Here is a 72,089-nt window from a genome sequence, read left to right as displayed (position 1 = left end):
AATTATGCATTTTGGCACAGAGAAGCTATATGAGATTTTGTCAATTTGAGAGAGAAGATTGTGGTGACAAAAGCACCTCTATACAAAGCAAAATTCATGAATACAACTTGTTTATCAACATTATTTAATAATAGGACAAAGGGCTCTATTTACTACAATCCGCATTTGTAATGCAGATTGTAGTGTGATATTACCAACTGAATTCGCATTGCGAATTCAGACAATATCACAGGGCTTTACTACAAATCCCTTGCAGCGACAGAGATTGCGATAAAGATCTGTCCCTGTGACTCCCCTCCGCACACATCACAGTATTTTCTCAAAAAAATACTGTGACAAGTGCCGACGCATGCGCCGACCGACCATCGCTAAGCCCCGCCCCTGGTGCTAAGCCCCGCCCCCATGATCGCGGACCCCCCCGCGACCCTCCCTCTCTTAATTACACTTACCTGCAGTCATCGGTGCTTCGGTGATGTCCTCCGTGGCTCCGGTCAGCTGACATCCCATACTGCACTGGGACACAGTCAGGTGACGACCGAGCCCCAGTGCAGGCTGGGAGACCAGCTGACCGTAGGGAGGACATCATCCGGAGCCCTGGACTCAGGTAAGTTTTTTTTTTTTTACACATTTTTTTTCTTTTTTTTTAGCAGAGATCAGCGTGTGGTCTGTTTAGACCACACAGCTGATCATTGGGCCCGTCAGAGTGGAGCAGGAGTCTGGTAACCGGGAGAGACCCTGGATAATGCCACCTCCAGGTGGCGTTATTATCCCAGGGCTTTCCCCGGTATTTTTTCACATTTTATTTTTAGTAACTTTGGCCAGATCACATTTCCCATTACAATTATGGGAAATGCGATCTGCTTACTAAAAATAAGTGGTAATTAGGTCTTGGAGTAGAATTTTACGAATTTTACTCCAATTGCCCTGTAGTATCTTTAGGTGATACTAAAATAATGTGAAAAGGGTGTGAAAACACCCTTTTTCACTTTATTTTAGTAAAAATAATGTTAATAAATAGAGCCCCTAGTGTGTTAAACTCCTCTTGTTCTCCCTCATGTTTAATAATGAGCTAGTACACTAGTAAGGCAATTTTAGAATAAGAAAGTATGAAAACTATCCTAAATTACACATGCTCTGTACAGAAGCTGTCACTATCATTATATCTTTTCCAATAAATAGATACATGATGCATGCAATAAGTCCGTATGTTTAGGAGCAGACTAAAAAAAAGAGCAAATGAGCAATTTGCTATTGGAACAAACCATGTTGCAATGCAAGGAGTGCAAATCTATGGTCAGTGGTCAGCAAGCGTGGTCAGTACACAAAGGGGACCATGCAAAGAATGGTCAGAGCACAAGCCAATGTCAAATCAGGAGAATCAAGATACAACCAAAAAGGAGAGATAAAAAGCAGGGCAGGAGATAAGCCGGGGGAACATACAGGAGTCTGCAATAAACATGCGGGGGTCACTGGCGCTAAGCTGTGAAGCCTAATACTCTGGCACCTCTCAGGTGTCAGAGGGCGGATGCATCAAGCATTTCCTTTTGGATACGATGCATCCCGCCACTGATTCACATGCAGAGCGGCGTTTAGTAGCACAGTATACATGTACATTTATGTTTATGGCCTGGGAGTCCTTCGGCTGCCAGCTAGTGCATGTGCGAGCCGCGGGTGTCCCTGGGTGGTCCCTTTCGGGGAAGTCTGCAATAAGAAGCCCATAGGCTACTATTAAGCAACACCATCTATAGATAGCACTGCGAATCAGGACCAACTTTACGGAACTTGATTTATATGGCGATTGCGGTCAAACCACCGAAACTTACAAGTACAACCCCCCGGAAGTGCTGTGTGTCAGCGTCTGTAAGAACAAGCAGGACTTCATCCAGTGGATATAAAAGTGAGGAGGGGAGTAGAGAGAGCAGCCTGAGAGCAAGAGTATGCCAAATACCAAGCAGCAGCTTCTGACTCTGTAAGTGCACACTGGGTTTTGGTGCTGCAGGACAAGTTTAATATTATTATTGGTTACTTATAATAACTAAGTATGGGTACCAGAGTGCATTGCAACATGGGCTAGTGAAGAGACAGAGGGCCTGATTCAGACCCGCTCGCAAGCGCTGAGCGCTCGCAAGCGGGTCGATGGTGCCCAAGTGCGCATGCGCACGACGGAGGCGGCTCCGTCGTGCGCATGCGCGAGACCCGAATAACGACGGCCAAGCCGTTGTTATGGGTCTCGCGCCAAAGGGGGCGTGCTGTCGATGGTAATTGACAGCACGCCCTCTTTGGTGGGCGTGCCAGGGGCGTGGCTGCCCAGACGGAGTCGTTCCCATGGGAATGCCTACCGTCTGGGGCCGGCCCCACTGACATCACTAGTGATGTCAGTGGGAGTGCTTTTGGCTCTGATAGAGCCAAAAGCACTCCTGGGCTTGCGGCAGCGAGACCCTACCGCAGGGTCTCGTCGCAAGCCCGATGGTCGTCATTTTGGCCGCTCGCTATAGCTGATGGTGGTCACCCACAGCTATGCGAGCGGCCAGGAGGCCGCTCCAAAATGAAGGTGGGATGGCCCTGATTCAGAGCGAGCGCTCTGTCAGAGCGTCCGGCTCTGAATCAGGGCCTTAGCAAACATAAAAATTAATATACAAAATAGGAAAAAATATATCAGATGTGAAACCAAAAGTCAGGGAGGCCCTGATTGCGAGTGATCTTACACTCTAGTAAGAAAAGGGCACTGCTGAGATAAGAAGAACAAGCGTGGCTCAGATGGATGTTTGAATAGTTCAAAATATTTACCAGTGTCGGCAGTGTAACTAGGAGTAATAAAGGGATAGGTTTTCAGAAAGTGTTCAGAGATTTGAAGGTGTGAGAGTCTGATTGAGGGTTTCATTTATCAACAAGTTTTATCATTCACAACGAATGATAAAACTTGCATATGATAACTGGTGCTCCAGCCAATCAGCTTCCAATTGACAGTTGGGAGCTGATTGGCTGGAGCACCATTATCATACACAACGAGTTTAATCACTCGTTGTGAATGATAAAACTCATTGATAAATGAGGCCCTGTGTGTGGTAGGGAATTTTGTAAGTGACAAGCAGCTCAGGATAAGTGTTGTAGGTGGGAGTTAGGAGACAGAGGTGGTTAGCAAAGATGACTAAAGGCATAGGTCAAAAACTTTTTTTCAACTCATATGCCCTAAAAGTATTAATGTACGTTATTTATATAGCGCATACATATTCTGCAGTACTTAATTAGAGAATATTTGGCCATTCACAGCAGACTAGCTGAGTCCTGTGGTTCCACACAGACAATCCCACTGAAGTGAGATCTGTACTTACCTTTTGGAGGGAAAGTAGCATCCTGACTCAGGGCCTTATTTATCACCGAGTTTTATCATTCACAACGAGTGGTAAAAATTGTTGTGTATGATAAATGATGCTCCAGACAATCAGCTCCCCACTGTAATTTTTCCAGCAGATGACAGTCACGAGCTGATTGGTTGGAGCACCATTATCATATGCAGCGAGTTATCACTCATTGTGAATGATAAAACTTGTTGATAAATAAGGCCCTACGTATACTACACTGGTGAAATAAAACCATTTATATGTCCATAAGCATCTATTGTTGTGGAACAGACATAGCTTGTGATACCTTTATATACATATCGCCGATGCAATGTTGATGTCTGACTTCTAGTTGTGTATACACTTTAAGGGCAACAATGTGCACACAGGGGCTCAAATGTGACCCTGTTTAACAGCATTCAAGTCATATGGGGGCCTATTTATCATTAAATATTTGCCAGATATTCCACAAAAATAGCCGTTTTCAGTGGGTACCTGCAAATATTAAGCATCCCCCAGATGACCCCACTCTAGGGCCTCAATTCCTCCATATTCATCTGAAAATGAAGCCCCCAAAGGTTTCTATGGGGGCTGCCGTATTTACCAATCCATTCCTGATGGCGTTACCCTATAGTAGCCTATGGGCTACTAATTTGCAAACATTTTCGGAGAGGGAGCCTCCAAAGTATGTGCGTGCTGACGTACGTGCATTGGCTGCTGGGGACCAGAATCGGTTAGCAATGTGATAGCGTTATGCTACCACACTGCTTCCAGTGTTGTAAAGTTATTTTACATGCAAATCTCCTTTTATTTATTACAACCATTTTTCTACCATGTCAGTTCTCAAGTGGGGTTAGCTTAATTAAAAATTCCATTCTTGCGCAGGCTAGCCTGGTTATGCATTTGCTGTGTCTGTGGGAAGAACCTTTGCCTCTCTGCTTGAGCGTGGTCTGAGTTGGTAGTTGCTTCCGGTGGGCCCCACACTGCACTCCCTGTACCCACATTATACTTACTTTTTGCCAACAAGTAGGTCCTTCCTCCTCCGCGGTGCCATCTTCACAGTGAAATCTTTGGGAAGATGACGCTGCACTCTCTTGTGTGCATGCGCCATCTTCCTGAACATCACTGGGAAGATGGCACCACGGAGAAGGATGGACCCGTTGCTGCCCATCGCAGCAGCTAAGATGTGCGGCTCAGGGGGGGCACTGCTCAGCGGAGGGGGCCTTTTGGCATTCATATGCCCTTGAACTAAGACCTATATCAAATGTGAGTAGACCACCTGTTGCTACAATTACAGTATTTGTTCTATGTATGGATCTATGTAAAACACTGGTTCATCTTACAATAGGGTACCGGTAGCGGCTGTATTCACTTTTAGGTGTGTGCTTACTTTTCTCTGGCCAATATAAAAATAGCTGTTATCTTGTTCAACATCAAGTTGTAGTAGGAAGAAAAGAGGCTCAATATCAAGATCCAAAAAGGAGTCTTTACAGTAACAGAAGTGAAGTTATGAAAAATATTTCGAGCAAAGCATAAAATACAGTATTGTTACCATTTATAACCCCATATAACAGTGTGCAAATCAAGGGAACAATCTGATTTTCAGTGTCAAGTCTGGAAGCTAGTTTTCTCATTTTAAGATAAGCTAGACCATGCTTAGTTGCTTCTATTTGTTTGCCTACCCGAATCATGGCAATTGGTGTTTTTAAACTAAATACTTATGTAACTATACAATGATAAGGATTTTATAAATAAGGGTTTACATTGTACGAGGTGACAATTTGTAACAAGCCTAGGACCATAGAATGTCTGTGCCGGACAAATGGTAGCTCTGCTCATAGGGAGTTAATGCTGTAGCATTGAGGGATATCAGGGCCAGAGGGCATGCAGACATAGCAGTGATTTAGTGCTGGCGACTGATAATTACTGCTTACCGTCATCAGTCAGGGAGAGGGCTCAGGGAGTGCTTCAGCAATGCATTTCATACTCCCTGCCTCAGCACATCAATCTGTCATACCGCTATAAATCATATGTCTAAATGAACAGGCTGAGGAGTGAAGAAGGGTCTTACAGGAGCAGTTCTACACTCCCATGTCCTTTAGTGATACTGTGACATTGGCATATCCAAATTAACTAGTGAGCTGACCCTGCTGCAAATCCAGGCCTATATCACAGAATAGGTCCACAAAAACTTTTTTTATTACATTTCAGGTTGTCTTTATTATGTTGCAGCAGCAAATCCCAGTATGCACAGGGGACAAAGGGGTATATGTCATTTTTCAAACACAGCTTGTAAAGTGACAGGAGCTGATTGGTCAGTACATTATCTGGGTCCACTTTATTTCTCTCCAAGGCTTTCTACATACACATCAAAGACACTAACCAAGTCAAGTGGCATCTTTTAATTTTTTTTTTTTTAATGTCATTACTAGCAGGCAGCACCCAGTACTCTAGAGTGGCAGGTACTTTCTACTGATTGTCAATGATGGCACCGGGCACTGCCCATAGAAATGAGCATGCTAACTAAGTATTAGGTGACGAGAATCAGAATGGATCTCTTCTGGGTATATAAGTCACCAGAACAAGTTCTTATATGTAAACTATTGTCGAGAGCGAGTCTCTGCTGTATATCAGTCACTAAGATTGGGTTCTGATGGGTATACCGGTTATCAGAATTATACTTATTTACTCTCCCGGAATTTCAGGGAGACTCCCATATTCGGGTGAGTTTTTCCAGCTGCCGTGATTATGGACGAATCCCCTCCATCCTGCCAGCATCCAACACACCTCTGCCACAAAGCGGGTGGGTGAATGATGCAATCAGCTGTGAATCGCGTCATTACTGCCCCCACCCTTCTTGATGTACTGCCGCAAATCATCCTATTACATTGCAGAGGTTGGGCCATAATGATGCAATTTGTAGTGCCTCTGCCCATTCCACCTCTTCCCCGGGTCTTCCTGAGGCCATATAGTATAACCAGAATGGAGCTTTGTTGCGTACACTAGTCCCCAGAGTGGCCTCTGATATGTATAACAGTGACCACAATAGTGCTCTGCTGGGTTTAACGACAGTCACCAGTGTAAAGTCTGAATTGAATATTGTTAACCATGGGACTCAATTTAGTACACTGGACATGAGAGTGGGTTCTGCTTCTGTATATGTTACCAGAATTAGCCTTGTTTTCTTACTGATCAGCAGAATGAGTCCTGTGTTGTATATGGGCCCTGTTTATTTTATATATTAAATTAGGCTTTTATCACCCCAAAGTAAAGAGAAAATGGGGGAGATTTATAAAAGACTATTTTATCTGGCGTTTTAAAACCATCTCACATCAAACAAATTGCCAGTGATTTGGAGGCTTAAAGAGTAAATGTTTCTCAAATCGCTGGGAAAAATGCCAGTAAATGGCTCTGGCCAAGGAGATGGCTCAAACGACACGGTTTCAGCTTTGTCCGGACAGAACTTAGCGAAGATTGCCATACGGATGGCAGCATTACTGCCTCAAAGCACTGAGATCTTGGGTTTAATTCCCACCATGGCCCTAACTGTGTGGTGTTTGTATATTCTCCCCATGCTTGCATGTGTTTGCTCTCACACTCTAAAAATATACTGGTGTGTTTTTTGGCTCCTTTTTATTACTTAATTAAAAGGGTTTAAAACAATAAATATGTTTATGGGGCACAATTATCTACTTAATTTATTATAGGGACCAACTTAGAAAGCTAATTTTCTACTCATTAGCAACCAAAAAAACAACAAAAATACTGGATCAAGTTTTTTTAAGAAAAACTGCCTTGAATCTCTTATTTGGTTGTATAAAGGATTTATTCACATTATTTGGTATAATTCGACATACTGTAAAAGAGTGATTTTAGTTGTGTTTAAATAGTCTCAAAGCACCTATTGTTTTTCCTAAACCGATGACTAGCAGATGAAACATGCCTGGGTTAAGCATCCTCTGACCAATCCGAGTATGTGAATGTTAGTTGCTGCTCATACCATGGTATTTTAGCTACCCAACTCCTGTGTGCCCACATATAAATCAGTTTGAAGTGGGAAATGCTAGCTAACACATACCCATCTATATACCGTAGGCTAGCAGCACATAGTAGTGATGTAAGGCTCCTGTGTCCTAGTGTGACAAGTTGTGTTATTATTAACGGTATCTCTGTATTATTGGCGTATCTATAATGGGTGCAGGGTGTGCGGTGCACATGGGCACACATCTGCTCCCATATTATATCATACTTACCCCTCCGGAGTCCTGCGTCAACAGGCACTGAAGACCGAAATCACCGGGAAAATGGTGCGGCAGAAATACAACACACAACTTGTATTTAGACTTCTTACAATAGCAAGCCCCACTAGTAACCCAGCGATGTGACAATGCTATGTAACGATACATTTAGTCGCCGTACACAGTACATTATCTGGCGTACGACGTGGCAATGTATTAGCGCAGCAGATGGGACGATTCAATGAACGACGACAGTGAGCGACGGATTGGGCATACACACTATAATGTGTGCAATATATCGTTCTGATCCGCATCACAGCGATATATTGGATGATGGATCGTACATTATAGTGTGTACCCAGCTTTACATTGGCAGACTGCCAATGTTATAGCGAGAAACCTGACTATATGATATGCATTGCTAATTAGAACATATAAAGCCTAACAGTACGCTGTAATCACCAGCCACTGAAGAAGCACCATTTTTTCACTGCCAACTTGATGCACACAACCATGCAGTATACGGCTCATTAGCATAACAATAGACATATAGGGGTCTATGTACAAAACCTTGGAGAGAGAGAAAGTGGACGCAGATAAAGTACCAACCTATCAGCTCCTGTTGGTACTTTATCTCCATCCACTTTACCTCTCGCCAAGGCTTAGTACATGGGGCTCTATTTATTAACATTATTTTGACTAAAATAAAGTGAAAAAGGGTGTTTTCACACCCTTTTCACATTATTTTAGTATCACCTATAGTTATTACAGGGCAATTGGAGTAGAATTCATAAAATTCTACTCCAACCCCTAAGTATCACTTATATAAAGCAGATCTCATTTCCCATAATTGTAATGGAAAATATGATCCGACCAGAGTTACTAAAAATAAAATGTGAAAAAATACCGGGGAAAGCCCTGTGATAATAACGCCACCTGGAGGTGGCGTTATCCAGGGTCTCCCCCGGTTACCGGCCTCCTGCCCTGCTCTAACGGGGAGAGCAGAGCCGGGAGTCGGTCCCAGCAATCAGCTGTGTGGTCTAAACAGACCACAAGCTGATTACAGTAAAAAAAATAGTATAAAAAATTTTTTACTTACCTGACTCCAGGGACTGGTGATCGGGCCTCCGGTGATGACTCCCCTCCGGTCAGCTGGTCTCCCATAGTGCACTGCTGCCCGGTCATCAGGTGATCGGGCCCCAGTGCAGTATGGGAGATCACCTGACCGGAGGAATGGAGAACATCACAGGAGGGGGGTCGCGGGGGGTCTGTGATAGCGGGGGCGGGGCTTAGCACCGGGGGGGCTTAGCGCCGCGGGGGTAGCAGCGGTGACCGGTCGTTGCATGCGCGGGCACTTAATCATGGTATTGTTTGCGAAAATACTGTGATAAGGTTCTGAAGGGGATTTGCAGGGACAGAGCTTTATCGCAAGCTCTGTCCCTGTAAGGGATTTGTAGTAAATCCCTGTGATATTGCCTGAATTCGCAATGCGAATTCAAACGGTAATATCACACTACAATCTGCATTCAATATGCGGATTGTAGTAAATAGAGCCCATAGACCTAATAATATAAAAAAATCAGCATATTAACAATACCAGGAGTACACAATGCAGTTTTGTACAGCCCTTCAGAGTTTTAACCTGTGTAAGATCTGCAGGTGTCTCGAGAAAAGATTATACTGAATATATAAGAACTTTCACCAGCATGTCTCTTTAGCCCACCTGCCCCACACCTGCTTACAAACGATAATTTATTCCCTATTATAAAACCAAAGTCATGGCTTCCAAAACTGTTGTGTATAATCTTTTTTCATCCGGAGCTAAGTGATAAATAGATGTAACTCCCACTGGCCTCAGTGCAGCCAGATATGATGCACCTGTCCTAATATACCCAATCCTCTTTGTCATGACTCTTCCTGCCATACATACAGTAAGAGGCCCTTTTGCCGGTTCTCTCTTCCCGTGCTGTAGCATAGAGGCTGATTTATTGTCTTGGTTTCACATTCTGCCTGCCCACCGGAATCAATTCACAAACCTTGTCCATTGATCAGAAATTTCAGTTTCATTATAAATCAAAAGACGTAGCTACTGAATAAAAATGTAAATAATTCAACATTTTTAATTTCAACTTAAGGTTAAATATTACCTATTTTTAGCAAATATGTTATTAATGAAAAAGAGTAATTTATTATAGATTCTGGATATATTTATAATATACAGTTGCTATCAAGCGAGTAAAATATATATTAAATTATATAGTGCTTTATAATTTCCATGTACATGGGTGATAGTAACTTCGGGAACCCTTTACAATTTTCTGAATATAACATGACCATACTCACTTAACTGACGATTTATCTTTTCCCAAAAAAGGATCAAAAATTTGCTTTTTTTTCTTCAATTTAATTTAGTAGTGGAGTATTTTAAAAAATATATTTGAATATATATATTTTTTAAATATAACCCCATGTCAATAGGCCCCCATTGTAAAATTACTCTCCACACCCCCCCAGTAGAAATAGACCCCCCCCATGCCATGGCAAAAGATCCTCAACATTATCTCCCACAAGCCTTGTGAATAAGGGGAACTACTGTGTGGTGTAGTGTGGATTGGGGGTGCTATAGTGTGGCTACACCCTTTCCCTACCAGACCATGCCCATTTTTTGGTGGCGCGCACTGTCCCCCACTCCCAATGTCAATAGGCCTACACTGTCAGATTTACCAAGTTCGGGAATGCAAAGTATTCCAGAGTTTGGCCCCAGCAGCTAACATGATCTGAAGATGGCATTAGCCGCTGTAGTCTGTGCGCTACATTCCACAAAAATTACCGGTGATTCTTCTGGAACACTCCTCGGCAATTGCCACCGAACATGCATGGTCAGCGGACAGTGCATGCGTAGTAGTACTGCGGGGTCACCGATATGTATTCACTCCACTTCGGAACCCATGCCCATGGGTGTGATTTTTGATGCATTAGGGCGGTACAACTAAGCAGCATAGACAGATAGGATTTGAAAGATCTATTTAATATGATAACTAATAGCACATGTAAGCAGCAAGCAAAGCAGATGTTGACAGTTGTACAAGGGGAATTATACAAATTATATAAACATGACCAAGGGGTCCATTCATCATTACTTAATTTCTACAAAAACAGGTGAAAATTAACATTTTTATCTACTAAGTCAGTGGTTCCCAAACTGTGCGCCATGGCACCCTGGGGTGCCATGGGACACTTGCAGGGGTGCCTCTGGTTGGTGGTCCAGCACCAAATCCAATTATTTATGGTCAATGTAATGTAAATATGTGAACAAACAGAAGGTTAAACCTTTCCATCACCACATAACTGAGCCTAAGGATGACAGGTCAGCACAATTTACTTCACTTTACTATTTTACTAGATTTTTTTTCAGAATTTCTCAATAACAAACTTAAACTTAGGGGGTGCCGTGAAAACAATGCTGGTACTCTAGGGCTCCGTGATTCAAAAAAAGTTTGGGAACCACTGTAGTAAGTTGTATTTTCCACAGGCGGCCATGGTTTGCGGGCAATTTTATTATGTGTTTGGGATCCAAATTGCTTAGCTATCTTTTCAAAGTTAGGGGCACGAATGACAAATAAGCAGCATAATGTCATGCACTGGTTCAAACGTCCTGACAGCATTGCAACTCCTTCTGTACAATTGGCTTCATAACCGTCAGCCTTATCAGTGAGTTCTTGCACCAGCTCTATCACTAATCAAAGCTGTAATTACACATATACACATTTCTGCATAGCCCGCAATTCCATTGATTTGCCTGGACATTACCCATTACCACCCTGTTATACTCCATGATCCACAAGTGAAGATGTGACTAAGGGGTCTATTTACTAAGCCTTGGATGGAGATAAAGTAGACAGAAATAAAGTACCAGCCAACCAGCTCCTAACTGTCATTTTTCAAACGCAGCCTGTGACATGGCAGTTAGGAGCTGATTGGTTGGTACTTTATCTCCGTTCACTTATTTCCATCCATGGCTTAGTAAATAGACCCTGAAGCTGTATACAACTCAGCATCATACATGGTTGAATTTGCTGAGCACCAGAGTATGCTAGGTACGTCTACAAAACTGACTTGCGTTCAGCTCTGCATCAGCCGTACTGTGTGCAAATGTACTATATGTAAGTAAGAGCAAAGCAAAGATTGAGAAAGCAGAGCTACAGACAAAGGGCCTGATTCAGAGACGGACGGTAATGCAAACGCATCTGCATACTATCCTGGATCGTAGTTGCTAAAATATGCTAATGCCTTCCAAAGCATCGGTACTATCGATGCACATCGGGCAGTCACGTAGCATGTAAGTCCAGACTGACCAGTCGCTGACTCTGCAGCTCTCCTGTCACGCAGAGAGCTCTCATGCTGCACAGGCCATTGCAATGATTCATTTATGCCCGCCCATGTAACAGCGTCAACGGTCAGACACTCCTGTGTTCTTCTAACTACTCCCCCGTAGCAACCCCATGTGCATTAACAAACAATTCCTCGATCTGCGTAAAAATCGCCATTACGTCTCTGAATCATGCCCAAAGTGTAGTGGAGACAAAGTGAAGGACAGCTATTGATTTGTCCATGATGTTAAAAGGGCTTAATATCTGGGCCTCTTTGTAAATTGATAACTTTGCCCTATCTGATGAGGGCACACAGGCAGTCATCTGCTGAGCTCATTTTTGGATGTGTTTGAAAATAATCGAATCAATTTCGATCTGATCATCCCCAGACATGCCAATGATTTTTGGCCCACATACAGCAACACTGCGCCAATTTGCTGACACTGCAATATGTGTGGCTAGTAATACATGTAGATGAACAAAACAACTTATTTCTATTGTGCCAGATATAAGGTGATTTAATAGTCTCAGATTTAGAAAGAGAAATCACTATTACATCCTAATGACATTTTCCAGGTTTTCAGGTTTGACATGACTGTTTCTGCAACTCTTCTATTGTGGAACATTGGGAAAGTGTAGTTAAGTATAGGTAATGTATAATAGTGTAAATAGATCAATGGTTTAAAATAATTAATGTACAAACTTAACACAGTTTGTTCATCTTTGGGGCCTATTCATCATACCTAAGCTTTCTCTGGAGGTAATTAGGTTTAGAACTCGCATGGAGTTCTACCTAATTACCAGAGGAATCCATCATTCCTCCTCTCCATAACTATCTATTTCGAAAAGTTGTCATTTTTGTGATGACAGCTTTTCAGGAAATAGATAGTTTTCACTATCTACTCTAACTTACCGCAGCTGGAAACAGTGCTGTGCATGTGCTGTTACATTCGTTAACCTAGCGCATCCGCAGCACTACCTACAGCTGCGGTAATTTTGTGTGTGTGTTCCCCCTCCCCTCTCCGCTCACCTGCCCCCCTTCCCCCCTCCGCTCATCTTCCCCCCATCCCCGACTTACCTGCTCGTGCAGCAGCCTCAGGCTCCGTCTGATATGCTGTCATGTGTTCTCCCCAGCAGAACTCAGTAGTTTAAAAAAAACAAAACAAAAAAGTTTGTTTTTTTTTCTAAACTTTATTGTGTTCTGCTGGGGAGAACACATGACAGCATAGCAGGCGGAGCCTGAGGAGAGTCCAGAGCGATGGAGTAAGATGCCGGGGACCTGCCCAGCTGAAAGCTGTCTTTCATGAACATGCTTCTTCCAATATCTCATGCTGGGCTCTGCTGTGAATTTTAATATCGACTTCTGCAATTATATTCTTTATAACCCCATTTTTCTCCACTGAAATGTACTTAATTACAACCTGTCAGTCAGCGCTCAATTACAGAGTCCAGGAAACAAAAATCTTAACATATTGCAGTAGAAGCATCTACTTAGGTGAGGAATCCCTATTATACCTCGTCTCAGCCTGAGGGACACTGCCCTGACCTCATAAAATTCACCACAACACAGAGCTATTGGCGTGTAATCTAGGACACTCACTTTTACATTACCAGACAAAAGGAATGTGATTATTGCTTCAATGAGACAGATTTCCTAACTGCCCACTTCTTGATTTGTGTCCATATTGAACCCACCTTCTATTAAACTAAAAGTAAAAATCGAAGAACATTAATTTACTCTATTGTGAATAAATCTTATTCTTGTTGCAAATGGCCAGCGTTAAAGCTGCTCAGTGACGCTGGGGGGGGTAAAGGGGCTGATTCATCCCCAGACACAATCCCGATTGGGTCGCAATTAACCCTTGGTTTTGGAATTGCGCATGCGCCAGGGCTGCAGTGCACATGTGCTGCGATGTTGCTGCGGCCCCGGTCACATGGCACTGTACGCTGCAGCTTGGTTGGCAAGCTGAAGGCAATTGTGGGTGTGTCGCCTCCCTTTTGGGGGTGTGCCGAAGCCAACGACTGCATCGTCTGACGCAGATACACTGGCCTCGGCATGTTACTTGTGGTGGACATTCTGAAAAACCCTAAGATTACTCAGAATGTCCAATGGTCTGCCCGATGTTCCCGGTGGTGATCCGAGCAGGCACAGAAGGGTGTCTCAGTTCAAAAGACGACACCTGCATCACTTACATACCTTGTAAGATCTGCTGCAACCGAAGTCGCAGCACCGATTACTCCTGCTTCCACCTCTCAATCAGGCCCGAAGACATTTTAAGACAGATGAATATTACAGATTCCTTAAAACTTTGCTGTAAAAAAAGTTAAGTCTGCAGACGTCATTGGGAAATTGGACGTTTCTGGTACTGTCTATGGGGCGCTTTCTGTATTCCAAAACAAGACTTTACTTTTGCTGGGGTGGAAAGTGGGTGTGGCTGGAGAAACATTAACCCCATTTGGTATCTCCTCTTCACCAGTAATATAGTATAGATCATGTATTGCAGCAACGACTGTGCCGTGGCACATAGAATGGGTATGTAATACCTGCTGTTGGGATGCCTCCTGTCAGAATACCGACAGTGGCATCCCGATGGTTAGTATCCCGACAGGGGTCGGATAAGTATACTTACCCTCCCCCCTTCCTCCCTAACCCTCCCCACCCCACACCCCAACCCTCCCCGCTAGTGCCTAAACCTAGCCCTCCCCCCTCAGTGCCTAACCCTAACCTCTACCTCCAGTGGTGCCTAAACCTAGCCTCCCCCCTTAGTGCCTAACCCTAAACCACCCTCCAGTGGTGCCTAAACCTAACCCTCCCCCCTAGGGGTGCCTAACCCTAACCTCCTCCCCACAACCTAACTCCGCTACGCTCCCTAAATCACCCCCCCCCTCGTGGCTAAAGCTAAGGTCGCCCTGGACTTATCTCATTCGGGCTGGCATGCTTCGGCATTCAAGCGTCGGGATTAAGACAGGCGTCGATATTAAGTCCCTTGTCGGGATTCCCTTGTCGCGATACTGCCGGTCTCATAACTACATCACGTAGCACACTAGTGTGCTGCGAGCGGTTGTCAAGTGTGCCATGAGGTCAGCAAAGTCAGAGCTGACTTTACTTACACTGCTGGCAGTTCTGGGCTCTTCTGGGAGGTGCCCGGGCCGTGACCCATGGAGATGTGTCAGCATGACATAGGTCACGAAGGCCGCATTGAACACCCACCTGCACACTGCTCCCAACTCTGAGTGTGACTAAGCAACTCCAGCTGATGAGGGACAGGACAGGGACGACCGTGAGCCTTCTCAGCTGGTTATTTTATTTTTTCTGTGGGGGCTAATGTGAATATTTTACGACTGGCGGCCAACCAATGTGATTTTTTTTTTTTCAGTGTGGATCATTTTGGTTTATATTTTTTTTCTGTGGTTCCATTGTGTTTTTTTTTTTCTGTAGTGGTCATTGTAATTTAGTTTTTTCTGTGAGGGTCAATGTGTGTGTTTGTCTTTCTGTAGGGGCTAATGTCTGTTCTTTTTCCTGCGTGGGGCCAATTTGTGAGTGTTTTTTCCCATGGGGGACTGATGGTGTGCCTTAGCAATTTTAAAATCTTGTTCGATGTGCCGCGGGCTTATTAAGGTTGAAAATCACTGCTGTATGGTGATGGTGTATGTATACATTAGATGTTTTACTGTTTCTTAAATGTTGGCAGATGGGTTTAATTTGTACTGCTACATTCTCTTATCTATTATCTAATTAAACTATTTTCACCTGGATTTATCAGGGCACCGAATCACCCAGAGTTACACATACATGTAGAAGTTTCACTGACTGCTACATAAAGGGGCAGATGTACTAAATCTTGGAGAGTGATAAAGTACCAACCAATCAGCTCCTAAGTGTCATTTGTCAAACACAGCCTGTAAAGTGACAGTGAATAACTGATTGGGTGATACTTTATATCCCTCCACTTTATCTTTCACCAAGACTTAGTACATCTCCTCCAAAGACTTTGTGGGACTACCATTGCCAATGGTTGTCCATATTGGGCTAGACGTGCTGGTCAGCACAGGACCACTTTGGCCTAAAGAGGTCAATACTTGACCAGCAATAAAAAAAAGTGATCTCTGTGCAATAAATGTCCAACAACTGGGGTTTATCTTTATTCAATATACTAGTTTATACTAGTTTCTTGAACCTGGCACACCTCGGTTTTCTCCCGATGCTCTACCCCATCCCATCCTCCAGTCTGTCCAGCTCCGCCCACTCTGTTTTGTTCTGATCCCTGCTCCCTCCGTTGCTATGATATGTATTTATGAACATGTAAACATTTGTGACATTCATATATGAATAATTTAATACTTACTTTGATAAAACAAACCAAAAGATTGCAGTGTTAGCAAAATTAATGTGAACGTTTGGCCTGTAGACTAGTATTTATATGTCAGGTTTATTCAGACTGCTCCACATTCCCCTTTTCTGCCATCAGACTCCTCCACATGCCCCTTTTATGCTAGATACATGACCCTTTTATTCTAGATTCCTCCAAATGCCAAATGTATGCCTTCAGACTGCCCCACATGCCCTATTTATGCCAGACACATGTCACTTTTATACCATCAAACTCTTCCACATGCCCTATTTACGCCAGACACATGTACCATTTACGAGATCCAGATTCCAAATGCTCCTTTTTATGCCAATGTCCCTTTTATGCCAGATTCCTCCACATGCCCCTTTCATGCCACCAAACTCCGCCACATGCCCCTTTTATGCCATCAGACCCCTCCACATGCACCTTTTATACCATCAGACTCTTCCACATGCTCTATTTATGCCAGACACATGTATCTTTTATGAGATCCAGATTCAAAATGCTCCTTTTTATGCGAATGTCCCTTTTTATGCCAGATTCCTCCACATGCCCCTTTCATGCCACCAAACTCCACTACGTGCCCCTTTTATGCCATCAGACTCCTCCACATGCCCCTTTTATACCACCAGACTCCTCCACATGCCACCTTTTATGCCATCAGACTCCTCCACATGCCCCTTTTAGGCTAGACACATGAACATTTTTATGCCAGATTCCTCCACATATCTAGCTGTGGAAAAGAAGAGGCTTTGGTGTCCGTGCAGCTGACTCACATCTTAATGCCCCTCTCCAGCTAATATATGACTGGCAATGCTGGAAGTATGTATGTATGTACATGTATGTATGTATTCAGTGGTGGGACTAGCGGAGATGCAGCCAATGGCTTGCACCAAGGCCCGCTGTGATGCAGGGGCTCATAGCCCTTGCAGCCAACAGCGCTACTGCACCCACCGCAAGGGTCCCCCAGGCCCCACAGTGTAGTGCGGACTGCAGTGAGTGTGGTCTGCACTACACAACAAACACCGCCGCCAGCCCCGGGTAGTACACTCGTACTACCCGGCAGCGGTGTGTTTGTTTTGGCAGCCAATGAGAACCAGACAGACTCATTGGCTGCTGCGTCCACAGAGGGAGCCGGGCTAGAGCTCACTCATGAGCTTCGCCATCCGGCTCCCGCAGTGGGTGATGGGAGAGACGTCATGATTTCTCTCCCACAGTACAGAGCAAGAGCGGGTCGGGAGGATGGAGAAGCGGACAGCGGCGGGCGCAGGAGCGGGGATTCAGGTAAGTGTTTTTTTTTGTGTGTTTGTGCTATAGGCGGACTACTACTGGGGGCAGTGCACATAGCAGGGACTACTACTTGGGGCAATGCACATAGGGGGGACTACTACTGGGGGCACTGCACCTAGGGGGAACTACTACTGGGGACAGTGCACATAGGGTGAACTACTACTGGGGCACTGCACATAGCGGGGACTACTACTATGGGCATTGCACATAGGGGGTACTACTACTGGGGGCTCTGCATAGGGATACCACTACATGGGGCACTGCATAGGGGGGCCCACAGCATATTCTTGCACCATGGCAGTGCTGGAAGGATTTATGTAATATATAATTGGCAGTGCTGGAAGTATGTGGAAGCCCAAGCCTAAATTCTTTAGTAAGCTAATATATTTTTTGGTGCCCCTCGGTGTACTTTTGCATGCGCCGAAGGTCTGCACCCAGAAAAATAAGGGGGAAAATCAATTCCCACGAGCCACACCCCATTTTTGTCACACAGGAGGTATGCTCAGCGGTCCAGGAGCATGCTCCCAGTCCCTCTTTCTAGTAAATTGATGTGGCGCTAAGCAGAGCCTGCTGGAAACTGTGGCCGTGATATCGGGACAATGGCAGAAATAAGGAACCACAGCTTAATAAATTTGCAGATTAGTATTCAGAACATAAAAAAAACAGTGGTATGGCAACTTGCTATGAGTTGTCTTTGAAAATCAGAATTTTGTAGTCATTTTGCCTTTAATAAATACAGTGGTTTGTAACTCGCCCGAAAACTCAGAATAACGGTGATGTGTGTGTGTAATATATATATATATATACACATACATAAGTCATTCAGTGACCGGCGCTCTTTTATAATATGAGTGCCGCCTTCACTGGTTATATATATATATATATATATATATATATATTAGAGATGAGCGGTTCGGATTCTGTGGAATTCGAACCGCTCCGAACATTGGGGATCCGAGTCCACCCGACCCTGTTCGGGTGTTCACCGCCTGACTCGGATCCCCGTTCGGGGCCGAACGGCGGCCGCCTGATGTCGGATTCTCACTAGAGAATCCGACATCAGGGCTCCTATTGTGTAGGGCAGAGCGCTGTGATAGCGCTCTGCCCTACACAGACACAAACACACAGCCGCCAGCGGCAGCTGTGTGTTTGTTACAGCAGCCAATGAGAGTCACACAGACTCTCATTGGCTGCTGCACGGAGGGAGCCGGCTGGAGCTCACACATGAGTTCCGTCTTCCGGCTCCCTCCTCAGCGTGTGACAGCAGAGCGGACGGCGCGGGAGCGGGGATACAGGTATGTTTTTTTTTTTATTTGCGCAAGGGCCGGGGGCGCTACTGGGGGGGATCTGCTACTGGGGGGGTCTGCTACTGGGGATGCGGGGGGGGCCTGCTACTGGGGGGGTCTGCTACTGGGGGGGCTATACTACTGGGGGGGCTATACTACTGGGGGGGTCTGCTACTGGGGGGGTCTGCTACTGGGGGTCCATACTACTGAGGGGCCTGCTACTGGGGGGGGCTATACTACTGGGGGGGTCTGCTACTGGGCGTCCATACTACTGAGGGGCCTGCTACTGGGGGGGGCTATACTACTGGGGGGGTCTGCTACTGGGGGGGTCTGCTACTGGGGGGGGCCATACTACTGAGGGGCCTGCTACTGGGGGGGCCATACTACTGGGGGGGCATACTACTGGGGGGGCTTACTACTACTGGGGGGGGCATACTGCTGGGGAGGGGCTTACTACTACTGGGGGGGGCATACTACAGGGGGGGCCATACTACAGGGGGACTACTACTGGGGCAGCCTACTACTGGGGGGGGCCTGCTACTGGGGCAGCCTACTACTGGGGGGGCATATTACTAGGGGGGCCATACTACTGGGGGGGCTGCTAATGGGGGGCATACTACTGGGGGGGCCTGCTAATGGGGGGCATACTACTGGGTGGCATGCTAATGGGGGGCATACTACTGGGGGGGCCTGCTAATGGGGAGCATACTACTGGGGGGCATTCTACTGGGGGCACTGCATAGGGGACCCTACTACTAAGGGGACTGCATAGGGGGCACCACTGCTGGGGGCATTGTGTAAGGGACACCACTACTGTTGGCATTGTGTAAAAGGGTCACTACTGTGGGCATTGTGTAAAAGGGGCACTACTGTGTGTCGTAACATAAATAAGACACACTTCTTTATGGTGTAATGTGAATCAGGCCCTATGTGCGGTGTAATGTGAATAAGATTGTGCACTGTGACTCTTTGGGCCGTAGCCCACTATGTAAACAAGTACTGTGATTCTGCTGGCCGTACCCCACTGGGTGGGTGCACTACTTTTCGTTTCTGCCACTGCTGTGTGGCAATGTGTCATAGATGTGCTTTATACTGTGGTGTCTGTGTCGTTGTGCCGCTGCTTTGTCGCTTAGAAACCAGTCAGCTCACTGCAACCTTTGGCCAATAATGTTGATATGGTCTAAATTGACTGGAAATTAATGTTATTGAGGTTAATAATACTCTAGGAAGAAAAAAAAGACCAATTTATGTGATTTTAGCTTTTTTTGTCAATTTTTGTAAAAAATCCAAATCCACAGCCAGTCACCGCAGTTTGGCAAATCCAAATCCAAAGCCAGACGACGAATTAGAACCAAATCCAAATCCGGCAAAAATGGTCCGGCGCACATCCCTAATATATATATATATATATTGTGATAGAAGCACTGGAGAAGTCTGGGATGGCATATATGTGTGCCCCGGATTCCTATCATATGTATTTTAAAATCCCCAGGAAAAGTATGTTATGCCAAACAAGACCAGAAGCGTCGACTTTTGGTAAAAGCCGGATAATGGGCCCTAGGGGTGTGGATGTGAGAAGAGAAGGGAGGGCTGCATCCACAGGCCATTTCAGCTGTTGGGCCTTTCAGTCTGAGAGCAGGCTGATTAGTAGTTGCACCTGGAAGTGGCTCATATAAGCTGTGTTAAGGTTTTGGTTGAGTGGCTCACATACCCTGGGGAGAACAGACACTGAGGTTTGTTCAGGGACACTGTGATATTTGAAAGTGCTGTGTTTGTGTTTGTGGTAAGACAGTAGGCCCTACCACTTGAAGAGAGGGAATAACCTGTCTAGTTAGTGCCCAGACGGGCTAGGACTTATTTTATGTTTTGTTTATTTTGTTGTTTATGTTGCACAATAAAACTGGTTACGACCAGCTTGCATGAAAACCCTGGACTGGTGTGCTGTTTCCTGGCTGCTGTGTATAAGGAGGTGTCCATCTACCCCAGGAGAGGAACCCCCTACCCCGACTATATCACAATATATATATATATATGTACATACACACACACCCAATTGTCATGGCAGTGATCGACTCATCAGTGATGATAAAAGTGACAGCAGTGTATTGCACCTTGGCTATCTGTGCAGTGCTGAGGCTCCATGCTGCAGGCAGAGGGGTACCATTTCCACCTCCAAGGGAGTCCCTGCCATCATCCATATCTCTCTCATCTGCGCTCTTTATGCTGTTACCAGCCTGCTCTAGCATCCAGCCTCAGCTCACCGCCTTTTTCTTTCACTGAGGAGCCGAGCACACAGAATATGGCTTCCACGGATCCCTGTCTCCTCCTACGCGGCATCCAGCCAGTTGGACAATCCCAACCCTGTTTGCTCACTGAGGGCCTGATTCAGACCCGCTTGCTATGATGCGTTCGCACGTAGCCTGCCGATGTTTGCAATCTGCGCATGCGTACAAGACATAGTGCGCATGCGGGAACCAGTCCATGCGATTGCGAAGCGTTCGCACCCTGTACATAGACGCCCCACCAGAATGAGTGTCAGGACGTGTCGTTTGTGGGTGGTGACAGGGGGTGGTGGAAGGAAACGGGTGTGTGGTGGTGAGAACGCAGGCGTCTGTGCATCTGAATGGCGTTTCAGGGGCGTGCATAATTAAGACGCAGCATCAGCAGACACGTCAGATGGCTGAATTACACACAGCAGCACTCACAGTGCTTGCGGTAGGGTACGATCTGCCACAAGTGCTGCGTATGGGTCCGATGGTACTCAATGTTACCGATTGTTTAATACCCTTCCTGGACATGAGGTATGTTACTAAGGGAAAGTGGGCGTCTTGTGACAGGCTGGTGGGCATCTAAATACATGGCAAGACATAGTGGGCGTGCTAATGTCTTGCTAAAGATTGTGGCATTTGCGTACTTTGGTTGCATACGGCTGCGTGCGAACGCATCCTAGCGAGCAGGTCTCAATCGGGCCCTGAGACTTGACTTCATGATGTCAAGAAAGTATGTGTGTAATATATGAATGGCAATGCAGGAAGTATGTATGTAATATATCACTGGCAATGTTGGAAGGTATGTATGTAATATATGATTGACAATGCTGGTAGTGTGTGTGTAATATATGACTGGCAATGTTGGAAGGTATGTATGTAATATATGACTGGCAATGTTGGAAGTATGTATGTAATACTGTATATGATTGACAATGCTGGAAGTATGTGTGTAATATATGAGTGGCAATGCAGGAAGTATGTATGTAATATATCACTGGCATTGTTGGAAGGTATGTATGTAATATATGATTGACAATGCTGGTAGTGTGTGTAATATATGACTGGCAATGTTGGAAGGTATGTATGTAATATATGACTGGCAATGTTGGAAGTATGTATGTAATAAATCACTGGCAATGTTGGAAGGTATGTATGTAATACTGTATATGATTGACAATGCTGGAAGTGTGTGTGTAATATATGAGTGGCAATGCAGGAAGTATGTATGTAATATATCACTGGCAATGTTGGAAGGTATGTATGTAATATATGATTGACAATGCTGGAAGTGTGAGTGTAATATATGACTGGCAATGTTGGAAGGTATGTATGTAATATATCAGTGGCAAATGCAGGATTTCTAGAGGGGGGGTTCCCAAATGCTCGATTTTAGAGTGAGTGTGGCCAGTCCATGAAGAGGGTAGAATTAGCACTTAACCAGCTTTAAAATGTGTCATACAAAGTGTATTGTGTGTCATAATTCCAGCATATACAGGATCAGTGATCACAGTAAGCCATTAGATGCGGCAGTAGGTCCATCCTGTCTGAGCTGAATGTTTTTATTTTAGATGTGGGCACCATCCCAAGAACATTCAGCACTAGTAAAATTCTATTATATTACTATTTCTATTGTGGTAATGCAGTGGGCTGGGAAGGGGGTTTCCAGGCAGATGGAAACCCCCCCTGCGTTTGCCTAGGATATATGACTGGCAATGTTGGAAGTATGTATGTAATAAATCACTGGCAATGGTGGAAGGTATGTATGTAATACTGTATATGATTGACAATGCTGGAAGTGTGTGTGTAATATATGAGTGGCAATGCAGGAAGTATGTATGTAATATATCACTGGCAATGTTGGAAGGTATGTATGTAATATATGATTGACAATGCTGGAAGTGTGTGTGTAATATATGAGTGGCAATGCAGGAAGTATGTATGTAATATATCACTGGCAATGTTGGAAGGTATGTATGTAATATATGATTGACAATGCTGGTAGTGTGTGTGTAATATATGACTGGCAATGTTGGAAGGTATGTATGTAATATATGACTGGCAATGTTGGAAGTATGTATGTAATAAATCACTGGCAATGTTGGAAGGTATGTATGTAATTATTGTAATACTGTATATGATTGACAATGCTGGAAGTGTGTGTGTAATATATGAGTGGCAATGCAGGAAGTATGTATGTAATATATCACTGGCAATGTTGGAAGGTATGTATGTAATACTGTATATGATTGACAATGCTGGAAGTGTGTGTGTAATATATGAGTGGCAATGCAGGAAGTATGTATGTAATATATCACTGGCAATGTTGGAAGGTATGTATGTAATATATGCATAGTTGCCGACATTCAGCTCCCTCCTTCCGGGAGGGCGCTGAATGCCTGCATTGTGTGGGGGGCGTGGTCAGGCTATGATGCCGTTTTGGGGGCAATGCCGGAAAAAAGGCATTGTGAAGCAGGGGGCGGAGCCACTATGACGCGATTCAGCGCGAATTGCGTCATCGGGCCCCCCGCCAGCGGGGGTTTTTACTATTAGTCTGGGGGGGGAGGCGGCAGCCGGGAGGCTTGCCTGCCTTTCCGGGGGGTCGGGAGTGGCACCCGATATTCGGGAGGCTCCCGACCAAATCGGGAGGCTAGGCAAGCCTGAATATATGATTGACAATGCTGGAAGTGTGTGTGTAATATATGACTGGCAATGTTGGAAGGTATGTATGTAATATATGTCTGCCAATGTTGGAAGTATATATGTAATAAATCACTGGCAATGTTGGAAGGTATGTATGTAATACTGTATATGATTGACAATGCTGGAAGTGTGTGTGTAATATATGAGTGGCAATGCAGGAAGTATGTATGTAATATATCACTGGCAATGTTGGAAGGTATGTATGTAATATATGATTGACAATGCTGGAAGTGTGTGTGTAATATATGACTGGCAATGTTGGAAGGTATGTATGTAATACTGTATATGATTGACAATGCTGGAAGTGTGTGTGTAATATATGAGTGGCAATGCAGGAAGTATGTATGTAATATATCACTGGCAATGTTGGAAGGTATGTATGTAATATAAGATTGACAATGCTGGAAGTGTGTGTGTAATATATGACTGGCAATGTTGGATGTATGTATGTAATACAGTATATGACTGGCAATGTTGGAAGTATGTATGTAATATACGATTGACAATGCCGGAAGTGTGTGTGTAATATATGACTGACAATGCTGGAAGTGTGTGTGTACTATATGACTGACAATGCTAGAAATGTGTGTGTAATATATGACTGGCAATGCTGGAAATGTGTGTGTAATATATGATTGGCAATGCTGGAAGTCTGTGTGTAATATATAACTGGCAATGCTGAAAGTGTGGGTGTAATATATGGCTGGCAATGTTGGAAATGTGTGTGTAATATACAGTCAGGTCCATAAATATTGGGACATTGACAGAATTTTCAGATTTTGTCCTCTATTCACCACCACAATGGTTTTGAAATGAAACAAACAAGATGTGCTTTAACTGCAGACTTTCAGATTTAATAAGAGGGTAATTACATCCAAATCGGGTGAACGGTGTAGGAATTACAACATTTTCAATATGTGCCTCCCACTTTTTAAGGGGCCAAAAGTAATGGGACTATCAACTCAAAAGTTATTTCATGGACAGGTGTGGGCTATTCCCTCGTTATTTCATTATCAATTAAGCAGGTAAAAGGAGTTGATTCTAGGTGTGACATTTGCATTTGGAATCAGTCGCTGTCAACTCTCAATATGAGATCCAAAGAGCTGGCACTATCAGTGAAGCAAGCCATCATTAGGCTGAAAAATGAAAACAAACCCATCAGAGAGATTGCAAAAACATTAGGTGTGGCCAAATCAACTGTTTGGAACATTCTTAAAAAGAAAGAACGCACCTGAGAGCTCAGCAACACCAAAAGACCCGGAAGACCACTGAAAACAACTGTGGTGGATGACAAAAGAATTATTTCCCTGGTGAAGAAAAACCCCTTCACAACAGTTGGCCAAAACAAGAACACTCTCCAGGAGGTAGATGTATATGTGTCAAAGTCAACAATCAAGAGAAGACTTCACAAGAGTGAATATAGAGGGTTCACCACAAGATGCAAACCATTGGTGAGCCACAAAAACAGGAAGACCAGATTAGAGTTTGCCAAACAACATCTAAAAAAGCCATTACAGTTCTGGAACAACATCCTATTGACAGATGAGACAAAGGCCCTCATTCAGAGCCGTACGCTCTGAGCAGAGCGCACGCTCTGAATGAGGGCCACCCTCCATAATTATGGAGCGTCCTCCTGGACGCTCGTATAGCTGTGGGTCACCACCCACAGCCTATATGAGCGTGCAGTTTGATGGCCGCGATGGTCTTGACCATCGCGACCATCGCCACTGCGAGCCGGAGCCTGCGGTTGAGTTTTTCAACCGCAAGGCCCGGAGTGATTTTGGCTCTATCAGAGCCAAAATCACTCCCACTGACATCACTAGTGATGTCAGTGGGCCGGCTTCTGACGGTAGGCGTTCCCTTGGGAACGCCCCCGTCAGGGAGGCACGCCCACCAAAAGGGGCGTGCTGTCAATCAACATCGACAGCACGCCCCCTTTGATCAGACACAACGAGCGAAGGAAAGTCCTTCGCTCGTCGCGTCTGGCACATGCACACGACGGAGCTCCAGCCGTCGTGCGCATGCGCAGTGCACAACATCGACCCACTTGCGAGCGGACAGCCGCTTTGCGAGTGGGTCTGAATCAGGCCCAAAGATCAACTTGTACCAGAGTGATGGGAAGAGAAGAGATGGAAAGGAACTGCTCATGATCCAAAACATACCACCTCATCAGTGAAGCATGGTGGTGGTAGTGTCATGGCGTGGGCATGTATGACTTCCAATGGAACTGGTTCCCTTGTATTTATTGATGATGTGACTGCTGACAAAAGCAGCAGAATGAATTCTGAAGTGTTTTGGGCAATATTATATGCTCATATTCAGTCAAATGCTTCAGAATTCATTGGACAGCGCTTCACAGTGCAGATGGACAATGACCCGAAGCATACTGCAAAAGCAACCAAAGAGTTTTTTAAGGCTAAAAAGTGGAATGTTATGCAATGGCCAAGTCAATCCCCTGACCTGAATCCGATTGAGCATGCATTTCACTTGATGAAGACAAAACTGAAGGGAAAATGCCCCAAGAACAAGCAGGACCTGAAGACATGTGCAGTAGAGGCCTGGCAGAGCATCACCAGGGATGAAACCCAGCGTCTGGTGATGTTTATGCGTTCCAGACTTCAGGCTGTAATTGCCTGCAAAGGATTTGCAACAAAATATTAAAAAGTGAAAGTTAGATTTAGGATTGTTTAGTTTGACCCATTACTTTTGGCCCCTTAAAAAGTGGGAGGCACATATAGAAACCGTTGTAATTCCTACACCGTTCACCTGATTTGGATGTAATTACGCTCAAATTAAATCTGAAAGTCTGCAGTTAATCACATCTTGTTTGTTTCATTTCAAAGCCATTGTTGTGGTGAATAGAGGACAAAATATGAAAAATCTGTCAATGTCCCAATATTTATGGACCTGACTGTATGACTGGCAATGTTGGAAATGTGTGTGTAATATATGACTGGCAATGCTGGAAGTCTGTGTGTAATATATGATTGACAATGCAGGAAGTATGTATGTAATATATCACTGGCAATGTTGGAAGATATGTATGTAATATATTATTGACAATGCTGGTAGTGCGTGTGTAATATATGACTGGCAATGTTGGAAGGTATGTATGTAATATATGACTGACAATGCTGGAAGTGTGTGTGTAATATATGACTGTGTATATATAATATACACACAGACAATATGTGACTATGTACAGTTTGTCTCTCTAGTCCTGCAATCTGCCGTTTCCAGCCCCCTTCTGCCTCACTGCACACTGGTCCAGCCAGCCCCCTTCTTCCCCAGCCAAGCAGCATATGAATGATCTTACTTTTTGTTCCAGGTTAGGTCCAGGCTTCTGCTCTATGGTCGTCAAGGGCGCTGCGGCTCCTCTCTCTCCATTAGTGGCGCTGTGATGTCAAGACGTCATGCGCGCCGGATAATAAACTTTATTGCTCATGCAAACAGGGAACAGTCACCTCTTACATGCCGGGCGAGGCAGTAGCGGCGGGGGGGCCCCATTCATTTGCGATGGGTGGGTGGGCAGGCATCAGACAGGAGGCCCCTTTGCCTTGCTCAAACAATAGTAGTGGGTGGGTGGTAGGTTCGGGCCGGGCCCCCCTTCTTTGGTGGAGTGCCCGGGCCCAGGACAGTAGTCCCAACAGTCCCCCCTAATGGCGGCCCTGCTGGCAATGCTGGAAATGTGTGTGTAATATATGACTGGCAATGCTGGAAATCTGTGTGTAATATATGATTGACAATGCTGGAAGTGTGTGTGTAATATATGACTAGCAATACTGGAAGTCTGTGTCTGTAATATATGACTGGCAATGCTGGAAGTCTGTGTGTAATATATGACTGGCAATGCTGGAAGTCTGTGTGTAATATATGACTGGCAATGTTGGAAGTATGTATGTAATATATCATAGGTTCTCAACTCAGTCCTCCGGACCCCAAACAGTTCATGATTTCCAGATCTCTTCACAGAATCGCAAGTGAAATAATTAGCTCCACCTGTGGCTCATTTAACGTGTCAGTGAGTAATGAGTACACTTGTGCATCTGTTTGGTGACCTGGAAAACATTAACTGTTTATGGTCCTAAGGACCTAGTTTGAGAACCACTGTAATAAATAACTGGTAATGCTGGAAGCATGTATGTAATATATGACTGTCAATAATGTCAGGAATTCCCAAACTCTGTACTAAGTCACCTGTTTTAAAGTATGGATATCCGGAAAACAGTGGCGTCACAATGGGGGCGCGGGCCGCACTCGGGTGTCACCAAAGTGCCGACTCCTCAGTGACAGGAATTGGGTGCTGCACTGTAGCATTATGTGCAGCACTCGGCTCCTGACACAGTGAGGAAGCCGGCACTGCATACAGACTGGTCCCCGGGGGCATTCTGCACCCCAGAGTGACTAAAAGAGGGGTTTAGGCCGCGAGGCCATTCCCCAATCTGCAGGGCCACGCACCTTTTTTGCCTACACAAACCCTACCCTTGTGATGCCACCCTACCTTACTCCATACTTACCTACTCTCCTGGGAGTCGCGGGAGAGTAGGCCCACTTCCTAGTGAATAGATGGGGAGATTTTCCAAGACGTTTGCAGGTTCGTATGGAGGGGGGCATGGCTAAATGGTGCTAATCGCGTCATTTAGCCCCGCCCCCTCCTCACGGACCCGTGAATCGCGGAGGTTTCCTGTAAACAGGATAGGGCCTGATTCCAGCTATTGTCTGGCCCCGCCCCCCTGAAGATGAAAGAAGCAGGTCCTCTCCGACTGCTCCTGGAATGTTGCCCTGCAAAGTTGGTAAGTATGCCCTACTCCCACCGGGTGTCACCACAGGGAGGGACGCCACTGCCTGAACACCTGGACTGTTAGGGTGCCTTGAGGACTGACTTTGGGAACCCCTGCTGTAAGTATTTATGTGCAGGGCCGTAGAGAGCCCGGCCAGGCCCAGGTAAATGAGGGGGTGTAGCCTAATCGCGGGGGCGTGGCCATGCCCCCTTGACAAATAAAAGAATAAATCACTTTTGCAGCGACGCGCTGGGTAGGGGGGTGCTGTAAGCCCCCCAGCCAGGTGCTAAGCAGGAGGGGGCCCGCGATCAGTGTGATCGCTCCCCCCCACAGCCATAGGAGACTGCAAGCTGTGTGCTGAGCTGCTCTGAGGGAGGGGGGGGGGCGACGCCGGCCCGGGCCCCGTTGGGCCCCTCTAGCAAGCCCGGGCCCAGGAAAACTGTACCCGCCCTCCCCCTCTCGTCGCCCATGTTTATGTGAAATATATAACTACAAATAGGGTTATTTATCTCTTTATAATATCTCTTTCTGCTGTATCTCAGCTATGTATCCTTTTGCTTTCACATGCAGAGCTAAATAATCATGCTAGTTTTTTCAATGGACACGAAAGGTGTGAAATAATTTGCCAGGCAACCGGATGACTAGTCTTACCATTGTATGACCTTCTAATATTTTCAGTTTATATTGAGAATTGGCTATTGTTTCTGAAGAATCCATATGGTAGCAATGCTTGTTGGATCGTTACAGCAATAATGCGTTTTACGTTAGCACAAGTTAAACTGATCCCCCTGGGCACACAGAATTCTACACAAAGAAAAAGAGAGAGAAGTGATCAGCACCTAATGATCTAAAACAGAAACAATTGCAGGTGATTATGATGAGATATTCTTTAAAGAGCTCTTTCTCCCTTTCCTAGATGCTTTACCCACCTTTGATGTGAAGTTCAGCCCATTTGCGTCCCTCCGGCACTTCTCCCCTGATTTATTGGGTTGTTACAGCTCAGACACTGATATTATTTTCCTCTTCAAAGAGCTGGGAAAGGGGACTGTAATATATAGTTCTCCTGGCACTAATTGTATCACTTCATAATAACGTATTTTAGATAATCTGATTGTCTTAATAAATACATTTTCCGTCCTGTGATTTCTTACTCTCAGGTATTTTATTATGAGAAGTTAATTTGTCAGGAAATGCGATTACTTATTTTAAAATAAAACTTTTATGTGAAAACATTGAAGTAAATCAAATGTGCTTGTTTAAAATGACAGAGAATGTAACTGTTTAGTATATAGTTATACTGTATATCATGGTATATAATAGTTGCCGACTTTCTGGCTGTTGCCTCCAGGAGGAGACAGCCAGGTCGGTGATGTGATGTGAGGTGCATGGTGCTGCCAGCATAGGGGTCACGTCATTGTGACCCCACTCCCTGTTATTGCTCTCTTCTGTCATGAGAGGCTTCTGTAACCTAAGCACACTTTACATATGTAAACGTCATGCCAAAGTCTAAACTCCTACCACTTTAGTACTGCGCTTTTTAGTAATACAAAGCTAGCTGAAATACTGCTCAGTTCTTCTGGAGAGAGGCAATGACCACCCTTTGCATGACAAGGAAGGCCATAAAATTGCATCTTCTTCACCCATTTATTTCATTACAAGAATTGTTCCCCTAGAAAGGAAATCTCGTGTCCTGCATGAGGCGACGCGACTGCTCTGTACTTTTTTACTCCACTTGTCTCCTCCACCTTCCTGGCTAATCCACTGCTCCTTTGCAAACTAACATGGCACTCTTGTGAAGATCAAGGTGTCAGTCAACTGTCCATCCTGGCACAACAGGCTCAGAGATAAAAAAGTGACTATAAGTAAAAGACAAAAAACATTACCAATTGTATTTATCACATAGTCCATGTTCCCATCTGATGCCCTATAGCTGCCCCCACACTGATCTGGGCCATGTCTGCCGTCTCTGTGGTCACAAGGGCGCATACAGAGCTCCCTGCTGTGTGACTTCTGATACTGCAAGGCATTTGAAGACCATTAATGCCTTGCATGTGAGCGGATATGCCAGGATTAAATTGAGAGTAGGTAGTTAAGAGTGGTGCGCAGATAAGACACCAAGAGAAAACAGGTGGCTGAGCAGTTACTGTAAGTGAGAGGAGGGAAGTGAAAGGATTGAGAGGATCCCTCCCTCGAAATGTTGGGGCCCATTCAAAATTTTACTATGTATTCCACAAAAGTGAACAAAAATATATCTACAGTATAAATAATCACCAAGTGCTAGGCCGCTCAGACTCAGTATTTTTTTTTTCATAAATTCTTTATTTTCAAAATAAAGACAAATTTTCGTAACCGAAAATCAGTGCAAAACACAGTACTGCAATTCAAAAGCACAGTAATACAGATCCATATTTAGACATATTAGAGAATAAAAGACAAATACTGTACCAATAATTTAGTAAAGTATAAAGTGCAGCGTATTCCACTATAAAGTAATCACAGAAATAAAAAAAAGGGGGGTGGGGGGTGAAGAGAAATTACAGAAAGAGGAAGTTAAGGGGAAAAATAGGGGGGGACGGGGTAGGGGGGATACAAATAGACACTGAATGCACCAATATCTAAACAAAACAGCAGAAATATCTAGAAATTAAGAATGTGGAATGAGGGCTGCATATGAGGCAGAGGATTTAAAATCAATCCTACTGAACCTAAGAGCAGTAAGCTCAGAGTGTTTCACAGGGGCCGAATAGAGAACATCATCCATGGTCATATAGAAGTCAAGACGTTGACACCATTCCCACACTGTAAGAGGAGTCCGAGAGCGCCAACGGACTTGGAGCACTGCCCTTGCAGCATTATTAATATGTCAAAGGAGGGATTTTTTATACAGAGAAATTGGGTCAGATGTATGAAAGAGCAACCAGAAATCTGGACCAGGTGGACAGTATGACCTAAGATCTCCGAAGCCAAGGCTATTATCTTACCCCAAAAGGGGACAATTAGTGGACAATCCCACCAGATGTGCATCATCGTACCTGTTTCCCCAAGGCATCTCCAGCAGAGAGGGGACACAGTGGGATAGTATTTATGGAGAATGACTGGGCAGCGATATCATCTTGTCAGGACTTTATATTGCGTTTCCAAAACTCCAAACTGTTGGAACATGCATTAGTAACTTGAAACACTTTGTTCCAATTAATATGTATGTCCTTTTTAATAAAATCTCTGTCCCAGGCCACTACAAAAAGAGGGTCATCTGTAAACTTGTTATGCAACAAAATCTTATATATACCCAAGATTATATGCGTGGGAGACTTCCGGTGCAAACACATAGATTCAAAGGGTTTCATATCCCTAGTAATTACTGAAGGACCCCCAAAAGAAGAGGCAAAGTGCCGGATCTGAGTGTAGGCCCAAAAACATTGGTTTGTAAGGGAGGTAGTGGCACATAAATCTGAAAGGGTATAAATTGGCCATTGGCCACTAGGTGACCAACTCTAAAAATCCCCACAGCAGACCATGTGGAGGAAAACCACCCCGAGGTCCCAGGAGGGAAAAGGGGATTCTAAAGGATAGGAGTAAGAGGAGATAGCACTGAAGATATCCCACGTTTAACACGCAATCTTTTCCACATCTCCAATGTAGGGCCCACTGTTGGGTGTGTGGAACGAGCAATTTTAGAGCACCATCGCAATGTGCTCAACTGAAGATTGGACGATTTCATCTCCAGTTCCACCCACTGCTTATCCACAGTGCCCCGGGTCCAGTCCAGAACTCTACCAAGTATAATGGACTGATACTAAGTGAATATCATTGAGCTTCAGACAAAATGCTTGGGAGGGAGGGCAATCGGTCTGCAATAGATAAGAGGCGCAGAAGTATATTCATCTTGATAATATTTAGGTGACCCAGCCCCGAAAACCTTTGCAGACTCCACTGATCCAGTTCTTTGCCAACGGAACTAAGCAAAGGTGTATGATTAAGGGCAAACAGGTCACATATACATCTAGGTATAAGTATGCCTAAATATTTAAGAGAAGAAACCTGCCATTTAAAGGGGAAGGAGGCACTAAGTGCAGACACAGTCTCAACCGAAGCGGTGACATTTAAGGCAACAGATTTACTATAATTAATCTTAAAATTACAGAGATCGCCAAATCGCTTGAATTCCTTCATTAAATTAGGGAGAGAGGTAACTGGATTAGTTACTATCGCTAGCAGGTCATCCGCAAAGAGGGCAAGTCGGTAATCTCGTGAACCCACCTTAAGGCCTGTAATACTAGGATTAGCTCTAATCGCTCTCGCCAGGGCTTCCATGCATATTACAAAAACCAAGTTAGAGAGTGGGCAGCTCTGATGAGTACCATTCGATATGTGAACTGGGCTGACAAAATCCTGTTCACTCATATCTGGGCTGAAGGGGCTCTATATAGGGCCAGAATTTTTGAAAGAAAGACTGCACCTAACCCTAATCGCTTCAACACCCCTGTCATGAAACTCCAATCCACCTGGTCAAAAGCTTTTTCAGCATCAGTGGAGAGGAGCATCATGGGAATGTCAGAGGAAACTGCATGGTGTATTAAATCAATGACTTTGGTGGTATTGTCTTTCGCTTCTCTACCTGGGACAAACCCCACCTGGTCAGAGTGGATGATAGTCGGGAGAAGTGGTTTAAACCGTTTAGCTATAAGCTTAGCGTAAAGCTTGACATCAATAGCTAAAAGAGATATCGGGCGATAACTTGCCGGTAATGATGGATCCTTGCCCACCTCGGGGAAAACCGTAATGTATGCTGCAAGCGATTGATCGGAAAAAGGAGCATGCGCTGAAACAGTATTACAGGCTAGTAACAAAAGCAGCAATGGAGTGTCTTGGTACGCCTTGTAGTAAGATAGCGTGAAGCCATCAGGCCCGGAACTCTTGCCAGATGGGGAGGTCTTAATAGCAACAGATAATTCTTCCTCTGTAAAGGGGGAGTCAAGAGCCTCTGTCACCGATTCAGGGAGAGTAGGGAAAGATATTTCTTCTAGGTACTTTTGGATCTGCGTTACTCGAGCTGCCGGATCAAAGTTCGTTTTATCTGGGCCTAGATTGTATAGGGCAGAATAAAAAGTCTGAAAGCCTGCTGCAATATCTTTGTCAGTATGGCAGAGTTAACCAATATGATCCTTGATACGATGAAGTTAAGTCAAGGATCTCTGAGCTCTAAGAGCCCTCGCCAGCATTTTGCTTGGTTTGTTCCACCAACGATAGTATTTATGGCGGCATCTTCGAAACCCTTTACTAGCCCCTTCATAGAATAGATCATTAAGAGCATCCCTAGCCTTTTGAAGTTCCACAAGTACATCAGAGGCCATAGTATTTTTATGGGTAAGTTCGAGCATCCAGATTTTGGATAACAAAGCATCCCTACATTCAGTTTTCTTTTTTTGAGATAGGACCCTAACTCAATACGCTTACATCTAACAACACATTTGTGGGCCTCCCAGATTGAGACAGGTGAAATAGCATCAGTGACATTGTGAAAAATGTAATCTCTCAGGGTCTCCCCAATTTGAACTTTACAGTAGGGATAGACTCAGTATTTTACACAAGCTCAACACTTTTCACAGACACAGGGTGGGGTGTACTAAGCAACAAATCCTGCGCCTTATCAGGTACATACCAGCATTTATTAAGCCGGTATGTAAGTAGATTCTAATTGCAAAGGACCGATCTCTCCATAAGAGCTGTACTTTGCGATAGAGGGAGTTTCGGGTTTGTTATCCAGAACGGTGTGCACCACTGTGGGGGACACTGGAAGGGATTCGCGTTACCCACCGAGTCCAAGCTCCGGAATGTATTGCATTCTGGAGCTTGGTACATATGGTAATGCGGCCAAAAGTCTGACAATGGCATTTTCAGAGTTTGGGCACATTTTTGCCCTTAGTACATCTCACCCACAGACATTTGTGGATGGCCTGTTTAACATGCATATCAACAAACAATTGTTCAGCGCACAAGATAGTTAAGTTAGGGGAACATTAATACTTCCCAACCATGCTGATTTTAGCCAGAGCTGCAGTTTCCCGTGGTGCTTGGGAGGGAAGTTGCAAAGCCCCCTCTCACCCGCTGCTCTGCTTAGCAGAGCAAGCGGTGAATAAGCTGTGTGCATGCAAGCTGTATCTCATGTATTCACTGGAGAGAGGGACTGTGGGCAGCCCAACAGCTCCCAGCAAGCTGAGCATGCCCCCAGTGTGATGAAAACAGGTGGGAAGGGCATGACATAATTTCCCCTTTTTGGGCACATGCAAATGTCTACCCTTCACAAAAGTTGGTAGGTATGGCATACATTTAAGATTATTTGTGGGATCCTATGAATGTAACAAGAAGGGACTACAGCAGATACAGTACCTCTGAGCAGCCTTTCTTGTACCGGAGCAATTCATTATTGCTCCGGTGCAAGGACAGCTGCTCCACAAAGCAGCTGCCCCTGCGATCCCCTAACACTGCTACCAAGGCCGGAGGGTCACCATGCAGAGGGGGTGGAGGGGTCGAATACCTTTTTGCAACCCTGGACATCCATAGGAAGGAGTGGGGCTCTGGGAACCCATGCCATCTGAAAATGTTAAATTTGCTAAAATTTGGGGTTCCTAATAATGAATGGACCCGTTACTTAAAACATGTGGAAACTAGCATTTCCACATGTGTAATAGGCACATTAGTGATCATGCATAGGACCCTAAGGCTCTTAGATACTTATTTAGAGATGCACGGCGGTGCAATGATTAGCTCAGCTGCTTTACAGCACTGAGGTTATGGATTCAAGTCCAGACTTTGAGGGGTATTCAATATGAAACGTTAACTTCACTGTCGAAGTTAACGTTTCATATCGGAGTTTTTACCTTTGTTAAAGTATCGTTCGCGCTCCCGCCTATCCCCGTATTCAATATAAATTTAACGAAAACGGGAAACTCCGAAGTTGGTTTTGCGTAAAGTTACGAATTTTTCCTTAACAAAATTGTAAGGCCCCCCTAAAGTTCTAAAAACATGGGGGAACACTATGGGTACCCCCTTTTTAGCCTTTAATTGAAAGTCGGGGATTTAAATAGCCGCAGCAGGTGTTTTTATCCCGACATTGAAGAAGTGATGCAGAAGAGCACTTAGGTTATTTTTTTCGTTTTTTTAAGTGGTCCCATCAAATTTGGGGTACATGAAAATGGGTACTAGCATATTTTTAAGTCCCTAAAGTAAGTTTTTAAAAATTCTGCATTTGTGCACTTGCCGCTATAATTCTATTCTTCAAAACATCTGCCGCATACTTGCAGAATAGCCCTGAACTTATTTCCCTATTTTTAAACAATTTTTTTATCCCATTATTTTTTTTCACCCCAATTTTTACATAAATTTTTTGGGGTGTCCCTATTTTTTTTTTAAACTTTTTTTGACACAGTTCTTTTTTAAATGTCATTCCCAGGGGTGCAGGCTATTTTTTTTAAGCCTGCACTGCTAAACCCCAATTCTGCACTTTTTTTCGACACCTATACAATGGTGAAAAGTTATCCCCGTTTTTTATCAAAGACTTTTCGAACCTGCGATAAGTCTTTGAAATTGAATACGGTGTAAAAGTAAAACCTGCGATAATGACGTCAAAAGTGCGATATTAACGCAAAAACGATGTTTTCGCTCCCATATTGAATACCCCTATTTGTCTGTGTAGAGTTTGTTTGTTCTTTTTCTGCATTTGCATGGGGTCCATTATCCTCCCACAAGCTAAAAACAAACTGTTATGCTAATTGGCAAAAAAATTAACCCCAGTGTGTGTATCAATGTGATACAGGGAATATAGATTGTAAGCTCAACTGGGGAAAGGACTGATGTGAGTGACTAAATATTATATGCAAAGTGCTGTGTAATGTGTGTGCTATATAAATAATTATAAATAACTATAAGTAAATAATAATTGTACACCAAAACATAGACAAAAATGGAATCCAAGTAAAATATGCAGTATGCAGAGCCACAGGTAGCTTAGTGCCTGCCCCTGTACATAATATGGTTATTTTTGGAACTGACACTCTCAGTGTAAGATACACTAAAGCATAAGAGAGAACGTAAGCATATACATTGCTAACTGTATATTACTTGAATGAGTGTGTTGCGGTTCCCAGACCATTGGAAAACCCTACTGTATAAATAGAAGTCATACACCACTTCTTTCTTATTTGTGTAGGGGCCCCTTGTGAAGCACATACCCGACGTGGGTCCTATATGTTCCACCCCATTACCTCAGAAATGTGGTGAACAATAAACTGGTGAATGAGTGTTCTGAGTGGAGTTTCTAATAAAATGTTTAGTTATTTAAGGTTTGGGCGCTTACCGCATATGCACCAACCTCCAGAATGTGATACATGCTGGGGCTTGGATGCAATAGGTAATGCCATCTTTAGAAGGTGTTACCCAATAGAAGCCTATGAGCTTCTATTTGCACCCCCCTGACAGAGATCGATTCGGATCCCTCCCAGCACCCCCCCGGCGTGTGTGTCATTAAATGCATGTGCAGAAGGACTTCTGGATCATAAACCCGGAAATCCTTCTATCGCAAAGGACAGTTCTTATCGGGAGAGCAATTTTATTCATGCACACTGGCAGGGCGTATCAAGAGAGGAGGGGGCCCGTATGAAATATCCGTAAGGGTCCCCCTCCTCTCTCTCCGATGACCGACAGCACTATGAGCACAGTCGCAGCATTAGACTCTGGGCCTAGAGTCTATGTGCAGGTCACCTGGCGATTCCCCTACTGCGCATGCAAATAAAACACCAATAAAATGGTCGCGACAGACATTTTCCAGGCAATTTTTACAGAGCTGGGACACCGCAGAGGTAAGTATTAAAAATATGGGTGCAGGGTGTGAGGTGTGGGTTGCCCTGGACCCAGTGGCCCATGTACCCCACACACCCTACACCCATTAGAGATACGCCCCTGCATACCAGCGTTATTGATGCCGGGATGAATGCGATGAGTGGTGGGATACCTCCCGCCCATTGTAACATAAACTTCCATAAGAAATCCTAAATGAGGGGTAGGCACACAAAAATGACATGTCATTGGGCAACAATTGGCTTTGGGACTTGAAACATGTTTTTTTATAGCAGTCTTTTAGCATCGTGACTAGAATAGCACTTTTCCTGTCTTAAGGTGGCAACATTTCTGTATCTGTAGTGTAAATCCTGCAGCTATGTTCTTCCATGCCTATGACTGATTGTACAGTAATCATTTGTTTCAGTTGAAGGATCACAGGAAAATGCTCTTGCAATTCATTTGATAAATGTGGTGCGAAAGAACAACCTAAATAGAACACACACTCCAAAACAAGTTACAGTATACAAGACTTGTATAAGCATACTATACTATTTTTCAAATGTGATCTATTGCATTAAGAATCTCAAATAGAGCATTGTGATAAAACAAATAGTAATTTTTTGAGCATTCACATTATTACCACTTTTATGTCTTTACATTTAAGGAACTCACCCTAGAATTCTGATTTTCTCCTTTTGTCTAGTTTTTCTCTAATATAAATATCAAGTGATAAAAGAACAGTATACAAATATTTTATTTTTATTTTCCATGAGCGTGCTAGTGAGTCTGCTTATTCACCATTTAGTAAAGCTGTCATTGTTTCTCTTCAGTTACCCATAATTAACCCTGTCAATCGCAGGGACACAGAGCCTCCCCTGTCATACTCCCTTCCCTATCATACTCTCTGTCATGCTGCAGAGATTTGATATAAAATCGATTCGAATAATGCAAAGAAGATATTTATAACTTATAAACATCTTCTTTGTTTATTGTAATAATTTTTTTAGTTAAAACTGTTCAAGTCTGCAAAGCTTCCTAGAATTGCAGGGAGAGAGGAGAGGTGAAGCAACAAGAGCTCAGGCTCACCTCTCAGGCACTGCAGTGCTTACAGAGCTGTGGAGGCCACACCAACCAGTAACACTGCTCAAAAAGGGACCTATTCATCATTGGGGGCCATATTGCCCAAATGATTAAGTAAGCATCTCGCTGAGAGGGATACTTAAGAATCCAACTCGCAGAGGGGCAAACTTTACTCCGGAGCAATTCATCATTGCTCCAGTGTAGGGACAACTGCTCCGAAAAGCAGCTGTCCCCGCGGTTAACTAAAGTAGTAACTGCGTTACTTACCTCTCCCCCATCGGCGCGGCTATGCATTCGTGACCCGAGGTCACGCTTCAGCAAAGCCGCTGGGGGTGCAGTGAGAAGGCGGCATAGGAAGGAGTGGGGATCTGAGAACAAGTGCCATCTGCAAGCAAACTCTGAATACTCTGTTTTCGGAGTTTGCTGAATATCAGGTAGTCCATTTGGGACCCCTGATGATGAATGGCCCGGTAACCTAAATATGCGGAAACTAGCTTTTTTGTATGGATACCTGATGACTAGGCCCCAAAGAGAGCCAAAAGAGGCATGCCTCACTGTGGGGGGTGTGCCTTGAGCACTGACGGACACCTTGGATGTGTCATGTGACCAGGAAGTGCACTGCTCAAAGACCCAACCGGAGGTCAGTCAACAGAAGCGGCAGGGTTAGGAGGAGAAGAGACACAGTTTCTGATGCAGGTAGGAGAATCAATAGACACTGAAGCTTAGTGTAGTGAGGGGAGAGTTACAGTGAGTAGGGGGTGAGAGAGGCACCCAGCACTCAGACATACTCCCATGCGTGCCTCCCCAGCCATTGACCTCACTGCACGTTACTGGTCAATCGTATTGGTGAATGAAGATCTTATCACAATATAATGGCCTGAGTGTGTTATTAGGGTATGTTGCCATGTCTGAAAAGACAGAAAATATGACAGAGACATGGTAAGTATGGGCTTTGTACGCTAATCATTTTGTTGCAGTGTCTTTATACGCCTTGTATACATAGATGCCTCCTGCTGACTTGTGTGATCCGCTGCTGCATCTGATGATGCAAGTGCATGAACATTGGCCATCCGAGTTACCCTCAGATTACTCAAAATGGCCGTGAAATTCATGCTGATGATGCCAGTGAAGCTGTGCCGTAAGACAAAGCCACTGATCTTGGCATGCCCAGAAAACAGGGGCCAACACTCCACCATTTTTTGGGAAGCTAGCCGTCGCTGCCTCTTTCTCTGTCCCCAAACGCTTGCAGCATGTCATTCATGCTGCATCGCAGACACCGATCGGCACATGTGCAGTACAGATTCTGTACTAATCGGCCGCTATAGGAGTTGTACGCAAACCATCAGGTTTGTGTACAACTCTGAATCAGGCCCTGTTACTGACACAATCCCTGACTAATCTCTTACTGTAAGATACACAGAGGAAAACATGAAACTATACCTAGCATATACTGTAAATTCCCCTATTCTTGTTTTTAGGTGACGTTGCACTGCTCTCATGGGAAGCTGGCATATTTTAGAGTTAGTAGGTTTCATTGACAAACCTGGATAATGTGAATGTACAGCACATTATTTCTGTACTATTTGCAAGCAGATTAAAAGGAGTATTGCCCCATTCCTCTTTGTGACATTTGTCTGTGCAGAGCCTTTGTGTGACTTTTTGTATATTTTTGGTCTGTGAAAGAAATGTTTGCAAAAGTAGAAATGCCACCTGAGAGAAACTACTTACAATCAATATTGGACCACTGCGTTATTAATTACTAGCTGGGATACCCGGAGTTGCCCGTGTTGAAGACTGGACCCTGAAGTACACCTGCAGCCTCTATTTGTTTACATTGTCTTTGCCTATAACCCCATTCCATTGATCTTGAAAAGGACCCCACGATGTGCTAACATACACATTGCAAACAGTTGCGTAACTACTGTGGGTGCAAGTGGTGCAACTGGTGCCCGAGCTGCCCCTTGCACCTAGTCACACACAGAAGGTGGGCCAGTCCAGTCAGGGCCGTCAAGAAGGGCCAGGTTGTCAGCAATGCTGATTTGGAGCCAGTCCACCAGCTGATTACAGGTGGTGCCTTGGCAGGCAGTCATGGAGAGAGGCAATCGGAGCTTGCAGACCTGTGCCAGATTCAAATTGTTTGCCATTGCCTGCCGGGGCACCAGGTGTAATTAGCTGATGGCCCGGCTCCAAATCCACTCCTGCTGGCTGCTGATGGCACACAGGGGGAGATGAGAGGATGCTGGAGGGACACGGGGAGGTGAGTTGCTGGGGGGGCATAATGTGTAAGGGGCACTACTATTGTGTGGAATAATGTGTTATATGGGATACTACTACTATGTGGCATAATCTGTAAAGGGCATTACTGTGTGGTATAATTTGTACAGGGCATTACTGTGTAGTGTAAGGGGCATTACTGTGTGGCATAATGTATAAGGGGCACTATTACTGCATGGCATGTGTATAAGGGTACTACTGTGTGGCATAACCTGAATGGGGTCTGTGTGTCATAACCTGAGTGGGCTCTGTGTCGGGGCAAATGCAATATATATATATATATATATATATATATATATATATATATATATGCGTATATATACACATGCATGTATATATATATATATATATATACACATCTATATATACATATGCATATATGTGTATATATATATATATTTATATATATATATGTGTGTGTGTGTATATATATATATATATATGTGTATATATGTATATGCGTATATATATATACACATGCGTGTATATGTGTATATATATATATATATATATATATACATCTATATATATACATATGCATATATGTGTGTATATATATATATATATATATATATATACATATATATGTTCTTGATCTAATTCAATCATAAAAAAAATTATACTTTCGGAGCGGTTTTTGAAAACAAAATCGTCAGTTAAGTGGTTAAGAAGATCTTGCTATATGGCCCACAAAGTTCTAGTTACACCGTTGCATGCAAACACAGAGGCTCTGGATTTAATATGAATTTGCATCAAGTTTGCTCAGACTGAGGTTAAAAGGATACTTTTGTAGCTTTCTCACAGGTTTTTGTCAGACTGCCAATTTCCACTGAGGCTAGCCCTGGAACCAGTGTAATTTAAAAGTGTCCCCATTTTTAGGGATTGTGTGGCAGTGTGTGGCCCTGAGGAAGTTCAAACCTAGGCAAAAACATAATCCTGGTCAAACTACACCAACATTTGGTGGAGCTAGGTCCAAAACTCTGGCCGTGCATAAAGGACAAACAGATGGACAGACAGAAAGACACACTTTTTTAACTTAGTGATACTGCTCACTGGCGCCTCATTAAGGCCATAACAATGTGACAATACATATTGCTACCATGAAAACTGGAGTATTGTATAACTAAATTTGTTCTATGAGCTTACTATACATGGGAAGGACTGTAATGTACTAATTCCATTTCATGCTTGGAATAAGAATCATCCATATAATATCCTAATACACTCATGTCCAGTCAACTATGTTCACCATAAGGACAGTGGTAAAAGAAAATGTCAGGCAATAAAAGCTTGGCTATAGGTGCTTTACTCCGTTGGTGATTGGTGGACATTTTCTGAGGCGGGCAAATGTATTGGAACTGACAACCTGCCTTTTCCCTACGGACGATCTGTATTGGGACAGCGACTGATGACCTGTATGTTCCTGCTTTGCCATTAAGGGTATATTCTATGCTTTTATATACGTCTACATATTGTAAGTGCACTGTGTCCTTCTGGCGCCCTTCTGCACATGCAGCTCTGTGGGGGAAGATGGGAGGATCCTTCTCATGGGGCATCCCGATAAAGAGCAATTAGGCTTCTATTGGATAACGCCACCTGAAGATGGCGTTACCCACCGGGACGATGCACTGGAATGCGATGTACATATGGAAAATTCCGTAAACCCCCAAAAACTGCATTTTGTGGGGTTTTACTGCATTTTCACTTTAGTACATCCCGCCGTAAATCTTTTCATTTACAAAAGGTCTCTGCACTAATATTTGTTTGTTATCCTTGTATTCCGTATATCCATGGTGTTTCTACACACGGAAGGAGAAAACATATACTGTTTAAGGAGGATATAAGAAGAAAAGATCTAATACTACCTCAGTTTCACTGTGGAACATTGTGGTACGATTCACCAATTAAGAGAAATCTCCACAGTGGATTTGATTACTCTCTTGATTTATTTGGTGTGAGGATATACACCTATTGGATAATACCCTACACATTGTGGTGATTTATAAAGTGAATGTGATACAAAGAGGGTGCGCTGGAGTTGTGCATAATTTTTCTTTTCTAGGCAATAAAAAACTGTGTGTGTCATTCCATGTCAAGTTATCCAATGCAAATTACATTACCATTTACTTATATTTTTATTCTCTACTCACATATAATACTGCATGATAGTTTCTGAAATAAATAAATATATATATATATATATATACTGTATATACAGTATATATATATTTGAAAAGCAATATGTGGATACGGCGCCAAAGTACACAATGATTGATCTATTAATATATCAAAGTAAATCAATCATCTAAAGTAAATTTGAGCAACCCTTGCCCAAAGTGTAGTGGGCGTCAGCCTTAAGTCAATAAACGTGAGTAAAAGTGTTTGATTACCATAAAATTGACAGATAGGCGACCAGTTTGCTATAAAGTGCTAGTGCATACAATAAACATATATGAGTACTTTATATATAATGTAGTTTTTCAGTTATAAGGGTTTGAAACTGTAAAAAATACACAAATTTTGACCCTTGTGAACCTACAAAAAGCTAATTTACTCAGGCCAGGATTGAGATATTAAATAATCAAACAAATAACAAAACAGAACTCAATAGGCTTTAATTTGATATATTACAGGACTATATATGGAGGTTAACAAATTCAGGTCATGGACTTGAACCTTTAAAAACAGATTTCCCCAAAAAATGGATTACATTTTTTAGGATCTTTTTATTATTTCTTGTCTATAGTAACATGCGAATACTTTTGATGTTGCACTATATTGCAGTCAAATATCAAAAATGAAAAAAAAGTAATTTTTTTTGGTTCCATTACCTGTGTTGTACCTTAGACACAGCACTTAAGCTTGTATAATATCATAAATTGAGGATTTTTTTCTCTGAAATAAAAACCTGCTAATCTCTTTGGGTAAAATTATAAGGATTTGGTCTGGCACTGACAATCCAGTGACTTAATGTGGAGGTGTCGACCACAGCGACAAGTTATGATGTACTGTATCTATGTGTGTATGCCTACTGTGCAGCTGACCTATCCATAGAAAAAACTTTTTCAGTGCTGGCATCAATTGGTCTTTAGGAATGAAATCAGTTGCATTTAAAACAAGTGCAAATCTTTGGTATTATGTATAATGCATGCAATCATAATGATTTAAACTGGACTGCATTGGAATAACTGATGACAGCACAGACCTAACTTTAACCCAAGACTGAAGTATAAACAGAATCAGTATGTTAAACCGGCGGCTGCAAATCCCGACAACGGAAGCCCGACAAGGGTGAAGATCCCGACAGTGGATTAAGGTTAGTAACTCTAATCCTAACCCCCCCCAAACCTCCCTTAGGGGTGCCTAACCCTAACTCCCCCCCCCCAGTGCCTAACCCTAACCCCCCCATCCCCGCAGCCTAAACCTAAGTCTCCCGGGGGGGGTGCCTAACCCTAACCTCCCCCCGGGGGTGCCTGACCTTAACCCCCCTTCCCCTAGCCTAAACCTAACTCTCTCGGGGGGTGCCTAACTGTAAGTCCCCACGGGAGCCCTAAAACCTAACCCCCCCCCAGCGGCTGTCCGTGCCCGGCTTACCTTCATTTGGTATGTCGGGCGTCGGTTTCGGGGCGTAGGTCTAATGACAGGCGTCGGGATTTCGACGCCTGTCATTAGTACCCTGCAAGGATTTGACAGTCGGGCATTTCGACCTTCGGCTTCCTGACTGCATCCCGTATAAACTTAGCTTAAGCTCTCAGAATCCTGCCCTTAGCTCGGAATTTGCCTCCTCAATTTGGAAAAATACACTATATGAAACTGTGCACAATATATTATGTGCTAGTGAAAGCACTGTCACGTTCGGGCTATGGTGGACCCCTGTAGAGGGATTAGATGACGTGGACCCAGGTTGAGAAAGGACTCTGAGGCGAGAGGCTTGGATATATTCCTTCCTAATCCACAAGTACCGGATGTTGGCTAGACCTAACCAAAGGCGCGGAGTCTAACTTACTGGGAGGTGTTCACCAGTGACCCCTCCAAGCGGGATTTGGGCTTAAGCTGCACCCAGCAAGCAGGTCGCGGCCCTTTGGTCAGGTATCCGGCACAAGTGTTAAATGGAATAACACTATCACAGGGAAAGCAAAAAAGAATTATACTGGAAGTTTTGTACTTGAGTGATGTAAAGGGTATACACCCTGTTGATTCAGATGCTGGGCTGACACAGGAGAATGGCACTAGGAAATTGTATTTGGGTGACGTACTAAGTACACACGCTGTGGCTTCAGCCGCTGAACTGGCACAGGAGAATGGCACTAGAAGTTTGTACTTGGATGACGTACTACGTACACACGCTGTGGATAACATTAGGAGAGTATCACTGGAAAAAAGGAGCTTGGAACCTGGAATGCTGCAACAGCAAGCTGGCTTACCAACTGTCATATCCCGGGAAGGGTGAAATGCCCGGTGTCTAGATGTAGATGCCGATCATTTCACAGATGCCGGGCGCCACGAGCAGACAACCGCGGGGGGGAGGGTTAGGTTTAGGGCTCCCTGGGGGGACTTAGGGTTAGGCACACCCCCGGGAGGTTAGGGTTAGGCTAGGGGGAGGGTGGGTTAAGGTTAGGCACCCCTGAGGGGAGGTTAGGGTTAGGCACCCCCGTGGGACTTAGCCTTAGGCAGCGGGGAAGGGGGGGTTAGGTTTAGGCACTTAGAGTGGGGATTAGGGTTAGGCACTTGGGGGGGAGATTAGGGTTAGGCACCCCTAAGGGAGAGTTAGGGTTAGTTAAAAACCTTTCCGACTTTTCACGTCTAATTGAATATGCCCCTTACTCCACAACCTCCATCATCCTAATATTTGATTTGACAATTATTGTTATATATAAAACTTATAGTCTTATTATTGATAGACGTGACAGTAAAGCAATTACTGATATCACTGCTATCTTATATTATCACTATACTCTTTAGCTGTATAGGGCAGCTCACATTGCTGTCATGATGGAGGGTAAATTATCTGTGTGACTTCATACTCTTGTCTAAGTCTTGGAATCTGTGTTTGCATAGGGTGACTTATAGATTTTCCCTCTGCCACAAAGGCGTGAATTGCTTTGCATGCTCTGTGACTGTATGTGTTATTGGCCCCTCTGGCAGTACAAGTTTGAAGGTGATCAGCCAGAATAGATTAAGAGGAAATACCTGTAATTTGTTGTAAGAGGAGAAACTACATTTGCTGTATAATTTTGCAGATCAGTATGTCAGAGTACTAACTACAGGCGTTTGCATGTTTTCTATGATCTTTTTTTTAAAGCTATCAAACCAAGCCCCGTCTACCTGCAGGCAGGTAATAAAAGTTAGGTACTAGGTACCTGTTATAGGTATAATAAAACAAGAAGACAAGTAGTATTTAAGGTGTAGGCTGCCCGTGCAGGGCGTGACTTTAAGAGGGAGTGGAGGGCCTGAATGCAAGATCCTTTAAAAGCAGAGCAGGAAGAGAAATCCAAAGTAAACTAATCTCAGTGCTGTAGCTGAACAGTGAGGACAGCTGCAATGAGCCTCATTGAGTCAGACTTCTCAGAGGATGAGCAAGAGGTGGAAGATGGCACAGACGAGAGATGTCTGCAATCTCCAGGGAAATTCAACCAACTTGATAGTGAGAGTGAGGTTGAAGAGGCCAAACCCAAGAAGAGGACCAGGCCAGTGAGGTCCAAGGCCAGACGGGTAGCAGCCAATGTCCGAGAAAGGAAGAGGATCCTGGACTACAACCAGGCATTTAATGCACTGCGAATGACCCTTAAACATGATTTGAGTGGCAAGCGACTATCCAAGATAGCAACTCTGAAAAGAGCCATCAATAGGATATCTACGCTATCCATGTACCTACACTCAGACTCTCCACAGAAATGGTCCTGCAGTCATACAGAGTGCCACATCCAGCATGATGGACATAGGCAGCCAGAGGTCAGTGACAGTAATCCACAGGCTTACTCCATGCCATCACAGACTCATCAAGATGTTCCTTCAAATGCCAGCTATGCGGCAGCTGCACATCTTCAGCAATGTCACTCTCCTTATTACACTAGACAGTCACCAGATGCTCCCTATTTGCAGTGCCAATATGGAAGTCCAACAGAGGACAATTCAATGCCAGGAACACCATATTATAGACATGGGAGTTACAGCATCGGTGTCAGGGGCACCTGCTACCCGAATCACATGGACAATCTTACAGAGCATGCTCATGGACCATTTACTTGGCAGTTTGGATGCTTACAGGGATCAAGCTACCAACATTCACTTTCCATGCACTAACCGCAAGCTTGTCATTGAAGTTCCTACAGTATGTTTCCATGGGCAGCCTGACAGACAGAAAAGTGCTGTCCTGTACAAACAGTAGGATCTCCCAGAAACAGACTGATCAAACGTATCATGTGACTGTGTACACTCAATCTTCTGTACTATAGTGAGTACATTTGCTGAACTGGTAAAACTCAAGGGCTAAGAGTAATACATTATTGTGCATTATTTATGCATTGTGGTCATTTTTCTAAAGCACAGCTGGACTCAGTACTTAGCCTTATAATATTGATAGAAAATATATAATATTGGCAATTCAAGCTCTGAATGTATGAACTTACTTTCAATACCCAAATGGTGCTGCTATAAAATTCCTTTGTCACTTAGTTTTTGCATCTCTGTAATATGGCATAGGGTCTAATATTGCTGTTGTAGTAAATCAATACCACTATTTCCAACGTAACTCAAAATACATTTGTGATTAACATTTAGAAGATTGCGCTACTGCGTTTTCACCATATCAATAATTCTTATTAATAATTATCAATAATGATCTGTTAATGAATTAATGCTTATCTAAGCACTGTCATATCATTCCGTCTTGACAGTGCTTACAAAAGGACATCTACATCAATGCATAGATTGAAGGTATGTAAAATGAATACTGTAAACAAAGACACCTGCAGATACTGTATAAAGTAGTCTGGCTCCAGATTTCCAGCAGTGTAATTAAAAACATAAGTTTTTTACAATTTTACCATTTGGGCAAAAATGTTTTTTGTTTATCTAAGCCAAGCCTGATTAAAAAACAGGTATTTTAGTAAGCAAGACGTTCATATGAAATATGCATAATGCATTGGCCAGAAATTCCAATGTGTTCTGCAGTACGGAAGTTCAATACGTACACATTTAACTCTTGCATATCCAGAGTGGGACCACTGAATTTCAGTCACTGTAGTACCTCATCATATTCATAAAACAGAGATTGACAGCTCTTCTTCCCAGGAGCACATATATAGACTCAGCAGTTTTTGTTCTAATTAAATGGTAAAATAGTTTTATTTCACTATCTCTCTTTCCAGAATTTAGTTGTGTTATGTATGAATCCATACATCAGTCATGTGAGCAATAATTCATTCCGTTTAACAGTATTAAGACAGTTGTTCCTCTACAAGACTGTGTGATCGTGGTTACAGTATACTTACTAACACTGGAAGAAATCTATTAAATGAGGATTAGTGTTGCATTACTGTCAGTATTCTGTTTGGTGCATACAGTAGTTGTAGATCAATGTCAGTTATGTATTACATGTATAATATTCACAGTCTGATATCTCCGTTTCATCATCTCATACTTCTACCTGCCAGATATCTGTACTTTTTCTTATTTTATTTTTTATATCAAAGCTGTACAGCTGAGTTTTCCATAGTTACTGAACTGGCAGATTTTTTGAAGTGACCAAATTAACCTATTACTGACCAAATTAACCTATATGAACCATATTACACTACTCTTATATTTGTGTGTGTGTATAATCTTACTAGTCAATTACATGCATAACAGGCAATAATGACCCGTTATGCATGTATTTGACTAAAACTCTCAGCTCAGTTACAGCTCAGTACACACAATACACACAATGATGTTACAGTAAGCAAGGGTCTTGCTGCACTGTATTATATAACAGTACAGTAAATGTGCAATAAATTCCTCCTAAAATGTGTGCATGACCTCATCAGCGTGCTCATACAGAACACCAGAGGATTCAGGAAAAGGAAATGAATGTGAAATTATTTTGTTATTGGAAAATAAAGATTTTATATTCTGTACTAATTTTTTTGTTCAGTATTTTACATGTATGTAATAACGGCACTATTACTGAATAGAGCATTTTGTGTTCACTCACTAATGTTTTACATTTTTGTCAGTGTATAATACTGACCTATTTGGATGAATTTCCATATATATATATATATATATATATATATATATATATATATATATATATATATATATATATATATATATATATATACATATATATATATATATATATATATATAATTCATTCCAATATGGTATAATGAACTTAATTTAAATACTAAATAATACTTAATAAATAAAAATTAAGCCTTAAATGTAACAAATTTCTAAAATACAGACTGAAATTGTACTGTAGGTGTAATTCAGAGATGTACACAAACCCGCAGATCCGGGGCTGTGATGTTGCTCACAGTGCCCCAAACGCCGTTGCATGATTAAGATACTGCTGGCATTTGGGGGGAGGCGATGAGGCAGCATCCCAGTAAGCGAGGGCACATCGGCTCCGTTTTCTGGGATGTGCTGAAGCCAGTGGCTGAGTCCTTGTATGCAGCTTCACTGGCTTCAGCAGCGTGAATTTCCTGTCCATCCTGAGTAACCTGAGGGTTACCCGTATGACTGATGTTCATGCAGATGATCTGATGCTGTGTCCTCAGATGCAGCAGCGGATCAGAGCAGGGTCTATTTACAAAAGACGCCTGCTATGGCATTATCATATTATCACACAGCCGCTGTGTATAAAGATGCGTGATCTGCGTCCATCTCTGAATCAGGCCCTATGTTCATTATGTTTGTTGGATACAGCCAATTCCATCTTTTCGGTTTGCTCTGTGTATAAGAGTTTCTGTCATTAATCTATCTATTATTCATTTAGTAACGTACTTATATAGTGCCACCATATTCTGATGTGCTCATATAATAAGAATGTTGTGTCTGTCTGTTTGTTCCAAGTTGGCGCAGAAACTACTGAACCGATTTTCATGGAAACTGCATCATTGTGTAGTGAAAACTCCTAGAAATAATCTGCACTTTGTTTTATCTCGATCCGTCAAGGTAAAGCTGAGCAATAACAAAAACAAAATTTATTGACATCATCAATGCAAGAGATAGGTGTGGCACCATGCCCGCGGGTGGTAAGGGGTGGGGCAAGAGGTGCTTTGGGCCCCCACATTCACTTGCATAGTATAAACTACATAGCAGTCTGTGCACAGGGCACACAGTGATGTTGGTGTGAGTGGTGGGTGAAGGGGCTGCTGACACCAGTCTGTATAGCGCTGTGGGTGGGCACTCCCGCAACAGGGCCTCTATGCAAAGCAATACAACTAGAACACCTCAAATAAAATAAATGTTGTCAGAAGCGATTTAATCGTGAGTGAAACCACGGGCAGCAGCTAGTTAGTAATAAAACAAGACTGCGTAATGACAGACAGAGGACGGGATGCACTAATTCAAAAATGTTTTTACCGCATTTTCCGTATACACTAATGTGTTACCGCCGGGTTTCCAACGTTGAGGGTAACGCCAGCTATTGCATTGCGCTGCTATGAGGGATCCAATCGGATCCCTCCCAGAATGTCCCACGGCCGCCGCGTCACTCTGCGCATGCGCAGATGGACTCCTGGGTCATAAACCCGGAAGTCCATTGTGCAGCGGAGATCGCAAAGGACAGCTCTTATGTATGTATGTATGCATGTATGTGTGACCTCCCCTGCCTGTGTTTATATGTATGTATTTATGTATGTATGTGTTTATGTGTGACCCTGCCTGAGCATCCCGATAAGAAGGCCATAGGCTTCTATTGGCTAACGCTACCTGAAGGTGGCGTTACCCATCGGGACGAAGCACCGGAATGCAATGCATTCTAAGTGCTTAGTACATTCGGGGAATGCAGTAAAACCCCCGATAACTGCATTTTTTGGGTTTTACCACATTTTTACCTTTAGCACATCACGCCCCCTGTCTGTATGTTTGGATGTATGGATGGGTGACCCTGCCTGTATGTATGTATCTATGTGTGACCCTGTATGTATGTATGTATGTATGTCTTTGTGACCCTTCCTGTCTGTCTGCATGGCCCCGCATGTATGTATGTATGTATGTATGTATGTATGTATGTGTGACCATGCCTGTATTTTTGTATCTATCTATCTATCTATCTATCTATCTATCTATCTATCTATCTATCTATCTATCTATCTATGTGTGACCTTGTATGAATGTATGTATGTGTCTTTGTGACCCTTCCTGTCTGTCTGCATGGCCCTCCCTGTATGTGTATGTATGTATGTATGCAGGGGTGTATCTACCCATTGGCCAGGATGGCACTCGCCAGGGGCGCCGGCCAAGGGGGGGCGCCATCCGTGGGTACCTCCCATGGCCAGGGGTAGAATCAAGACAGGGCCGCTAGGACTACACTCCCGGGTATGCCACTGGGACAGCAGCGATGAGGCACACATGACGCCATGCTAGCCTTCTTCTTTAAATAAAGCTTTATTTATTCTATGTATCAGGCAGCCGCCGGCAAGCGATGGCGGCTGCCCAGATCTTGACATCTAGGAACTTCCTAGATGTCAAGGTCCGGGCAGCCGCCATCGCATACCAGCGGCTGCCTGGTAGGTACATAGAATAAATCAAGCTTTTTTTTTCATTGAATAAGGCTCGCGTGACGTCATGTGCACCTCATCACTGCTGCTGCACTGAGGAGCTGCCGAGCCACAGGCTGAAGTTGGTAAATATTTGTGGGCCGCAGGGGGCCGGTGGCTGGATGGTGGGGGCCAGGGACTGGAGCCAGGGGCTGGATGTGTGGAGCCAGGGACTGGAGCAGGGGGGACAGGGACTGGAGCCCCGCATTACAGGCAGGCTAATGGCTGGGGAGACAGGAGGGGGGTGATTGGGGAGACAGAAGTAGGATGGTGGGGCTGGGGAGACAGGAGGGTGATGGCTGGGGAGACAGGAGAGGAATGACTGGGGAGACAGGAGAGGCATGGCTGGGGAGACAGTAGGGGGATGGTGGGGCTGGGGAGACAGGAGGGGGAGAAGGCCCACCAAGGGCCAGGTAACAGGGCCATGGCCTAATCGCGGGAGGCCCGCCAGGCCCCTCAGGAAGCCCGGGCCCGGGTAATTTGTACCCACCCCCCCCCTCTCGGCGCCCCTGGATGGGGATGCTGGAGAGACAAAAAGGGGGCTGCCTGAAGAAACAGAAGGGGGTGCTGGCTGATAAAACATGGGGGTTGGCTGGGGATACAGAAGGAGGGTTGGCTGTAGAGACGTTGTAAGCACAGAGTAATTATTCAGAAAATATGGGGGGAGGGGGTGCCAGTCCATTACTTTGCCAGGGGCGCTTGGACCCCTAGATACACCCCTGTATGTATGTATGTATGTGTGACCCTGTCTGTATTTTTCTATCTATCTATCTATCTATCTATCTATGTGTGACCTGGTATGTATGTATGTATGTATGACCTACCTGTATGTAGGTATGTATGAACGTATGTTTGACCCTGTCTGTACATGTGTATGTTTCTATGTGTGACCCTGTATGTATGTGTGACCCTGCCTGTATGTATGTGTGTATGTACAGATGTGTCCTCATACATCTAGCCTCAATACACCACGCAGCATGACTTACCTGGCGTGAGTAAGCCACCAGGTCCCTTGACACTGCTAGCACTGGGCGTCTTTTATGCGTCTTTTTTGCCAAAAATGCATCTAAGTCGCAATTAGAGATGAGCGGTTCGGATTCTGTGGAATCCGAACCGCTCCGAACATTGGGGATTCGAGTCCACCCGAACCCTGTTCGGGTGTTCACCGCCTGACTCGGATCCCCGTTCGGGGCCGAACGGCGGCCGCCTGATGTCGGATTCTCACTAGAGAATCCGACATCAGGTCTCCTCGCGTGTAGGGCAGAGCGCAGTGATAGCGCTCTGCCCTACACAGACACAGACACACAGCCGCCAGCGGCAGCTGTGTGTTTGTTACAGCAGCCAATGAGAGTCACACAGACTCTCATTGGCTGCTGCACGGAGGGAGCCGGCTGGAGCTCACACATGAGCTCCGTCTTCCGGCTCCCTCCTCAGCGTGTGACAGAGCGGACGGCGCGGGAGCGGGGATACAGGTAAGTTTTATTTTTTTTATTTTTTTACTTGTCAAAGGTCCGGGGGCGCTACTGGGGGGGGGGGTCTGCACTACTGGGGGGGGTCTGCTACTGGGGGGGGGCTATACTACTGGGGGGGCCATACTACAGAGGGGCCTGCTACTGGGGGGGCTATACTACTGGGGGGGGGGTCTGCACTACTGGGGGGGGGTCTGCTACTGGGGGAGGCAATACTACTGGGGGGGCCATACTACAGAGGGGCCTGCTACTGGGGGGGGCTATACTACTGGGGGGGGGTCTGCTACTGGGGGGGCCATACTACTGGGGGGGCCTACTACAGGGGGGGCCATACTACAGGGGGGGCCCATACTACAGGGGGGGCTACTACTGGAGCAGCCTACTACTGGGGGGGCCTGCTACTGGGGCAGCCTACTACTGGGGGAGCCATACTACTGGGGGGGCATACTACTGGGTGGCATGCTAATGGGGGGCATACTACTGGGGGGGCCTGCTAATGGGGGACATACTACTGGGGGGGCCTGCTAATGGGGGGCATACTACTGGGGAGCATTCAACTGGGGGCACTGCATAGTGGACCGTACTACTAAGGGGACTGCATAGGGGGCACCACTGCTGGGGGACATTGTGTAAGGGACACCGCTACTGTGGGCATTGTGTAAAAGGGTCACTACTGTGGGCATTGTGTAAAAGGGGCACTACTGTGTGTCGTAACATAAATAAGAGACACTACTTTATGGTGTAATGTGAATCAGGCCCTATGTGCGGTGTAATGCTAATAAGATTGTGCACTGTGACTCCTAGGGCCGTAGCCCACTTTGTAAACAAGTACTGTGACTCTGCTGGCCGTACCCCACTGGGTGGGTGCACTACTTTTCATTTCTGCCACTGCTGTGTGGCAATGTGTCATAGATGTGCTTTATACTGTGGTGTCTGTGTCGTTGTGCCGCTGCTTTGTCGCTTAGTAACCAGTCAGCTCACTGCAACCTTTGGCCAATAATGTTGAAAACAATATTATAAGCTGTGATATGGTCTAAATTGACTGGAAATTAATGTTATTGAGGTTAATAATACTCTAGGAAGAAAAAAAAGACCAATTTATGTGATTTTAGCTTTTTTTGTCAATTTTTGTAAAAAAATCCAAATCCAAATCCAAATCCAAATCCAAAGCCAGTCACCGCAGTTTGGCAAATCCAAATCCAAATCCAAAGCCGGACGACGAATTAGAACCAAATCCAAATCCAAATCCGGCAAAAATGGTCCGGCGCACATCCCTAGTCGCAATACGATGCTACTAGAATGCACCAGCAGACTGTGCTGATTAATTTGATATGCAACACTTGTATATCTGTGTGCACGTGAGTCTGCATATCAACCACAACGGAACTTGGAATGAAAAAGCTCGTACATAAACATGTGTTACATATCAAATTAATCAGCACAGTCTGCTGTTGTGTCCTAATCGCATTGCATTGCGACTTACTGTTGAAGCATTTTCGGCAAAAATAGACGCCTGGCACTAGTATAGTCTCACGGGGCGCACTGTGAGGGTCTTTTTAGTGCGACTGCAGCAAAGATGTATAAGGACACGTATGTATGTGTCTATGTGTGACCCTGCCTGTATGTATGTGTATGTCTTAAGGGGCCTATCCATTAGCAGATAAATTTGAACGATGAACGATTTATCGCTCAGTCGTTCAATTTATCTGCTAATGGATAGGCTCTAAACGATAAAAATGCGCACTCCCGCTGCCGACAAATTTGGTCTTTTGTCTCTCCAACATGTTGGTCAATTATCGTTTATCGCTGACAGATATTAGAAATATCTGTCGCGGTAAACGACGAACGACGAACGATTTTTTTAATGAAAATGAATAGAAACATAAAAAAATCCAATCCCAGAATGATGTCATGCAATATCGTTCGTCGTTCGTCGTTTGCAAAAATCTGTCATGTACATGACAGATATCTGTCACAGCAGCCCCAGGAATTTTCAAGGGATAAATCTTTTGTCTTTCATCTTACAGAAAGATCTGCTAATGGATAGGCCCCTTTATGCACACATAAGAGGTTATTATTGTAAGAGAACCTTTGCTACTATTACATTCACCTGAGAAGTTCTAACAAAACCTCAACACTAATTGATCTGACTGTACCTCTTGGCTTAGGGGTGCCGCAAATAAATTCTGTGACAATAAAGGTGCCACACACAGAGCTGGTCTTTAGGGTAATTTGAATTTGATACATGAAGATCTAAATCTTTCAAGAATTTGCTCATCATGGACATTCTTAGGACACCAAGAGCCATGTTCTGCAGTCTTCAAACATAATTTTTACAGTTATTATTTCATTTACTTAAACGGTTGTGTGACTCTAACATCAGTGCCTCTGGCAATAACATTTATGAAGCTGCAAAAGTGCAAAATCTTGAATTTGTGGTCAAAGCTGGGAGTGTCTGCATGATGCCAAAGTCTACATTGTCTGGTGGAGCTGTAGGGCTGAAAGGGGCATTACTTGCTTTGTGCCAATTAGGCACACAAGGGCAAGTAAGCACATCCGGATGGAAACAGCAGTAAGACAAACAGAGTGATTGAATGGGAGCGGAGTGGGTTAAACTTCAAGTCTGGGGGCTGGCTTGGGTAACACCATGTGATTGAATTTACCCTATTAGAATAGGTGTGTATGTTTTAGCTTGGTATGTGAGGCTGTGTGGGCTGAGACAAAGCCTCTTCTGTTCCTGTCTTCCCACCCTCCTGTGTTTTAGTGTGATTGCTATGGTTAGCTGGTTTTTGTGGCGGGAAAGAACGGCAGATCGCCACTTAGGGTGCAAATCTCTTTCAGTTTTTAGTATTATAGTTTCATACATCCCAACATTTGCTGCTCCACCTCCGCGCGCCCGAAAGGGGGTGTGGCCTGATCGTAAAGGGGGTGTGGCCCAATGACATGCCCCCTATTACATCTCTAGTGGGGCATGCACAGCATCTCCAAGATGCTGGGCTTCCCCCTGTACTGTGAATAGATGCTGTGCGCACAGCATCTATTCTCGCTCTGCATACTGTGATAGGATCATTGGTAAAGTGGTCTGTGGCAGGTACATTTGTCCCAGATTCCTGTCTTATGTGTTTTAAACCTCCAGGAGAGGGACCCCCTAACCTAACTGTGTCACAATATGATGGAGAATGCGGGCAACCACACACACTGAAGTTGCAGCAAGAGGAAAACTTTCCGTTTAAAAATTAAAGGGACAGACACCCAATTTGTGAGTGTGGAAATAACACTGTATCCTTGGAGTCCCATAGAGGAGGCGTCAGCCAATGCTCAGAGAGGCAAGGTTCAGCTTCCAACCTACACCCCAGGACAAAATGGAGGACATGATTAAGGCCTTGCTCCAAGCTACAGCAGCTCAGCAGGAATCTACCAGAGCTCAGCAGGAATCTACCAGAGCTCAGCAGGAGACTAACAGGTCGCCATTGAGGAAACCCGCCAGGCCTTAGCGGAAAACAGCCAGGCCATAAGAGAGGTGGTACAGCACCTGGTCGCCCGGCCCAGAGATGTTAATACTGGTCCTCCCACCACCACTCACTCCGTACGAGCCAGTCACTTCCTCCAAAAGATGACTTCGGGCGATGATGTGGAGGCCTATCTCGCTGCATTTGAAAGAATGGCCGAAAGGGAGAGTTGGCCCCAGGAGCAGTGGGCAAGTCTGGTGGCACCTTTTTTGTCTGGGGAGCCACAAAAAGCATATTTCGACTTATGCCTGGCTGATGCCAAGGACTATAAAAAACTAAAACAGGAGATCCTAACTCGCTTGGGAGTCACCACCTTTGTTCGTGCCCAACGGGTCCACCGCTGGGAGTTCCATAGGGACAAGCCTCCACGTTCACAGATGCATGACCTCGTCCATCTGTCCTCAAAATGGCTACAGCCCGAGACGCTGACGGGACCACAGATCGTGGAAAGGGTCGTGATGGACCGGTACCTGCGATCATTACCTGTGACTCTGCGCAAGTGGGTGAGCCATGCAGACCCTAAGTCCGCGGACCAGTTGGTCGAGCTGGTGGAGAGGTACGTGGCGGCTGAGGAGCTGATGAGTATGCCCCACCGAGCCCCGATGGCGCATCGGCGAACTCCCACAGACACTGGTAAGACTGTTCCAGGGGAGAAGGGTGCTGGGCGGTGGAATGTACCTAAGACTGAGGGTGTAGAACCTAGAGACAGGCCTGCCAGGCCAGGAAGGTTCTTGTCTCGTAAACAACTAGACATTAATATGACTCAGTGTTTCCGATGTGGTGGCTTCGGCCATATTGCCGCTAATTGTTCACTTACAACTGAACCTATGCAATGTGATACTGCTCATGTCTACCGCAGGGGGTCTTTCTTTGCACAGACAGCCTGTACGGCTGACCGGCAGGCTGAGACTGATAAGCACATGTGTGTACTCACTGTAGATGGCAACCGAGTAGAGGCACTGTTAGACTCTGGTAGCTTGGTGACACTTATAAAAGCTGAGCTGGTGAACCCCTTGAGGCATACAGGGAAAACTGTTGGTGTGACCTGCATACATGGGGATACTCGATATTATGTTACGGCCGAGGTGAACATCGAGACACCATGTGGCTCTGCTATAGTTTCTGTGGGTTTGGTGCATGGTCTGGTGTACGATGCAATATTGGGGAGAGACTTTGCTCACTTCTGGAAATTGTGGGAAAGCCGTTTTGTTCCAGAGGTGAACAACCCCGATCCATTTGAGAAGGTTGTCGATGTAGTGGAGGAGGGAGTTTCTTCTGAGTCAGAGTTATTCCCTTTTTCTACTATGGTTGGCGAACTAGAGAATGCGGAAGGTGACGGTGGCCCGCCAAGTGATGTGCCTCCCATTGAGGTGGGAAGTGTTGTTGGGCCAGGTGATCGTCTGCCTGATTTAGAGGTCAGAAGAGAGGTCTTTGCCGTGGAGCAGTTGAATGACCCTACTTTGGTAAAAGCCAGGGAGAATGTAAAAGTAGTTGATGGTAAACCCGTAGACCCTGATAGTCCTTTGTCCTATCCCCACATGGCAATGTGTCAGGATTTGTTATTTCAGGTGACTAAGAAGGGTGAAGATATTGTGGAACAACTAATAGTTCCCAAAGCCTACAGAAGAACAGTGTTGGATCTGGCCCATGGTCATATAACGGCAGGCCATCTAGGGGTAGAGAAAACCACTGAGCGAATAATGCAGAGGTTTTTCTGGCCCGGGCTTCATAAAGAGGTGTCTGACTTTTGCGCATCCTGCCCTGAGTGTCAGTATCATGCTCCCAGGCCACATTTTAAGGGTCCACTAGTTCCATTGCCTATTATAGAGGTGCCGTTTGAAAGAATAGCGATGGATTTGGTTGGACCCTTAATGAAGTCTGCCAGGGGACACCAGTATATTCTGGTCATAATGGATTACGCTACCAGGTACCCGGAAGCGATCCCGTTGCGCAATACGTCAACCAAGACCATTGCCAGAGAGCTAGTTCATGTCTTTAGCAGGCTGGGTATACCCAAGGAGATACTAACTGACCAGGGTACACAGTTTATGTCAAAAGTCATGAAAGAGTTATGTCGCCTGTTCAAAATTGAACAGTTAAGAACTTCGGTTTATCACCCCCAAACCGATGAGCTGGTCGAGAGGTTTAACAAGACGTTAAAACACATGCTTAGGAAAGTGGTCGACAAGGATGGTAGGGATTGGGATTACTTATTGCCGTATTTATTGTTGGCCATAAGAGAAGTTCCCCAGTCCTCCACCGGGTTTTCACCCTTCGACTTGTTGTATGGGATACACCCAAGGGGGTTACTAGACATTGCCAAAGAGACATGGGAGGGGCAGTCTAGTCCTTACAAAACCGTGATTGAGTAGGTTTCTCAAATGCAGGAGAGAATTGCTGCGGTAGTGCCGATAGTGAGAGAGCACCTGGAACAGGCTCAACAGGCACAGCAGAGGGTATACAACCGCAATGCTCGGTTACGCAGCTTTGCTCCTGGGGACAGAGTGTTAGTATTGGTTCCCACTGTGGAAAATAAACTTTTGGCTAAGTGGCAAGGGCCCTTTGAAATCTTAGAAAGAGTGGGGCAGGTCAATTACAAAGTTTACCAGCCGGGGAAAAGAAAGCCGGAACAGATATACCATATAAATCTGTTAAAGCCCTGGAAAGATAGAACGGCACTGTCGGCCGTCCGAGCCCCTCCAGTAAATCCAGGGCCCTTAGTTCCCGAAGTGACAGTGGCAAAAACCCTGTCGGCAATTCAACAACAAGAGGTCAAGGAGTTTCTGATCAGAAATAGGGTGCTGTTCTCTGACGTACCCGGGAAAACCTCGGTCATTAAACATGACATCATCACTGACCCAGGGGTTAAAGTTAATCTAAAGCCCTATAGGTTGCCAGAACCACAAAGAGAATCGGTGTCGAAAGAAATTAAAAATATGCTAGAGTTAGGGGTTATTAAAGAATCACATAGTGAATGGTCAAGTCCCATTGTGTTGATTCCAAAGCCCGACGGGAGTGTGCGTTCTGCAATGACTTCCGAAAGTTGAACAGTGTTTCAAAATTCGATGCCTACCCGATGCCAAGAGTGGATGAGTTGATTGAGAGACTAGGGACGGCAAGGTATTTAACCACTCTTGACCTAACCAAAGGGTATTGGCAAGTACCGTTAACCGAGAGCGCCAAACAAAAGACAGCTTTTTCAGCGCCAGAGGGCTTGTTTCAGTACAAGATGTTGCCCTTCGGGCTACATGGGGCACCTGCTACCTTCCAAAGAATGATGGACAGGATTCTAAGGCCCCATAGACGGTATGCGGATGCTTATCTGGATGACATGGTCATTCATAGTCCTGAATGGCAGTCTCACTTACCCAGGGTACAAGCAGTTTTGGACTCCATCTATAAGGCAGGTTTGACAGCCAACCCAAAAAAGTGTTGTCTAGGCATGGAGGAAGTAAAATATCTGGGATACACCATTGGCAGAGGCCTGATAAAGCCTCAGCTCAATAAAGTTGATGCCATACAAAACTGGCCACGGCCTCTGAATAAGAAGCAGGTGAGAGCCTTCTTGGGAATTACGGGGTACTACAGGAGGTTTATACCCAACTTTGCCACCATGGCAGTCCCACTGACTGATCTGACCAAAGGCAAACAAAAAGTCATGGTAGAATGGAGTCCTGAGGCGGAGAAAGCTTTTCAGGAGTTGAAAGTAGCGTTGTGTTCCCAACCAGTCCTGATGACTCCTAATTTTGACAGGGAATTCATAGTACAAAACGATGCATCAGAAGTAGGTATAGGAGCGGTCCTGTCCCAGAACAAGGAGGGTGAGGAACACCCTATTTTCTATCTAAGCAGAAAGTTGAATGTACATGAGAGAAACTATGCCACAGTGGAGAAGGAGGCGTTGGCCATAAAGTGGGCGTTAGAGGCTCTCAGGTACTACTTGGTTGGAAGAAAGTTCAAATTGATCACCGACCATGCCCCTTTGAAGTGGATGTCCGAAAATAAAGACAGTAATGCGAGAATTACGAGATGGTTCTTGGCGTTACAATCTTTTAAATTTTCAGTGGAACACAGGCCAGGAAGCCAGCTGGCCAATGCTGACGCGTTGTCACGCGTTCATTGTTTGGAGGCTTCAGTTGTTCCGCCCCACAGGTCGAAACAAAGGGGGGGGGATATGTGATAGGATCATTGGTAAAGTGGTCTGTGGCAGGTACATTTGTCCCAGATTCCTGTCTTATGTGTTTTAAACCTCCAGGAGAGGGACCCCCTAACCTAACTGTGTCACAATACCCACTATGCAGAGCAGCAGTGTATGCTTCTCCCAACTGCCCCCCCCACCACGGGACACTGCTGCCCGTGGGCGGGACAGCGGGACAGTCCCAGAAAAACGGGAGTGTGCCTCTCAGAGCAGGACAGTTGGGAGGTATGTAGTCTTTTGGTGCGCTCACCTTCGTTGACTGGTTAGATCGCTGGATCACCCTGCCGGGGATAGCGCCATCACCCTTCTGGGTCGGTAGTCATGTTAGAGGGTTGAGTGGATACCTTTTGTTGATAGTTGTTTAGTTTGGTTGCTCTGCACCTTGGGCGGTGTCTGCTGGATATGCATGACTGTGTGCTGCATGTCTGGAATAAGCTGAATGTTGTCGTCCTTTCTTGGCCACCATACTTTCGATCAGCTTAGATTAATTTAATATTCATTAGATAATTTTAATAAACTGCTAACTAATTATTCTGCCAAATCTCATGTCTCCGAGTCTTTATTTCATTTAATTAGTAGAAGGTGTTTTATTGCATGGTGTTACACAAGGCACCCCTCTGACGATAGAACGTTTATGTGGCTCTAGGCATACAGTCCGCCTACAAGCTAAAGGTGAGTCACTGCATGTGGGTAATATTTCTGCCCTATACTGTCTTTGAGAAAGTGACAGGTAGTATGGGAGTTTAGAGTAAATTATTTTTCTTCTTCAGGGTCCATAGGGCTCCACAGGGAGACCTTGGGGGTGTAGGTGGTGGTTGAGGACCGGGCACCACGCAGTTAAAGCTTTAGCTCCCAGGATGCATCAGTCCATCACCCTATACCCCGCCCCCGAGCAAGAGGCACCTTAGTTTTGTCGGGTCATTTTTATGCAGTGGGCAAATATTTTTGTATATTGAGCACGCAGCAGCAGACTGTCCACATGACGTCTGCGCTTACCGCTCGGACACCCCTCCGGGCAGATTCGGCTGTAGATTTCGGCGGGCATCCCGGGGTCCTTGCTAGCTGGCCCTGCTGACGGACCCAGACTGCAACTCGGACGTTAAGGGGAAAGGTAAGGCGGGTCATCGCTGGCGGTGACCCGCGATTTGGCAGTCATACCTCCGGTCTCAGGGGACAGACCGGAAGCGCTGAGTGTGGACACAGGCTCCGTCCAATGTGATCCACTAGACCACCATCGTACATATGGAATGTGAATCCAGCTTCCCGGTGGGTAAACAATCAACATGGGGAGGTCAGCTTTCCCCATTAAAGCGGCCCCTCCCCTCAGCTCAGGGTGCCATTCCTCTGAGGTCTTGCTTCCCTGAGCTGCGTCCTCCTCCGACCACGCCCCCTCAGAGGTCTCCGGTGACCATTTTCTCTCAGGGAAATGCAGGGTCCGGTCCTCCTACATACCTCTCCCTAGAGTCAGTGTATGTAGCGCTGTAGCCTACCAGACACTGAGTCTGTATAGTTGACTGTAGTACCATATTGCAGTTATATGTTATTTCTGCATTGTATGTGACTTATGCTAGCGCTGCCTGTCTGTTTAGCCCTCTCTATACTGTCAGCATATATCTTTCCCTTTTTCTCTGACTTTGCCCTAACATACAGGTGTATTCAAGGTTTTTCCTATTCCTCACATCTATAAATCTAATTATTTGTGAGGCTTGTCACATACAGTTGGTTATTGCACTGTGCCATATTTGTGCTGTGTGCTCCTGCAGCCTGCCCAAGTATAAAAGTGCCTATCCATAAGGCGACCTGAAAGTCTGAACGTCTAACGTCAGACCTTCAGGTCGCCGAGGTGCGGGCACCGCACTGAACGGCGTTCACGGAACGTCATTCAGTGAAGGAACCCGACCTCCTACCCCTGAACATGCCGTACCTGACGAGCATTGTCAGGTTGACGGGCATGTTCAGCAGACAGTCGGGGATGGCAAGGACCCAGCGTGCACGCGCATCGCTGGTCCTTGCCAGCTATCCATTACCCGACTTTGGGAACAATGCGACCAAAACCTCCTGGATTCGGTTCAATGTAGTTCCGCCTATGGGGTTGCCACAACAGGTTCAGGTGATACAGGTACCTCTTGTACCCCCCCCATGGGTAGATGTTCTCTCTAGATCAGTGCAGAGTCTGGTGGCTACATTTACTGCCTTTCAAACCATGTTGCAAGGTGAGAAGTCCCTACCCAGTAAGCCTTATAAGCATCCTGTGTTATCTTCACAGTCCACGCAGCTCTCAGAATCTGAAGTATCATCTGAGGAGGCAGAAGATGCCAATCTCTCTAACACTGACTACCCTCTGGAAGAGGATGAGAGTCGGTCCAAAATGAATATTCCTGCCTTGGTACGAGCTGTCAGATTCATCTTACTAATAGAAGAGGACGAGCCAGCCCCTAAATCCAAGCGCACTCTGTTTAAACGACAGATAGTAGCTTCAGCAGAATTCCCTCTATTGCAGTGGTTCTCAAACTCGGTACTCAGGACCCCACACAGGTCACATTTTGCAGGTCACCCTGCAGGTGCACAGGTGTATTCATTACTCACTGACACATTTTAAAAAATCCACAGGTGGAGCTAATTATTTCACTTATTCTGTGAGGAGACCTGTAAACATGCACTGTTTGGGGTCCTGAGGACTGAGTTTGAGAACCTGTGCTCTATCGGATCAACTAGCTGAACACATGTCTGCAGCCTGGCAGATGCCTGGTAAGAGATTTCAGCCACAAATACGTCTGACCTCCTGTTACCCATTCCCTGTGGCTTATTGATCAAAATGGGAAACCCCCCCTGCGGTGGACTCCCATGTTACGTGTTTAATTAAAAGCGATACATTACCTATCCCTGCAGTAACCTCTTTGAAGGATTATACGGATAGAAAGGTGGAATCTTGCCTGAAATCGATATACTCTCTTTCAGGAGCTGTTGCCCGTCCGACCATGGCTATTGCATGGTTTCTCAAGGCTATAGAGAGCTATGGAGCCTGGGGACTTCATGGTATCTCTGGATATTCAGGATGTGTACCTACATATACCTATAGCACTCTCACATCAGCAATAACTCCGGTTTGCTATACTATAGCAACACTTCCAATTTCAGGCTCTGCCCTTTGGACTATCCACAGCTCCACAGTTGTTTACCAAAATTATGGCTATCATGGCGGCCCACCTATGTGGTCAGGGTGTCTGACTTTTATCATATCTGGACAACCTCCTGCTCCTAGCAGGATCCCCAGAAGTGCTTCACCGCCATCTCTAGCTAACCATTGCTTTCCTGCACAAGCACGGATGGTTAATCAACTGAAAAAAGTCCTCCCCGAATTCCTCACAGTAAATGATTAATCTGGGAGCCCTGCTGGATTCTCAGGATCAGAGAATCTTCCTGACATAAGGCAAGATCTCCACACTTCAATTATGAGCGTGCAGATGTCTCCACAGTCACCGAGTGTCGATCCACTCAGCAATGCAGGTTCTGGGATCCATGGTTTCCACCTTCGACATGGTGGAATATGCTCAGTTCCATTCCAGGCCTTTGCAAAGGCTGCTCCTCTCCAGGTGGAATGGGTTACCCCATCGGATCAAAGCTTAGACGACGGTGCTCTCTCCAGAGGTGCATCTGTCTCTATCTTGGTGGCTACAGACATCTCATCTAACCAACGGTCGCCCCTTTTGAATCCCGGACTGTGTAATCCTAGCAGCAGACACCAGTGTCCGGGGATGGGGCGCTGTGACCGATCCGCACTCCTTTCAGGGCCATTGTCAATCAACATATTGAAACTTCGAGCTGTCTGAAGGGCCCTAAAATTGTCCTAGCACATACTTCACGGAAAACCTGTACAGGTTCAGTCTGACAATGCCACAACAGTAGCTTACATCAACTATAAAGGAGGCACTTGAAGTCTGACAGCAATGACAGAAGTGTCACGCATTCTGACAAGGGCAGAGGGTCACCTCCCGGCCATCTCTGCAGTGTTCATTATGGGAGTTCTCAATCGGGAAGCAGACTTCATCAGCTGTCACGACTTGCATCCCGGGGAATGGTCTCTTCACCAAGAGGTGTTTCAACTCCTAGTGAACAGATGGGGCCTCCGAGAGGTGGACCTCATGGCCCCCGACACACTCACAAACTACCAGCGTACGGGTCCAGGACAAGAGTTACCGAGGCAACCTTTGTAGATGCATTATCAGTGAAGTGGACCTTCCAGTTTGCATACCTCTTTCCTCCAGTCTCTCTTCTTCCTCGAATTCTTCGGAAGTTCACATAAGATGGAGGCACTGTCCTGCTGGTGGCTCCATCTTGGCCCAGACGTCATTGGTACTCAGATCTTTAGAGTCTCTCCATCAACACTCTGTTCCTGCTGCCTCAACCACTGGACCTGTTGTCTCAGGGTCCTTGCTTTTACCCGGACCTGGGTTGTCTGTCTTTGATGGCGTAGCTCTTGAGACATCCCTCCTGAGGTCCAAAGGATTCTCTAACTCTGCAGTCAAAGCTACACTCAGAGCGCATAAGCCAGCCTCTGCTCGGATCTACCACAGAGCGTGGCATACATATTTCCAGTGGTGTCATACCAGAAGCTACGAAGCTACGACCCCCAGGTGTTTAGGATTTCCAGAGTCCTGGCCTTCCTTCATGCTGGATTGGACCTTGGACTCCGCCTGGCCTCACTGAAAGTGCATGTCTCTGCTCTGTCCATTTGGTTCCAGCGTAGACTTGCACCGATACCGGATATGCACACATTCCTCCAGAGTGTCCTCTGGTTTCAACCTCCCTTTGTCCCTCCAGTGGCCCCTTGAGATTTGTCAGTAGTTCTTCTTGCCCTCCAGGGTTCTCCATTTGAACCCCTGGATTCTGTGGAACTCAAGTGGCTAACAGCAAAGAGTCTTTTCCTTCTGGCTATAGCGTCCACCAGAAGAGTGTCATAATTAGGGGTGCTCTCCTGTTTCTCCCCATTTCTAATATTCCACCAGGACAGGGCTGTGCTTCGGACTCCCCCTGGTTTCCTTCCAAAAGTTGTTACTAGTTTCCACATTAATGAGGAAATTGTAGTCCCGGCCTTTCAATCACCAGACCTTTCGGCAAGTGAGGCATCATTGGATGTGGTCCATGCCCTAAGGATATATGTGGACCATACCAGTTCCCTTCGGATATCAGACTCCTTATTTGTGCTCTATGGATTTCACAAGAAGGGATGGCCAGCCAACATACAAACATTGGCTAGATGGCTTCGCATGACTATCTCACAGGCTTACACGCAGGCAGACCTTCCTGTACCAGCTACTGTTACTGCTCATTCTACTCATTCTGTGAGTCCTTCGTGGGCAGCTCGCCGTGGCGCCTCAGCTAAGATGCTTTGTAAGGTGGCAATGTGGTCCTCTGGGCCTGATTCAGAGCCGCTCCTAAGAGGCTGCTCGTTCGCTCCGAGCGATGTTCGCACATCTGCGCATGCGTATGGGTCGTAATGCGCATGCACCAACCAGTCAGTGCGATCGGAAATCGTGTGTTCGCAAAATAGCGAATACCTGCTAATTTGAGTGACAGAATGAGGCGTTTGTGGGTGGTAACAGGGGAAGGTGCTTGAAAACGGGGAGTGGAGATCCAAACGCAGGCGTGCCAAACGGTCAAAACGGGCGTTTTAAGGGTGTGCATAATTAACAAAGCAGCGTCATCGACCACGTCACTTGGTTGTCTTTTAGCCTGAACTGCACACATGATTGCGGGAGGAAAATGTTACCACAAGAATAGCGAGCAGTTCATACGCCTTTCGATGTACTCGATTAATCAAATAAGTAGCGGAGATGACGTATGATGCGAGCGGCCAAGGGGCGACTTTACAAAATAGCGAGCGCATGTTTCGATTCGCTCGCTCAGACTTAGAGGCGTCAACAGACCGCAAAGAGCGAGCACTCAATTTAAATAGCCAGCCCCTTTTTCTGAACGAGCGTCCGCAAATAGCGTCCGGCTCTGAATCAGGCCCTCTGTCCATACCTTTCTGAGGTTCTATGCCTTTGATACCTTTGCCTCTCAGAATGCTTCCTTTGGGCGCCAGATTCTCCTCTCAGCGCAGGAGTGTCCCCACCCTTAAAGGACTGATTTGGGACATCTCCAAGGTCTCCCTGTGGAGCCTATGGACCCTGAAGAAGAAAATTAGAGTTATGGTAAAACTTACCTTTGTTAACTCTCTTTCTTCGAAGCCCATAGGGTCCACAGGGCACCCACCCTGACACACCTGGCTTCAGATGGGCTATGTTTCTGGTCACCGGTTTCCCGTCTCCTTCTCCATGAGAGTGTAATTCTTGTGTGTACCAGTCTTCCTTCTCCTACTCTGGCCTTTGGCTTGTCACGAACTGAGGTGTCTCTGGCTCCGGGGCGGGGTATAGGGGGATGGACCGATGCATCCTGGGAGCTAAAGCTTTAACTGCGTGGTGCCCGTTCCTCAACCACCACCTACACCCCCAAGGTCTGACTGTGGACCCTATGGACTTCGAAGAAAGAGAGTTAACAAAGGTAAGTTTTACCATAACTCTCATTATTATACGTGTCTACTAATATGCTGCTCATGACAATCAGTAAACAGAAACTAAACCTTGCAATGTAAATACAGCACCCATGCTGCTTATATATTGTACATACTGTATTACGAGACACCCTCATAGGTGGCAAATAGGCACTATGGCGCTCATTCAGTCACGTCAGTGTTTTTGTGACTTTATGCTAATGTCGCTTACAGCGTCACGCCCGTGGCCCTCCTATAACATGCCCCATAAGATGGGCCATCTCCAGTTCCAATACATTTTGTTTGAAATCGCAACTGCGTCTCTGTTTGAACACAATCGGGATGCGTTGCAGTGAAACTTAGACACGTGCGCAGTAAAATAGAAAATACTTCAACTACGTCTGACACGTGTGACTGCACTACAGCGTAAATCTAGCATTGCGGGAGAACTACAAGTTCTCTCATAGGGACTACTATGCTCTATGGCAAAGTGATTTTATTGTATTAACAGTTACATAACGTCAGTGAGTGCTAAACCAGTACATTTTGAAACAAAAAAATTAACCTTATTGATCAGCACATTTATACATTTAGATTTGAATGGGCCCCATGGCGCCATCCCAGCGGGGTGTTAGTGTGGTTTCCGAGGGGCTGCAGCCACAAGCTTTCTGAAATTGGAAATAATAGCAATGGCCTGGCCCGGGTCTGGGAGAAAGGACAGACACACACACAGACAAAGAATAAAAGAAAAAATGGTGCGCTTTCTGTTCAAATACTGTCTAGTATAGACACTTGCAGAATACCCTCACAAAACATGTATAAAATAGAAAGAAGGTGTCTGCGCTGGTGTCAATACATAAATCACATAATATTATTGAACTGCAGCTCATTCATTTATATGTTTAATAAATGTATATGTTATATATTACTATAGTTATGTGATTTATGTATTGACACCAGCGCAGACACCTTCCTTCTATTTTACACACACAGACAAAGCCACACACATACACTTAACTTACCTATCTCGCTCCTTCTTCTGTCTCAGCCTCTATGCTCCGGATACTGGCTCCTCAGACTATCTGCCCGTCACAGCTCGGTAGAGCTTATTTCCCCTTTTTGCTAGGAACCTGGAAGTGACGTGAGTGAGGGCGGAAGTGCAGTTCATGCCCATTAAGGCCAGCTAAACAAGTATGTTGTCCCCACTTAATCAAGAATGTTGTCCCCTCGCGTGCTCGCTGCGCTTGCCACGCTTTGGGCTCGGTGGCTCGCTACACTCGCCACATGGTTATAGTCCCCCTTTATGCCCACTTGGATGGTAGAGAATGACGCTGGACACTGGCTGATGACGTCAGGGTCCTCACCGTGAAGGGGATTTAGACAATACTGTCGTGGCTCATCTCTCTCATTTAGCGGTGCGGCGTCATGATGTCACGCTGTGCTTGCTTCAGTGAAAAAAAAACCAAAACACTTTATTGGGGGCAAGATAGTGGGCATGGCGGCCAAAGAGGGAGGGTGGCGTGGCTGGGGCTGGGTGAGAAGTGACTCACAACGAATCACTTACTCACTCACTGTATTGTGTAGTGGGGGGGGTGAGGCCGGGGGATAGCAGTGGGCATACTGATAGGAGCAGCCGGGACCCCCCCTCTGGGCCTTTCACTGCAGGGGGGTATTGGCAGGCGGGCACGTGGGCAGCAGCAGACGCCGGACGGGTCCCCCGAGACTCCAGTCCCGACAGCCCCCCCGATGGCAGCCCTGTATATATAAATATATATATATCTTCAGAGACTACAATATAGTTTATGTAAGGAAACAGGAGTGTAATGATAGGCCTAGCAGTCCCTGCAGCTGCTATCTATTGCCAAAAAGAGCAGATTATGATTCAGGATCCTACTATTTGCGGCATTTGGATATATGTATATTAGCATAGGGAACCCATATTAGTGAGGGTCTTCTGGCACAAAGCAGGCAGAATTAGTGCTATATCCCTGACATGAATGCGCAGCTTTGCTCAGTAAGAGCTGCCAGCCACGATCACAGAATGAATTTGGAATTTACATATTACGCTACCTGCTATGAGCAGGAAAACAGCATGTAAGCGCAGAGCTTTTTAGGCTGACATTATGCAGTTAGCCTGCTCCCTGACTTTACCATAGGGCCTAGTAGCCCCTACTTACGGTCCTGTAAGGGAGTTTTGCCTTATTACCACATTTGTAGTCTGTGTAGTCCTGACAGTGAGGTAGTGATAATTTGCCACCTATGAATGGGTGACTCAGCACCCAACAATCTTTGCACAGATATCATAGACAGTGAGCAACAATCACTCAATGTCACACCTTGTACACATAAGCCATTGCGAGGATATGAAGGTGAGCATGTCTCATGTTTGCCGAATGAACATTACCTGCAGGGCAGTGTAATAATAATTAAAATAGTCATCTGATACATTTCAGGTAACCCTTTCCCTACCAGACGTGTGTTTCTATAGTTATTGTCTGGCCAGAGGGCTTCTCATTACAGGAAATAGCAGCCACTGACTGGCTCAAAGCGAAAAAAGAAGGCAACATTAAATCCTCCTCTTTTAGACGACAGCAGAGACAGAGTTCCTGAGCAGCTGCAGAATGACAGGAATGGAGGCCACGCTCCAACCAGAGCTGAAACTTTTAAGGCATTTGTCTGCAATCTCCACCTCCTCAATTCAGAATACACGTGAGCCTGAGCATTGGGGCTTCAACTGTTTCTCTCAATAAACTACTGTATCCCTTTCTCTGTCTCTCTCTCTTTCTCTCAATGTATCTCTGTCTCTCACTCTGGGTGCTATCAGATTCAGAGGTGGGTGCAAGGAAGGCATTGGCTGATGTTTCCCCTCTGCATATGCATATGCCCCAATGGTTACTGCACAGAGACCCAGAGAACTGGCAGCCATGGTCAGTCGGACATTCTGGGTGTGTCACAGGCAGGTCCAATGTCTGATGATGTGGGCGATGGTGCACCAATATTGTGTCTTTGTATGCACATCTGTGGAATTGTGCCGTAGCCAGTTGGCATCTCAATAGGATACCCATCAGCCGCGGCATTACCATAAATAAGCGTCCACCTCTGAATCACCCTCTCCTGCCTCTAACTCTCCCTATATTGCTGTCTCTGTAAATTGTCTCTATGTATGTGGCTCAGATTATTTTTAAAACAGTGCTTTATAATTTAAACATTTTTCATAAAACTGTTGTCCGCTCAGACTGTGAAATCAATATATTCAATAGTAAGAATTAAGTGCTATTACTCAATAGACCTATCTTTATCAGATTTAGATAATCTGGTGTGTGAATTTTGTAATAATAATTTATATATTCATTAAAAACATCTTTTATAATAAAGACTATTGGAGTCAATTTCATAAAATTACTTTATTATAATTTTTTTATCTATTATTTGTTAGGTGCCACTAAGTCTATGCAGAGTTGTACAAGAGTTAATGTTAAGTTAATGTTAAGTACAACAGTGAACAGTCCAAAGGAAAAATACAAGTATTGCAATAAAACTACAGGCATGTAAATGTTTCAGGGTGGCCAACTGCAGGACAGCACTCAGCACTTGAATAAGAGGAGTCACTGTGGTATTTTGAAATTGGTGCAGGCTGCGAGCCAATCACAGCTCGTGGACTGCCAGTCAATCAGTCAGCCATGGTGAGCCAATCCCAGATCGCTGCATCATGTCTTCACCTTCTTTTTACTAGTAAGCAGCACCCAGAGAGTCCGTGGCAGCTAGGGAGTGGAGAAGAGCTCTCGCAGATCTCAAAGATGAAGATACGCCACCGAAGAGAGAAGACCCACTGGGAAGAAGACAGAAGATGTCGGAAGACAGAAGAAGAGAAAAGACACCAGAAGAAAGGAAAAAGACTCTGGGTCAAACCTGAAGACTTCTAAATGCCAAAGCCCTGGCAGCAAGGGGATTCTTGCAAAAGAATTTATACTGGTCCCTTTGCGGCTCAGGTGAAGTCAGTGAGTGTCAAAAAGCTGGTGGCCAACGCAGAGAGTCAAGAGACAAACTAGCACTTGGCGAGTTGAGAAGCTGTGCTGAACCCTGCGGGCAAGGACCGACGCAGAAAGCTTCCCTCTATGTCTACTGAGGTTAGCTACAGCAGGTAAGGCCTCAGTGGTGGCAAGGTAAGGTCTCAATGGGGCGATGCTACCTTACCAATACCCACTATACCACCAGAGTATTGTGCCTTGCTAACTGGGTATTTGGCCTGAGGACCACTTGAGTTCAACATTAGGCTGTGTGCTCTGTAAATAATCATGTCTTCATCCCTACAAAGTCATCTGATCATTGGAATGGGATGTAGTTAGTTTGCCAACGGACGCGATGCCGGCTGTTGAAATCCCGGCATCGGTTTCCCGACTCTGGACTAAACATAGGCGTCTAAATCCCGACGCCAGTTTAAATACCGAAGCCAGAATGTCAACAGCCACCATCCCGAACGTAAGTATAGTTAGGTTTAGGCTCCACGGAGGGGTTAGGTTTAGGCTCCAGGGGGGAGGTTAGGGTTAGGCTATGGACAGGGGGGGTTAGGGTTTGGCACCACTGGGGGGCAGGTTAGGTTTGGGCAGTAATGGGGAGGGTTAGGGTGCGGGTTGGGGAGGATTAGGGTGCAAGAAGGGAGGGTGAGGCAGAAGGGGGAGGGTTAGGATACTTACCTCCCCCTTGTCGGGATACTGAGCATTGGGATGCCGCTATCTGTATTTTGACAGCTGGCATCCACACTGCCGGTATTTCATACCCAACTCAGCATGCTAGTACTTGTGGTTCTCCA

General features: G+C 45.1%; 1 protein-coding gene across 1 annotated transcript; it reads left to right on the top strand.

The window, feature by feature from the left end:
- The first annotated feature begins 46,344 nt into the window (after positions 1 to 46,344).
- BHLHA9 (basic helix-loop-helix family member a9) lies at positions 46,345 to 47,639 on the top strand. The gene has a single exon (XM_088477807.1). It carries the CDS (start codon positions 46,362 to 46,364, stop codon positions 47,121 to 47,123), a length of 762 nt encoding a protein of 253 aa, XP_088333933.1. The 5' UTR covers positions 46,345 to 46,361; the 3' UTR covers positions 47,124 to 47,639.
- The last annotated feature ends 24,450 nt before the right edge of the window (positions 47,640 to 72,089 follow it).

The sequence above is a fragment of the Taudactylus pleione genome, unplaced genomic scaffold (genome assembly GCF_031769625.1).
Source record: "Taudactylus pleione unplaced genomic scaffold, aTauple2 ptg000203l, whole genome shotgun sequence".
Taxonomy (NCBI): domain Eukaryota; kingdom Metazoa; phylum Chordata; class Amphibia; order Anura; family Myobatrachidae; genus Taudactylus; species Taudactylus pleione.
Note: the sequence above shows the minus strand (reverse complement) of the source record. Positions and strands in the feature narration are given on the sequence as shown.

Excerpts from the sequence above, each read along its gene's own strand:
- BHLHA9 (XM_088477807.1), top strand. The coding sequence starts at position 46,362 with ATGAGCCTCATTGAGTCAGACTTCTCAGAGGATGAGCAAGAGGTGGAA.